This window comes from Coffea arabica, chromosome 10e (assembly GCF_036785885.1).
Source record: "Coffea arabica cultivar ET-39 chromosome 10e, Coffea Arabica ET-39 HiFi, whole genome shotgun sequence".
NCBI classification, from domain to species: Eukaryota; Viridiplantae; Streptophyta; class Magnoliopsida; order Gentianales; family Rubiaceae; genus Coffea; species Coffea arabica.
Genome location: NC_092328.1, coordinates 4,273,751 through 4,333,074, shown reverse-complemented (window position 1 = coordinate 4,333,074; position 59,324 = coordinate 4,273,751). Strand labels below are relative to the sequence as shown.

Sequence of the window (59,324 nt, the reverse complement as noted above, 5' to 3'; positions counted from 1 at the left end):
CGTCAACTTCGTGGTGGTCAGGCAGCCGTCCCCGTACAATGTGTTCCTGGGGAGGCCTGCCTTGAACGCCCTCCGGGATGTTTCCTCCACTTACCACCTCAGCGTCAAGTTCCCTACCCCGGGAGGGATAGCCGAGGTGCACGGCGACCCGGAGGTAGCCAGGGCTTGTTACCTAGCCACACTCCCGGGGCAAGAAAAGGGGGTCGCCCAGACAACCTGTTTGGAGCCCTACATCCCAGGGGATGAGGCCCAACTGCTGGGCACCCAGGATGAGATTGAGGAGTTTCCCTTGAGGAAGGAACGTCCCGACCAGGTCATCCGCATCGGGGCATTGCTGCCAGCGGACGAGAAGGAAGGCTTGAAGGCCTTATTGAGGGAGTACTCCCAGGTCTTCGCATGGACGGTGGATAACATGCCCGGGATCCCTACGGACCTAGCCGTCCATCACCTCGACGTGGACCCTCACTTCAAGCCAGTAAAGCAAAAGAAAAGGAGTTTCGCCCCCGAGAGAAATGAGGTGATCAGGGCAGAGGTCGGCAAGTTGTTGGAGTCCAAGATCATCCTGGAGGTCTACTACCCGACCTGGCTGGCCAACCCCGTCCTGGTCAAGAAGGAGGACCTGACCTGGAGGATGTGTGTAGACTTCACAGACCTTAACAAAGCCTGCCCAAAGGACTGCTTTCCCCTGCCTCGAATTGACAGGTTAGTTGATTCTATTGTGGGTTTTGACGTTTTATGCTTTTTGGATGCCTTTAAGGGATATCACCAGATAGAGATGGCCGAGGAGGACCGGGACAAGACCTCCTTCATCACTGAGGAGGGAACCTACTGCTACAGGACCATGCCCTTCGGATTGAAGAACGCGGGAGCAACTTATTCCAAAACCAGGTCGGCAGGAGCATGGAGGTTTATGTGGACGACATGATCGTCAAAAGTCGAACTGACCAGCGCCTCGTACCCGACCTGCGGGAGGTCCTGGACATCCTACTGAAGAGCCGGATGCGCCTAAATCCGAAGAAGTGCACTTTTGGGGTCAGATCGGGAAGGTTTCTCGGTTTCCTGGTGTCCCGAAACGGAATCCGGGCCAACCCGGATAAACTCCAGGCCCTCATGGACATGGCCCCTCCGAGGAGCGTGAAGGAAGTCCAACGGCTAACAGGAAGGATGGCCGCCCTGAATAGGTTCCTCTCGCGCTCCGCGGTCCGGGGGCTGTCCTTCTTCCGAGTACTGAAAGCGCCGAAGGACTTCCACTGGACTGAGAAGTGCCAGACGGCCTTCATCGACCTAAAAATCTACTTGGCCGAGCTACCGTCTCTGACAGCCCCAGAGCTGGGGGAGACCTTATTCCTATACATATCCGCCTGCAACGAGGCCGTCAGCGCGGTCCTGGTGCGGGAGGATGGGGGGGCTCAGAGGCCGGTGTATTACGTAAGCCGAGCTCTACAGGGGCCAGAGACACGATACTCGCCAGCCGAGAAGTTGGTCCTTGCCTTGGTACATGCGGCACGCAAGCTCCGCCCTTACTTTCAGGCTCACGGCATTGTAGTCCTGACTGACCAGCCCTTGCGTCAGATACTTACCAAGCCAGAGGTCTCGGGCAGAATGACCAAATGGGCTGTCGAGCTACCCGAGCACGACATCGGCTATCAACCCCGCAAAGCCATCAAGGCCCAGGCCTTAGCGGATTTCCTTGCTGAGGGGGCTAGCTTGAGTCTAACCGAGCTAAACCCCCAACACGAGGAGCGGCTGCCGAAGGAGCCCTGGGTGTTGTTCGTAGACGGGGCCTCCAGCAAGGAAGGAAGTGGGGCGGGTCTCCTACTCATCTCACCTACCGGGGAAGAACTGACCTACGCCCTCCGATTGGACTTCCCCGCGTCCAACAACGAGGCCGAGTATGAGGCCCTGCTCACAGGATTGCGGATAGCCCACCAGATGGGAATAACCGCGATCCAGGTCAGGAGCGACTCACAGCTCGTCGTCCTTCAAGTCCTTGGGAAGTACGAAGCCAAGGACGAGGTTATGAAAAAGTACCTGGCCAAAGTACGAGAGGCGGTGGCCTTGTTCGAAACGTTCGAAATCGAGCGGGTGCCAAGGTCCCAGAACAAGCGGGCAGACGCACTTTCAAAGTTGGCATCCTCCTCATTTGCCCACCTGAGCAAGGAGGTATTGGTGGAGGTGCTAAAGCAGAAAAGAATCAATCAGGTCCAGCTCCTGGCTATAGACAGCTCGGTCACCTGGATGACGCCCCTCGTTGACTTCCTCAGCTCGGGTGAACTCCCCGAAAACAAAGCTGAGGCCCGACGCATCCAACTCCGAACTGCCAAGTACGCCTACGCCGGGGGAACCCTCTACAGGAGGTCGTACTTGTCCCCCTGGCTAAAGTGCGTGACGCCCGAGGAAGGTGATTACGTCCTGCGCGAAGTCCATGAAGGAATATGTGCGGCCCATGTGGGGTCCCGAGTGCTGGCTAAGAAGTGCCTCCTTTTGGGCTACTATTGGCCCTCCGTCTTCCGAGACGCAGCAGATCTGGTCCAGAAATGCCGAACCTGCCAGGTGCACGCTTCGCTGCGCCATCAGCCAGCTCGGGAGATGGTCCCCATCCACAGTCCTTGGCCCTTCGCTCAATGGGGGATAGACCTCCTGGGTCCCTTTCCCCGAGCCCCGGGAAGATATGAGCACCTCGTGGTAGCCATAGACTACTTCACAAGATGGTGGAAGCAGAGCCCCTGGTCTCTATCTCGGGGAAGGCAATTCAGAAATTCTTTTGGAAGAGCATAGTTTGCCGGTTTGGGATTCCGCATGCCCTGATATCTGACAACGGCCGCCAGTTCGCCGAGGACCCTTTCCGCAGCTGGTGCGCCGAGATCGGAATCAACCAACACTTCACGTCGGTTGGTCACCCCCAGGCCAATGGCCAGGTGGAGAACGCTAACCGAACTGTACTGCAAGGGTTGAAGACTAGACTGGAATCCGCCCAATCAAGCTGGTTGGATGAGCTCCCCAGTGTCCTCTGGGCTTACCGCACTACGCCCAGGACGGCTACTCACGAGACCCCGTTCTCCCTAACATACGGAGCAGAGGCTGTGGTGCCCGCAGAGGTTGGTCTTCCCTCACCCAGAACACAGAATTTCGCGGCAACATCCAACGAGGAAGAGCTTAGGTGCAACTTGGACATGCTCGAAGTCAGGCGGGAGGAAGCGGCTATTCGAATGGCTAAGTATAAAAGCCAACTCGCTCGCTATCACAACGCCAAAGTAAAGACTATACAGTACCAGCCAGGAGACCTCGTACTGAGAAAGAACTCGATAAGCCGAGTGCACGGCTCCAACAAGCTCGACCCAAATTGGGAGGGCCCCTACAAGGTCCTTGAGGCGAGCCGAGCTGGCTATTGCAAGCTCGCTAAGACGGATGGATCTGAAGTACCTCGGACTTGGCACTTCTCCAATTTGCGGTTGTTTGTAGCGTAGGTTAAACCAGGGTGATCCGTGGCCTGTTCTCTGGAATCCGAGTTTTTGTTTTCTCATTCAATCACAGCTCGTTTTAATTTTCACTTGTACTTGTTTCATTTTACAATTTTCAAACCTGCACCTTACACTAATGGATTTAACATTCAATAGCATGCAGTGGAACAAATGTTAAATTCGTGAGGTGATTCATACTAAATCATGATTCAGCCCCCAAGTTGACTTAGAAAAGTGTTGATTAGACTTCCATTCTTGCCGTCCCACCTTGATCACACTCGCTTGCTTTGTTTGAAATCCTGTCCACACCCAAGAAAAATGTGTCTATACCTATTTTTCTTTGAAAGTCTTGTAGCTTAATTTGAAACGTAGTCTATAAAATTCTCTCAATCGATACTTAGTTGTATCGTTTAGAATTTTAAATATTTGTTAAAATATCTAAAATGGAGAGGTGAAAATACCTAAAGTATAATTAATGCTAAGAAGATGGGGTAATGATATACAATTAGAAAAAAAAAAAAATAGTGACTGAGATTGGTCTCAAAGTCAGAGAGTCTATCACATTATTCTTATTTTCCTTCTTGATAAAACATAGTAAGTTCATAATTTTTGATCACCAGCAATAACTTAAATAAGGACAGTATCAGAAAAAAAAAAAAACAATTTTTTTGTCTGCCAAGGAGAATTGCATGACAATGTACGTGGTCTGTCGTTATATTGCCTTATTCTGGGAAAATCACCAACGTAAAGGAGCCATTTCTTTCTTTCTTTCTTTCTTTCTTCAATACTGGCATGGTGGGGTGAGAAGAGCAAGAAACAACATAGATAACATTTTACAGGACAAAATTAGTATGACAAGAAACCCATATGTTAAACTGATGCTGAAGTATGACAGACAAAATTAGTTTAATTTGTTTTTTATTGAATAATAATAATAATAGGGATCTACTGCTATCATAGTCCAGCTAGTAGTCCCTATGAGGATGATACTGCTAAAAAAAAAATTAGATAGCCCTCTTTGGCGGGTCCTCTTTAAACTTCCTTTTCATCTGATGTTTCCTGGTGTTTTCTATTCACCCAATTTAGCTTGAAAATAATAATAATTAAAAAAAAAATTTGATCCTGTAACTTGTGTTCAACTAGGACAACGCCACAACTATGGAAAAAGTCTGCACAAAGCATCTATTTGTGCATTGGCATATAACAATAGTACCACTTATTTAAGGTCAAAACACTTCTGCCTGCCTACTGGAATACCCTTACAACTATTCCATGTAGCTTATCTGTGTTTGGATTGTATTTTTTATGATTTTTCATGAAAAAATTACTGTAACGATTTAATGTATGTGAGAAAAAAAACTAATAGAAAAATGTGATTACGAAAAATAACGTAATTTTTCGACGAAAAACTGCAATCCAAACAAGGCCTTTGCAAGACTGAATTTGCAATAGGCCAATGTTAACAATCAAAGGAAGAGCAAGAAACACCTCACCATAGATAACATTACAGGACAAATTAATCATACTTCGTATAATCTTCATACAGATGCTTGCTTATAAAATCTCACGCTTACATCAACATCCGTACGTTGTATTGCTCCATGACCTGGTGTCTTGTCATCATGTTGAAAAAAGTCATTCTCAACGAAAAATCAATATAATGCCTTAACTTGCACAACCCCAACCTTCTACTTTCAAATCAATGTCCAAGTCGTCTTTAGAGAGTGGAATATGTTTTTTTTTTATACATAAAGTCCTGGTTAGCTAGTAGCAATATTTGAATTATAATACAGAAATTGGTCAAGATTCTGGTATTTTCCGATGTCACTTACTGGGATGAAGCTCCCTCGTCGCTTCCACGAAGAAGAAGAACTTGGAGGTGGCGGCACCCTTTTCCAAGTTTTAATAGCAAATTCCAATTGCTTCCAATTTACCACCCACGTGTTTGAATGGGGCACTTCCATAATTCCATGCCGTTCTTCCACAGTCAAATATGGCCTCTCCATTTCCGTATTATTTTTCCTCTAACTTCCTCTTAACGTTCCACAACTTCTACAGTTTATCTGCTTAGTCCCCAAGATTCCTTGCTCTATATATATGCATGTTCGTGTTGCTCTCTATCGCAGACTGTATTATCCCTTCATTCTCCTCTCCAAGCAAAACTAGCAGCTGCTCTCTCGCAAATTTACACCATCATTGCCCATATTGTAATTGCCACAGTATTATTAATTTTTCTGAGATTTAAAAGTCATGACAAATTCCAGGTTTTTTGGGATTTTCTTTCTTCTTCTTCTGAACTCAGTTTTTATGAGCATTGAAGCTCGTCCCATGAAGGCTCAAACCACTGTTGATGTAGGAATAACGACTAAAATCGGTGATTTGTACGTCGAAGCTATCAAGACTGGAGGCCCGAGTGATGGAAAAGGACACCAGTTTACCGAAGGACATTCTCTGGAGGCGATCAAGGAGTCGGGGCCTAGTCCTGGTGAAGGCCACTAGCTATAGCAAGAATCAAGATTATCATCATGCTAACGTTTGAGTTTTGCATTCTTTCATTCTTAGTACTTGTAAGCATTCCTTTATTTGTTCATGTATTCATTTTTTGTTGCCGTTTCTTGGAGCTGCAAAGCAGTAGTATTCAGCAGATTAATTGATTCACTTGCTTGCCTGCCTGCGCAGCCCATGTGAAGTTGTGAACCCCTTTTCTTTTCCCCTGCACAGCACCGTGTTTTCCCATTCCACTTTTAACACTAATGCCACGCAATATTACCAAATACCGCAAAAAAAAAATTAAAAAAAAATTAAGGAGTACATATATAAGATGGTATTAGTACCAAGAATATTGCAAGGGAGAAGTGATCACCACTAATCTACTATTCTTGCACCAAAAAAAAAGAAGACTAATCCACTAAGGGATGGGATGAAATGTGTTAGTGGTATTTTGACCATCAAGAATACTTTCTATGAAGGTGGGGATGCCGGCTGAGTTCAATTCTTCTCCTGAGACCATGTAGACTGTAGAGTGTAGACTTGACCAGTAATTGCCTCCATACAATTGAAGTTTGCGTTTAATATTCCACATGGAAGAAAAAGCTTCCATTAATCAAAGAAAGTGTTATTTAAACTTGATTTTAGAGCATAATACCACGATCGAAACTCAATTAGGAATTGTATGTATGTTTCTTAATGCTAGTATATTGAAAAGGGTACAGCAAATTTTTTACCAAAAGAAAGTACCGCAGGTTTCATTCGGCAGCTTATAACGTAAAGAATGTTTTAACTCTAGTGCTCTTCCAAATACATTGATGAAGAAATCCCAACAATTTTGTATTGCTAGTTGAAGTTAGTTGAATTGCTTCATTTATAAAGGTAAAGGAAAATGAATAAGAAAAGGGCGTTGTCTCTCGTTTTTCAAGCCAGATTAATTGAAAAGCGAAAAAAATAAAAAGGAAAGAAAAAAAAAAAGATTGGCCAATTTCATCTGCATTTAATGTTTCCATGCATGACAACGTCAATTGTTCATTCTCAAAATAAATTTGAAAATGTTATGAGAAATCTAAAACATATAAAAGTATTGCAGATCCCATGGATTGGATCCACAAAGAAATTCCAATTGTCTTTATGATCAACTGCTCATTCAGCTCCAATCCCGAAATTCACCCATCACATCACCCAAACTTTGGGACTAGAAAATTTCCCTACACGTTTCTTGAGCAGCACAAGATCTTGTCCGTCATCATGGTTATTAATCGTCTAGATGATGCGTAGAAAATTATTTTTGTCATCAATAAATTAGCAACTTATTTTTTTTTTATCGCAACGATAGAATTCCTATAATCTAATCTAGTCTTATATAGAGGGAGGAAAAGGGGGACTCGATGTGAGTAGAAACTCCATCGAAAATGACCAATTAAAACCGCCACATATAGTGATAAATTGGTGGGAGGCAAGGGTTGACCTCCCACACCAACGAGACTTAAGTCTTGGGTGGTGGTCACCAGACCAAAGGCCTAGTGACAACTTACTTGGATTGCAAATTTTGTGGCATAAACTTTTGGAGTTTTTGAGAATTATTCTTTTAATACATTTCGAAATCACTTTTTACTTTATATGCATCTCATCTCAAAAAGGTTATAGACTACAAGTGTTAATTTTCTCCAATAAATAAATATATATATATTAATACCATAATATCTATTATGACAGTTAGGTCAGCCATTAGAATTTGGAAGCATAATCTATAACCATCATTTTTAATATGTAGCATGTTTTCCCCCCCCCCCCCCCCCCCCCCTTCTTTGAGGGGCTAAAATTGCTTGATGCCAAGTTCAGCTTAAAGTTTTTGAACCAATTTCGAACTCTAAAAGAAAAAAAAGAGTAAAAGATAAAAAGATAGCCCATTATTTGGAAATAAAAGTTTTTATCCTTATAAACACTTTTTTTTCCCAAGATTATTTTTAATTTTCACACATCCTTTTAATCTCACACTACTACTATTCTGTCAAAGCTCCTCATCACCTGGACACTGTTGCAGCAACAACGCTGAAGCCCAAGCCACAGCCACTGCCACCGCTACCACCACCACTGCCTGGCTTAAAACGCACCCAAAAACACAAAAAGTGGATTATGCATTTCAACCTGAACATTGGGTTTTGAGCAAGAATTCTTCCTCTTGATCTTTTGCTGCTTTTATAATCATGAGAGGCTCAGAAAACGTGGCTGCGGAAGATTCCACCACCATATCAGATGATGGCGGAGCCACCACCGTCACCTATAACGACATTGAAGACAGCAAAGAAGACGAAAAAGCCGTGGACTTGCCACCCAACCCGGCCCAACACCCGCCCACGCAGCCGCAGGCCAGTCCCTACCAAGAAGGAGAACTAGTCCTTGCTTATCATAACCAACGTGTCTACCCTGCCAAGGTTGTCAAAATTCAATCTTTCGTCCTACCCTTTACTACTATCATCCAACTTAAACTGGTTTCTTTTTCTTTTTTGGTTCATTTTTCGATTTTTTTTGGAGCCGGGGGGGGGGGGGGGGGGGGGGGGGGGGGGGTTGTTAGGGATTTTGTCTGCGTCAAGGCGTGATCATTTTCTTGTTCTGAAATGTTTAAATTGATAAAATTTCTTTGAAAGCATTGTAAAGTAGGATGAATTAAATTAAATTTGTTATGGATATGTAGCTTAAAGCAATGGTATTGACTTGATAATAGTTGAGAATTCAGAAGAAAAATGTCAGCTTTTCCTTTGTTGCATAAAAAGTTAATTACATTAGCAACTCAAATTATCAGGAAGAATTTAGCTATGGATCAAAGGCCTCACCAATGACTAGACATAGTTGTATTAATGCAAGGACAGACTTGGACAAATATACACAGTCAAACAACCACAAACTCGCAACTGTAAATTTACAACCATTTAAATTGTTCAAGATCACTTGGCATCTGGAGTGCTCAGAAAATGTATCTCTATACTGGAGGCTTAGTTCCACTTTCTTCAGAAACCAGAGTTCTGTAGTAGTAGAAGTATCTCTGAAGAAGAAGAAGAAGAAGAAGAAAGAAGAACTATAGGTGTAGACAGATTGAACTTTCTTTCTGTCAATAACTCTTGACCAATCAAAAATTTGATATGCTATAAAAGCCGTATACATACCCCAGTTTTGATGGATAGGAACGTTCTTTTTCGTTCAGATAATTTTTGGAATTCTACTTACATGCAAGTGCTTCACATTTGTGTTCTGTATTTTCTGTCCAGATAATGAAGGTTGATCTCGTACTGAATGAATGGAGGTATTCAGTGCATTATCCCGTAAGTTCTACTTTCCTTACTCCATGTTCTATATATTGTCAAGTCACTTCACTGCTGCTGCTTCACTTATTTACATGGTTTATCAATAATTTTTTATAATATGCAAATGTTTGATTTAAGTCATAGTTTACTTTGACTAGTTCCTTATGGTATGCTTTTTTTTTTCCTGCAGGGCTGGAAAAAAAGGTGAGTTCAGAATTTGGTATGCAATCTCAATTAAATGTCCCATGGACACTTATTGAATTTATAATTGAGGATCTTTGTCTAATTCTTCTTTTTCATTTTTCTGGTTTTGGTAACCTCTTTTATTGTTCTTTTATCTTTTAAGACAATTCATTATTCTTGAAGTTAATGGATTCTTTTTCTATCAGATGATCCAACAATGATGTATAGTTTGCTTTGAATCTGCATAATCAACCGTTTTAGGAAAGATACGTTGATCTACAATAAGTGATCTCACATAGAGTGCAAATTTATGCTATTCAGAAGGCAGAGTTCACCTTTGGCAAATTAAAATTCATGAAAAGGATAGGGCTTAACAAAAAAATGTGACAGAGTTACATGGAAAACTAAAGATCTAGTGGACCATGTATAAAAGTTGGATTGGGAAGTCTCAGTCCAAAAGAGATGTACCACAATAGTAAGCATTTCAACTTAAAGAGATGTACCACAACGTGAAGCATTTGAACTTGCAGGCAACATTTAATACCCTTGAAGGCCATCCTATTCCTGTAAGTTCAAAGGCCCAACAAAATTACCAGAGTTATGACATTCAAAGCCTTATCTTGATATTGTCTTCTGCCCATGCCTTTCCAATTATTACAAGATAATTAGTAGTTCATAGCAGCCCAAACATAGGTCGAGCAATGTGAGAACTGTATACCTAGAATCGTATAAGACTTAATAGTGTGTGATATAATGCTCTAATTCTTCTCCACTCGCCTAGTATAAGAGAATCTTCACTTTGGCAAATCGAATTATTCATTATAGAGATTTTGTAATCTTGTTGTGGCTGGTAACACTCAATCCTTTCACGAAAAACTTCCCCTTTTTTCAATATAGTCTATACTGCAGAGTATCATAAGTAGAGCGTTTGTCTTTTATTAATAGACTGAATTAGGAAGTTATTAATTATTAAGATGCTTTCATAGCCCGAATTCTCAAATTTTCACACTCATTCTCATCCCATTCTTACTCACCTCACCATTTGACTGTTTAAATAAGGACAGAAACCTCTTTGGGAAAAGAGTGTGTTCTAAGAGTACTGGTGTAGTAATTGGGCATGCTGATTGCGATTTTGTGAGAAGTTCAATTTCGATTTCATTTTTTACAGTTGGGATGAAGTGGTAGGCATGGATCGCTTGATGAAATACACTGAAGAGAATCGACAAAAACAGCAGGAACACAACAAAAAGCAAGAAATGGAGAGCAATGCCAAGCCGGGGAGCAAACAGAAAATTTTGACTGGTTAGATTAGTTTTGCATTTCCATTATAGCTTTTGGTTCCTTTTTTGTTTTACTGACTGTTTTCCTCTCAAAAATTGTGTGATGGAATGTGGCTGGAGTTAAACTATAGTAGTAATCGGTAAAATGAAACTCATGAATTTAAATTTCTTTTGACGGAGACTGCTTTTTTGTTGTTATTATTTATGGACTTCAGTTAGAAGAGTCTTGAGTTGACATTTGCAATATGTGGATGGATTAAGTTCTTTGTTATGGGTTGAAAGGATGGTTTATTGAACTGTCTGAGTTGACTTGGTTAAGGCTGCTGCACTTATCACAACAATTCCAATTTATGGCTTCTTATTCTTCCTGCTTGCAAGTATATATTAAAACAATAAATTGGAATACCGCCATTTTGAGACCATGAAGTCAAATTAAGTTTTTCAGGCTCCAATATATGCTCGGGGGAAAAAAAAGGAAATAGATTGCTTGAAGACCATTTTGGTTTTTAGCATTTGTGAAAGATTAGTATCTAATGATGGAATTGTAGGCTATTCTGGTTTGAACACTGCAGGTGCAAGAGGCAAGAAGCGAAGAAGTGGATCAGTTCAAAAGGTAAATGTTTGGGTTATGTCATTTTTCTTTACCACAGTGATTTGGAACTTGAATTGTAATGTTTTTATTAATTATTGCCTCTCTCTCTCTCTCTCGCATGCACACTCAAAACTGGAAAATTAAAGGGTACTATGAAAGCTTTGGTGTCCTTTTGATAATTTACTTCTTGCCTAGGTTGCTATTTAGTTGTGTTTCTTGCATTTATGATTCTTTGCCTTATTCTTTTTCCTCTTTTCCCTCTGTTGCAATTGGGTATAGGATGTCAGGCTCCTTATACTGGATTCTTTGGGTCAATATGTAGCAGCTTTTGCTATTAGCTTAATTGAGTGGATAATGTTCTAGAGTCTCTCCTCCCTGTAGACTCACTGTGGTGCCTTTGTTTTTGGGGAAGGAGAAAAATCTGTATCAATCCAACTGAAACTGAATGCATTATGTCGGAATAGCATTAAGTTCTCATGTGGAAATTATAAAGTATAGCATATTCATTTTCTTTGCATACTTAGCGTACACCAGGAAAGCAAGGGATTTAAAATGTTCTGGCTATCTCTTTAGATATAAAGTAACCTGTATGGTGTGTTCTTTATTTTTTTCGGTTACTTTTAATGACCAATATGAAATTTCAAATCTCTCTTAATATAATGGTCAGTCAAACTTGATCATTCAATATGCAGCATGGGGAGCATGATACCTCAATTACTGAAGAATAAAGGTTAGAAACTCAATTACTTGGAACATGGGATGATGGGTTATATTATGTGCCAAGGCAGGATGTGAACTCTTTACTTCCCTGTGTAACCTTCTCTTTTCTTGACAATTTTGCCATTTGTTCATCATGTTGAAATTAGAGTACTAAATATTTGAGAATTCAGTCAGATCAAGAATGTGATCTCGAGTGGTGGACATCTCTATCACTTAAGTTGGCAGCAGAGAACATTTTACTGCTTAGAGAAAGAACATACATGAACTCTTGAGATTTCAGCTGTGTATGCTTATTTTCCCTTTGGTAATGGGAGTCTCTTTTTGACTTTTGCTGTACCATTGTGGTTTTGCTCCTCAGTCTGGGAGGTAATAGGCAATTTAGTGAACTGATTTAGGTCTGGATAAGAGATACAAGGCAAATTTCATTTTTCTGATTATGTCGAAGCTATTTGCTTTTCCAATTAGAATTAAACATCTCCTAGGGACTCAGAAAACTTGACAGCAGATATAAGATAGTGAATTGCATATGGAGTTTATTTTGTCTGGTGTTACCAGCTATGCAGCTTGATTGCTCACCCCTGGTTCTCAAAATTTTGTGCCATAAATTGTTTTTATATCTGTAATATGGAGTTGTCTTAATGAGTTCACTTCAGTTGGATTTAGCGGGTTGTTTTTCTCTAGGAGAAAGCAATGCTTTTGACCGAAAAGCGGGTGAATATCTATATTCCACCTGGATTAAAGAAACTGCTTGTTCATGATTGGGAATGTGTTACACACTTGGGCAAGGTAATTATTTCTTCCTCTATGATAATTTCCTAGTTAGCTTCTTGATATAGTATTATGCTTGTTTTGTTCTTATACATTGTCTGCAAGTAATTCTCAGTTGCTGATTTCTTCACTGTTTGTTGATTGATTTCTTCACTGTAAACCTACTAGCATCAAGCTTAACTTGTCAAACTAACTTTTTCTATACAACGTGCCATAGTTATGTTTGTTTCTATGTGTTACACAACTAGTGAATTGCCAAAATATCTTTTTGTCATTAATGTTCAGTTATGGATGTCAGACTTTGGTAAAACGCCGCCAAAGGCTGTACTGATGATCCCCTTGGTACTTACATTATATTAAGATGCTCATTAAAGTGGAAAATTGCCCACGGTGCTTGGTTTTTGGTTTAGATTGACTTGGAGAGACAAAGATCACAGAAATAACATGGCTGTCTGAGATCTTTCTTAATCAAAAACTGAAATAGAAAATCCTGACAAGCTAGCAGCGTTACTGCTTTATCTTCATTGGTGAATAAAACTATCTGCTAAGTCATCTTTTTCTCTTTCCATCTTCATATTGAAATCAAGATGACTAAAATCTTTATATTGCTAGTGATGCCACTTCTCAGATGGTTGCTGGCTTTAGGTTTTACATGTATATATCTTTACAGTAATAATGCTTCCGTTTCATGCAAGTACATTTATGCTGGGATGTTCCATCCTTTGAACTTGAACTTCAGTACTATGTAGCTTAAAGTGTATATGGAATCATTGTTCGTGGTTTTGATTCCTTAAATATGTAAGGTACAGAGATATTGGGCTCTAGAGTGATAAAAAACTTTATCCATCTTCTCTTCCAGTTCTTGCATTTGGTGTCTTATATTACTTTAAGAGACATAAGGCTTTTCAGATGATAATTTTTTCCTAATTTTCCTGAAAATATGCAATGAATGTCATATCCAATGTTAATTTTTGTGTCTAATAAAGTGGTACTTCTGAAGCTATTTATGCAATATATTAAATGAACTTTTTGTTTTCTCATGTATTTCAACTTGTCTTTGCTGTACATCGACTCTTGTAGCTAGTCAAACTTCCTAGCTCTCCAAATGTTGATGAAGTCTTGAGCAAGTATTATGATTACCGGCTCAAGAAGGACGATGGGTAAGTCCTCGTGTTTTTTAACCTTGTTATTTGCTTGCTGCTTGTTCCTATCTCTTTTTTTAATCTGAAATCTCAACTTTAGATACTGATGCTTATAGAATGTCCTTTTCTGAATTTCCTGAAGTTTTATTCTATTGGAAGCTACAATTGAGGAAGTTTGTTAAGTTTTTATCAAAATCCTTTTATGAACTGATGGTGAAAGAGATCTAGACTGCTTGGACATTCTCTTTTGCGCTACTGAGGTGCAACTAGCCTATCATACATATCGATCTAGATGACATTGACAGCCTTGGGGTTGGAACTTTGACTGGATTATTTGTTTGCTTGGTACTATGGTAAATCATGACTCATAATGTGCACCAGGGTATACATGGTGGTTAGACTATTCTTCAGGAGCGAATGTCAATGCAAGATATGGTATAAGTAAGGAATCAATAAAAGGGTTTGTACAAAAGGCAGATGTCTGGATTTCTCTTTAGAAGTTGGTCCCAAGTTACTCGAGGTGTCTGTTTCTGTATTGATATTGTACAGTTCTGAATTTTTTAGTTCAGTACTTTTTGCATGTACGACTCAGTAACTGTTTAGTTAGAAATGGAAAGGAAGAGCTGATATCCATCTGGAGAGAGAATGTTGGATGATTTTAGTTGTGGAGCATGTTAAGTCAAACACAAAGATAAGCATACTTCCATTGTGAATCTTTCTTTGTTCAACCTGCTTTAGCATTTTCTCCTATCTGGTCTCTTGTAGCAAAACTTCGTCAAATTTTTAGTGATGGAAAAGTTTTGCTTTTCTTTCATTGATGAGTATCACTGACTATATTCTTTTGATTATTTTGCATTGCTTTTAGGGATGGATGCAGGTTAGCTGGTTCTGTTGGAGAAGTAGTCAATGGTTTGCGTCGCTACTTCGATAAAGCTTTGCCTGCAATGCTGCTTTACAAGAATGAGCGGCAGCAATATGAAGAAGCAATAACAGATAATATTGCCCCTTCAGCTGTATATGGAGCTGAACATTTGTTGAGGCTATTTGGTATGCTTGTACTTCGTGCTGAAACCTAAGTACCTTTTTTTTCCGAATTTGTCTGCTGAGAATCAACAGTAAGTACCACTGTACCACAGCAAAAATGTTGTGTTGCAGTCTATGGAAAATTGGACTGCAAAGGAGGATTAATAAATCTATACAGAATTGCTTTGAAATGTAATGTATAGTTTATGATTGTATATGGTCATTGAGTTCTGGACTTGAGTGTGATTCATCAAATTCAGAGAGAGAAATGCCTGAAATTGCTATCAACTAATCTTTTATGCTTTAGAACTAGCAATTGTATTTTTCAGTCAATGCTTTTAAGCTCATTTGGAATATGTTAATATTCAAATTCTGTGAAATTCCAAATTGAGTTGCTGTAATTCTGATAAGCAACAATGTTTGTTTCTACCTGATTATGGTCATTTTGTGAAGCTGCTTGAGTAATTGTTCGCAGACCAAAAAATTGATTACAATAATTTAAAAAAAAAAAAAAAACTGTATATATGTCTGACTTGATTGTAAATTTTTATGCTGTTATTTCTTCCAGGTCTTTTTGTTGTGAATTCATTTTTGTTTTAATAACCGAAGTTTATCGGAAAACAGTTTCTCAAGTTTAACTTTTTTTTGGGTTACACTGACAATGTTTATAAATCTGGTATATATGTTTTGGTAAACTCATCAATATACAGGGATGAGACAGGATAGGGAGTCTTTGCTGGTTCTCCTACTATATGCACATGCCTGGTATCAACTGCTAGGTCTAAACCTCTAGGTTCATAAGCTTATGTCTTGCTGCTCATTGTTTTAGGGATACGATTAGATGTCTTTGCTGCTGGAGTGATTCTTTCTCTACCTAATCAATTTTGTTGTTCTCTGCAGTTAAATTGCCTGATATATTAGACAGTGCTGATATTGAGGACACAATGCTATTAGAGTTGCAAGAATACTTGGTGGACTTTCTCAAGTATAAAATCTTTCTGCGCTCTCGTTTGTTTTTACAGCATAATTCCCTTTTCACCTATTTTTTAGGATGGCATCAGAGGAGTAGGATATAAACATAATTCTGATTTTCTTTGGCGACAACGTGCTTCTCTTATTTCACACATGGTTTTCTTCTCCTAAATGTGGTATTTGGAGTGCAGGTTCCTTCAGAAGAACCAAAGTAGTTTTTTTGCTGCTGCTCAGCAATCCACAGAAATCTCTGATTTAACCATTAAGAAACAAGAGGACTGAGTTGGAACTTTGGTATGATTGTCTGCGTGTACATATAAATATAGGCTATGTGGCTGAAGATGAAATTTTTGGGATCATTTGCAGTTCTTTTTAGCTGCTTTCTTCAACTTCTGGCACCTGATATACCTCCTATTCTTCTTGGATGTTTGTACGAGTTAGTTACTGATATGAGCAGTTACATACTGTTTGCCAAAAATGCATGTTTATTCAACTCGAGACTCCTTGGTTTAATTTTCATTTTCTGCTGATTGCTGTACTTCGTTGTCTCAGTTTATGCGACAACTGATACAGGTATATGATAACTGAAACTTTTTGTCAGTTTGAAGTAAATGCAAAATGCAGTACTACTGGATGAGATATCAGTTGACGAATTAGAGACATCTCTAGCTCATAGCTCTTCACTGAACTTGCTCTAATTGCTAGACTATCAAACTAATCTTGGTGCCGCAGGCTAAGAGGACCTAATTAGCCAGCTCCAATTTTTCCATTTTCAGCTAATTTTAAATCAATTTTTGGACAAGCTTCCGGCTTTGAATTGGAATACTTCATTTGACTACACTTTATCAGCACTTTCCAAGAAGATGGCGGGGTGGCAAGCACTGTTTTATTTGAGGAAAAGTCTTTAATTTACCGTAGCTCCCGTTTCTGTGATGTGAATTTGGAAAAATCCACTTTTTTTTTTTTCTTTTTCTTTTTGGGGGATCTAATGGGAGGGCTAAGGCTCTATTACATAGAGATTAGTCTAGGCGTAGCAACGCCCATAACATCCCTAGCTAGCAGGTTCCTCAAGTCATCCGGTGGAGCATCGAGAAACTTTCCTCCTGGGTCTGAATTTAGACTTTCCTTGGCTAAGATGTTTGCACATTGATTTCCTTCTCTCCATTGGTGCTGGTGCTTTGCGGTCCCATTGTCGGTCCAAGAACCTCCTAATCTGCTTTAGCTGAGTATGATGCGTTACTATCGCGGGGCATGGTAGCTCCAAACTTACTCTGGAATCCGTCTCCATTATGCACATTGGAACATATACTTGAATGACCACAAGTTTCCTTCAGTTGAATTGAATGACAAGAAAGATCTACTGCATACGTCCTTGTATGCGTCCCACATAAGGCTAAAATTAACTCGAGCTCAAGCCGAGCATTAGTATATACGAGTCAAACTCGAGTAGCTATTTGTTAGGCTCAATTGCTCGATGAGCTGCTCGAAAAGTTTGAGTTGATATGAAATTATAAGAATATTCTTACATCAATTAAAATTGAGTTGACTTCAAACTTTTCACGAGTCAGAATGTCGAGCGAAACTTGAACTGACATCTCGAACTGCTTGCGAGCTAGAAATTGTGCCAAGCTCGCTAGGCAGAAATGAATTGAGTTCAAACTTTTCTTTTTCTAAGCTGAGTCGAGTTCGAGCTTCATTTTTTTGGCTCAACAAGCTCGAACTCGCACATTAACAAGTGTAGCTCGACTCGATAAGTTTAAAATTCAACTCGACTCGTTTGCAGTCTTAGTCCCATATATGCTACTATACGTAGTTTGAAAGTTTTAAGTGCACGACAAAACTTTTTAGGCTGAACACGGTCAATCTGGCTCTTGTAAAACACATTCTTCCAGACGCCTCACCTTCAAATGCTGCTATCTGTAGCTTGCAAGTGAAGTGCACCAGAAAATTTCTAAGCTGAACTTAAGTTAACCGGCTTCTGTGCACTACCTTCTTCGATACACCTGACCCTCATATGTGTGTGGTTAATTGATTGCTAATTGCCACCTTTTATTAAAAAAATAAAGTTCACTTCTTTTTTCTTCTCTGCCGTTGCACCAATTGAAGAAGTAAAGAGGAATGGTACTCTTTTCTTACTACTTGCTACAAATAGTAGTGTGTGCGTTTAGATTGAAGATTATTCGGGGAAAAAATTAGAATAATATTGTAGCATTTTTTTTATGACGTGATAATAAGGTAATAGTGAATTTGAATTGGTAAATTACAATTTTGTTAAGAAAGTCTCCGTCCATGACTTTTCACAACGACAGGGTCCCCCTCGAGCCTCGTACTTACTTACTGATTGCCTGTGTTATATGGCAGTGACTCCAATAAATTCATGCGTACTGTGGTCCAAGTACCGAACTTTGACAAGTAACCTCTGAATTCAATGAAGTTCCCCTATGTTGAATAACCTCTCCATCATTACTTGGTAAAAAAAAAAAAATTTCCATCCATGCTTGATTAGTCTGTTTGTCTCCTCAACCAAAAGCATTTCTGGATTCAAGTTTGGTCAAAAAAACCATGCGAATTCCTATATATTTCTCAAAAGACTGACTAAATTTAGAAAGTGACGAACTAAAAATCCTTCTTGCTTTTCCTCTCAGAGTTCCTCCAAGCTTTTTCTTTGTGCTCCATGCACAGTTAGCCATGTTAGGCAGTCTTCTACTATTGCTGTTGTTCTGGTCGTCTGCTTTTTCATTTCCAGGAGCTTTTGCATATAGTCGGTTGACGAAGGGCTCATCTCTATCGGTCGAAAACCAAGAGGACGTTTTGATTTCTCCAAATGGTCTATTCACGGCTGGGTTCCACTCTGTTGGCATCAATGCTTACTCTTTTGCAATTTGGTTTACTGAAAAGCTAAGTAATCGCACTATAGTGTGGATGGCTAACCGAGACCACCCTGTAAATGGAAAACACTCGAAGCTCACTCTACTCAAGGATGGTAATCTCATCTTAACTGATGCCAGTAAGTTCATTTCTTGGGCGACTAACACAGCTTCAGCTTCTTTTGTTCAGATACTCCTTCAAAACACTGGAAACCTTGTCCTGACAGAAAAGGATAATGTTCTGTGGCAGAGTTTTGATGTTCCTACGGACACTCTTCTCCCGGGACAACCTTTAACTAGGTACACAAGGCTAATTTCATCAAGGAGCCAAAATAATTACTCTTCAGGTTTCTATAAACTTTTCTTTGATGATGATAATGTCCTACGTCTGGTTTTCGATGGCCCTGAGACATCTAGCATCTATTGGCCTGACCCTTGGTTGTTAAGCTTTGAAGCCGGAAGAACAAGGTACAATGACAGCAGGGTTGCGGTACTCGATTCATGGGGTCACTTCCAATCATCTGATCGAGTTGGGTTCAGCGCTAATGATTTTGGTCCTGGCATACAGAGAAGGTTGACCCTTGATTTTGATGGTAACTTTCGTTTATACAGCCTTGATACCACTACAAGGAGTTGGATTGCTTCATGGGAAGCTATGATTGGATCATGCAGGATTCATGGTGCTTGTGGTCCCAACAGTTTGTGCAGCCATTATCCTAGTAGTGGCAGAAAGTGTTCTTGTCTTCAAGGATACAGAGTTAAAAATTACACTGACTGGGCTTATGGATGTGAGCCTGAGTATCAGCTGCCATGCAACAGCAGAGAGGTCACATACATCAAGCTTTCTCATGTTAATTTCTATGGATATAATATTGACATTTTGCACAACAGTACATTGGAAAAATGTGAGAAGATATGCAATGAATCACGCAAGTGCAAAGGATTCCAGTACAGATTCAACAAGGAAAACGGAGTGTATGATTGTTATCCTAAAAGCGCTTTTCGTAATGGATTTATATCGCCTACTTACAGTGGAATGCTTCATTTGAAACAGCCTAAGGCCATTGCACTCGCCACTGACCAGCCAGCAAAAATATCCAGCTTAATTTGCTCAAGTTCAAGCATTGTAACATTGAACAGGACTTACAAGAAGAAAGGTGAGAGGGAATCAGTAAGAATTCTGCTCTGGTTTGTCCCTGCTCTGGGATTGCTTGAGATGATCTGCATTGTTTCAGTATGGTTTTTCTTGTATAGATCTCGCAGGACCTCAGATAAGCAACCTTACGTGCATTTGTCAACAGGATTCAGAAAATACTCCTTTAGTGAGCTAAAGAAAGCTACTAAAAATTTTGGTGAAGAGATAGGACGAGGGGGTAGTGGGATAGTGTATAAAGGTGTGCTGTTGGATCATCGTGTGGCAGCAGTTAAGCGACTCAAGGAAGCTAACCAAGATGGAGCAGAATTTTTAGCAGAGTTGAGCATTATTGGGAGGCTTAACCACATGCACTTGATAGATATATGGGGATACTGTGCAGAGGGAAAACACCGGCTTTTGGTGTATGAGTACTTGGAACACGGTTCATTAGCCGAAAACTTGCATTGTACTGTGATTGACTCGAAGATGAGGTTTGAAATTGCTCTAGGCACTGCAAAAGGCCTTGCTTATTTACACGAAGAGTGCTTGGAGTGGGTTTTGCACTGTGATATAAAGCCTCAGAATGTACTTTTGGACTCCAACTACCACCCAAAGCTAGCAGATTTTGGACTTTCAAAGCTATTGAGGAGAGCTGAGGTTAATGATTTGAGCTTTTCAAAGATCAGGGGAACCAGAGGCTACATGGCTCCTGAATGGATTGGCAATCTTCCCATCACTTCACAAGTTGATGTTTACAGTTACGGAGTGGTCCTGCTGGAGATGGTGACTGGAAAGAGCCCCAAAATGCACGTTCAAACATTTGGTGTCGGAGGAGAAATGGTCGAGAAAACATTGATTGAGTGGGTTAGGGAAATAGTAAAGGGAGATGGTGAAATTACAGCCTGGATTGATGAAATATTAGACCCCCTGCTGGACAATACTCAATGTGATAAAGGAAAAATGGCATTACTAGTTAGGGTTGCTTTACATTGTGTTGAGGAAGATAGAAAAGTTAGGCCAACCATGAGACAGGTTGTAGAGATGCTTCTCCACTAAAAAAAACTGTTTGTAGCAATATTCCTCCAGTGTTATGAATGACAAGCTAGACAGAAATGATATCCAATTTTGAAGTTGATTTGTAATTTGTTAAGTACAGAGCAATAAAATTGAAAAAGATTTAATGAGCGAGAAAGCAACAGCATGCAAGTTCAATCCGTAAGTGTGAAAACTAATGACCAATAGAAAACCGTATTTATACCAAAACTTTCATTTTCATGGCTTGCAAGGGACACACATTTTGGAATTTGTTCTCCAGTTATTTCAGCTTTTGACGAATAACCTTTACAACAATAATTACATTTGATGGAGTGTAAGGTAATAACAAATGAAGAAAGGGATAAGAACGGAAACCAACTAATCCAGTTAAACATGACTCCATTTGGGAAAGCTTGGCTGATATACAGCATACAACGCGCACAGAGCACTGTCATCTCCCACAATACTTCACCTGGAACTCCAAAATATCTCAATACCCTTGAGATCGGCACCAAAACCACATCAATTGGTTGAATATTTGTCCTTGTTCTGGTGCAGTGAAGCTCAAAGACTTTGAATCATGCTGGTGCACATTCAAGTGCATCTCTTTCCAAATGCTTTGTCACACTGATTTCCAGATTCCAGAGACAAGGACCTCCAGCGGAAACAGTCTGAGCAAGTCAAACGCTCCTGCTTAGTGGAAGCCACCGCTCACGAGATTTTGGTCTATGAAGTCTAGTCCTTCACAAGAACTTTGGATTTGGTAGGCATTATATCAAGGTCATCCTCAAGATCACTGAATGACACATCTTCTTCGTTTACCAAAGTGATTGCAGTTCCCGTGTAGCCCTCTAATTCTGAGTCATCATCTAGCCAGTCATCCTCATGCTCATCATATTCCTCAATTGGTACTTTATGGGGTGGACCAGATAGCAACTCATTCCCTGTCGCACTTGTTAGATTTTCTTCATGCCCAGTTTTATCAATGAACTGAATTTCACGACTTTCATGTGGATGCTTCTCGGGCTCAGAGTCACTAGTCACCAGCAAACCTGTAGAATCAAGAGGAAATGCCGTCTGAGACATGAATCTGGGCGTATTGTCTTCACATGAAGCAACATCGAAACTTTCATAAGGAAAGTAATTTCTTTCTTCCAAGTCAAAAGTATCTCTTCCAAGCCAATGTGACACTGGCTTTGTCTGCTTTTGAAGCTCATGCATCCACATGGTCCTTGCTTTTACCAACTGCAGAGTGAGATAAGGAAAATTGTAACATACTATTGAAAGAAAAATACTTCACTTGCTTCCATTTGATATTTACACTGGTCCTAACATCTCACCAATGTAAATTGCTTTTGGCTCCAATCAAATCAATAATCAGTGCATGCAACTTAATTTAACTTGCTTGCTGCTGGCAGTTTCACAAAATCCACCAGAAGTGTACTTTCAATGTAAAATCAACACGGGTCCTTTATCAGATTAAATTAGGGTGCTTACTGTACTATTCGTTAGCAGATTGCACAATTATCAATCTGCACTTGATAATTACTTCAATACAGAAGAGCAGAGGCTCTTAAATCTTTTTATTTTCCCAAATTTGACGTATCTTGCCCTCAAGCGCCTCTACCATGCCGGTTTCTTTTTATTTTAGTACTCTCATTGTTATTCTCTTTATGTTGTTTTGGTTACATGGAATAGAATAAAATAAAAAACGATTAATGGCTAAACGAAAAGCATATCAAATCCACAATTAATAGTTAACTGCCCCAGGACTGTATCCAGTCAACTAATGCTAAAACTAATTGATGATATGTGAACTCCTTCGATAAAAATCCCCAAGCGTAATCAAATGAATGCCTAGCAATGCTAACATACCTGGGGTGTAGTCAAAAGATCAACATCATGTTTATCAAGTCTCGAATGCAGAAGAACAAAATAGACCATCCAAAAGTAGCCTTCAGTCATATGGGCAGGGCAAAGCTCTCTTCTGAGAGCAGCTAATCTAGGTGCAAGATGTTCAATAGCTCGAGCATGCTTGAACTGGAGATCAGAAATTTCAAAATCTGAAGAAATAAAAGAAAGGCATATCAAATAATTGCAATAGTTATAGAATCCACATGAATAAATGTAAGAAGTGAAGTCATAACTTCCTCATAGATGTTCAATTGCTCAAGCATGCTTGCATAGATCATACTGCATAAAGCCTGGCATGTAAATCAAGAACTATTCCAACATTCTTAATGACAAGCATCTCTTTATATATAAAATCCATTCCCCTAAGAGTAACTAAAAGAAGTAGCCAAGAGTTGAGTCAGCACTTTGAACGTTATCCAAATTTTCATTGTCACTCCATTATCAGAGATTTCCCTCAACAACCCAAAGTATTGTTTGCTCCCAAAAGTAATCGAAGGAGCACAAGGAAGAGGAGCAAAGATTTGGCATCATCAAAATTTTGGCATTCATTGCCCTCTTCCTCACTTTGCTAGACACATCAAAATCTCAACCCCTTTCACACACTACAAAACCTCTGCCCACCTCTCCCACCCTCTCCATAAACCACCAAAAAGCACCCTACGCTAACACCACCTTAATCTCCTCTTTTAAACGAATTTAATATTTTCCTCCACTGCTAAACCAATCACCTTCGTTCTACAAATGCTCCATTTCAAAAATCCAAACAAAAAATGATCGTCAGGTCAACTGCCACTTGACCCTCTAGTTCCACCTGTATGATTAACGGATGATGCATCTGTAGCAGCAACCAAAATACACTCCCCTTAACTTTATCAGCAGACAACAAAATTCAATACAAGAAAGCAAAAAGATTGTAAGTTGACATCACATTGAAAGTAGCAAGTCAAGTTTGAAAATCAAATTTAACTTCTGGGAAGAGCTGCATTCCACATTATTGATGCATACAAATTAAAAAGATCCAACATATAATTACCATCAGATTCTTCCTCCTCCGACAAGGGAAAATTCAGCCAGGTCTCGGGATGATGAGCCGTATTCTCCGCAAAGTCCAAAGCTTCCTCCGTTATCCCCACCGCGTCGGCTAATAAATCGTCTTCCTCCTCCTCCTCCTCCGGCATCCCCACTTCCAAAAAACTTTGCGGAAATCCCCGAAATTGCCCAAATTGCCCGTCCATTTCCTCATCACCCGAACCCGACCTCTCCGCAAGCTCCGTTCTTCTCCGATCCGATTCTAACCAATTGAAGCTCCTGGGTCGCGGCAGCGGAGGAGGTGGCGGAGGCGGAGGAGGAGGAGCTAGAAATGAAGCAACTCCCCATAATTGGCGCGTCAGGGTTTCCCTAAATTCAGATAAATCTTCTTTTACCCCTCGCCCTTGATTATTCGTACTCCGATCGCCTATATCCTCGAAATTGCTAGTATCATCCCCGACGACATTGTTATTATTACTGTTACTATGATAACTATTGCTTTTCCCGGGGCGATCTTCTAAGTCTACTTCTTCTAAATCGAGGGATTCGGCGGGATGCAAGAAAATTGAGGTGTGATGTTGAGCGACGTCGTTTAGGTGCTGTTGCTGAGGCTTCTTGATTACGCCAGCATCATATTCATGTCGGTCAGCATCAGCATCAGCATCGTCGTCGTCGTCATCGAGGCGGAGAGTGTTGGCTATGGAGCGAGCCAACCATGACATGGCTGACGGTGCTGCAACCTGGGACGAAACCGGCCTTTTGAACTTTATTTTTACTTTTTTTTTTTTTTTTTTGAAATTGAGTCGGATCGAGGTTGCAGGGGGAACGCTGGAGAGAGAGAGAGAATTTTATTTAAAAGACGGCGTCGTCTTCTGCGTCCGTCAGTGTCGCTACGTGGGTGATTTGTCTCTAATAGTAATTGATGGATTGATCATCATTTCTTTTTGCGTCTGAGATTTTCTTTTTGGTTTTTGATGGACTTAGGCTGCGTCCGCCACTTTATGTTTGGCCGGCATTGGGCTGACCATTTTACTAATTTGTGAATTTGGAGTTGATCGAGACTCAAGAGTTGAAACTTGAAAATGGGATCTCTTTTCTTTCATTTTTCTCCTCTTTTCATCTCTCTTTTTTGTTGTCACTCTCGGCATCTAAAAGAAGCTGTGTTTGGGTACAAAAATGGAATAATAAAAGTTATGGATGTTGCAGAGGCCCCGTTCTGGGTCCGGACACGCGACAGCCCAGGAGGAACCGAGCTGGGCCTTGGCCCCCAGACTCCTGGCAGCAGCCCTGGGCCGCACCGACTAGGGCTCCCAGGGGAGGCGAAGGTCCGTCCCGAGGAGGTCGGGAGAAATCCCCCTGAGTGCGGGATGTTATCTATACCGGGCAAGTCCCGCGTCGTGCGGAGGCCGGACTCCCTTGCAGGTATAAATAATAACACACATCCACTGTACAAGGTACGCTCACTATTGGCAATTTACTCCGGACAGTTACTACTTCCCGTGAAACTCACTCACCGGAAAACTAACTTGACCGTCGGAGTGCCCTCGGGGACAACCCTCGGGCCCCCTTTGTTAGCTCATCCTCTCTGTTTTGCAGGTCTTGGATCAGCTCTCCCATCGACACCCTGATCAGCTCTCCTCGGGGAAGCTCTGCGCTTCTTCAGTTGGCGCCGTCTGTGGGAACCGTAAGATGAGTAAGATTGTGTTGATGGCCAGGACGCGATCCAAGCGCACGGCAGAGAGCACCGGCCCTGGGGGCGGTGAGGGGTTCCCGCAGAAAGAGGTTGGGGCGTCCCGGGGCGCCGGGGGCTCAGCCCTTTCAGGGGAGCGGAGGCAGCAGATCTGCCAGTTTGTGACGGAGAACCTCCCCATGCTGGAGGATATAATCCGTCAGGCGAAAGAGGGAGAGGGGGCTGGGGGTGCGCAGACCTCCAAGGCCAAGGGGAAGGAGAAGGAGTTACCCCCTGATCCTTCGGAGGACGAGTCGCGGGACCAACCCCCTAGGAGGAAGCGCCCCCGGACTCCTCCCCGCCCCCGAGCCTCGGTGGTCGGGGACAGCGAGAGGTATTCCCGCGACAGGTCTGCGAGGAGCCATCCCAGAGACCCCTCTCCGAGGAAGCCCACACGGAATGGGTTCGAGCGTTCCCCGGCTCGGTCTGTCAAGAGCCGGCCCCGTGACCCCCTTTATCTGGACCCTGCTCGGGATGAGCTCGAGCAGATCTTGAGGCCCCGGCCATACGACGACAACTATACAACCTCGCCTTTTACCCGGGAGATAGAGGACTACCCCCTACCCCGGAAGTTTAAGATTCCGAGCATCGAGATGTACGATGCCTCTACGGACCCAGAGGACCACCTCTCGGTCTTCTTGACGCATATGCGCCTGCAAACCGCCGCGGATGAGATCCGCTGCAAGACCTTCCCCATGTTCCTAAAGGGGAAGGCGCGGCTCTGGTTCCAGGGGTTGAAACCGGGGTCTATACGGAGCTTTCCCGAGCTGGCTCGGCAGTTTGCGGCCCAGTTCGTCTCCTCGAAGGTCTACGCGAGGAACGCAACCCACCTGATGTCCATCAGGCAAAGGCCCGACGAGTCACTGAAGAATTTCATGACCCGCTTCAATGCGGAGAGTTTGCAGGTCAGGGACAGGGATGAAAAAGTGGTGATGGCTGCCTTCACGAACGGGCTCAGGGTAGAAGAGTTTTTCTACGACCTGGCCAAGAAGCCCCCCGTGCACCTGGAAGAGCTCCTTCGCAGGGCGCACGAGGCTGCTAATGCGGAGGAGGCAGGTCGTCTGAAGAAGGAGTCAGATCGGGAGCTCGGGAATCGGAGAGGTCGGACAAACCCCCCGGAGAACAAGGACGCCCCGTCCAAGAAAAACGTCTTCGACCGGCTCTCGAAGGAGAAGGCCCCTGCTCTGCCGCCACTCCCAGAGAAGACCTACACCCCTCTAACACGGCCCAGAGCTCAGATCTTGGCCGTTATGGAGGCGGAAGGACTAGGAGATCGGCCGCCAAAGATGGGGACGCCCCTAAACAAAAGGAACCAGGACAGGTACTGCGCCTTTCACCGCGACGTGGGACACGACACGGAGGGATGCTGGGCCCTGCGTAAGGAGATAGAAGACCTGATCCAGCGCGGCCTTTTAGGGCGGTTCGTGCGCCGACCAGGTCAGGAGCCCGGGCGCAGCCACTACGGAGACAGGCACGAGGGACGGCGTCGGGACCGCCCAGAGCGGCGCGACGCTCCTCGGGGCCACTCTCCCGACCAGGACACCCAGAACCTGGTGGGGGTGATAAACACCATTGCCGGAGGTCCCACAGGGGGGGACAGCCATGCAGCTCGGAAGAACAAGCGACCACCCCCCGAAGGGAACGATTCCTTGAAGCGCTTGCGCATGGACGAGGAGATCATCTTCGGGCCAAGGGATGCGGTCCCCCTGGCTTCTGGGAACCATGAGGCCATCGTGATAGACATTGTCACCAACAACTATCGGGTGAAGAAGGTATATGTCGACCAGGGTAGTGCGGTCGACATCATGTTCTACAGGGTGTTCAAGGAGCTCGGATTAAGGGATGACCAGCTCACCCCGGTCCGGACACCTCTGGTGGGATTTACCGGACCACCCATCAGCTCGGAAGGGATGATCACCCTGATGGTCACAGTAGGACAGGCTCCCAAATGCCGGACTGTTCCCGTCAACTTCGTGGTGGTCAGGCAGCCGTCCCCGTACAATGTGTTCCTGGGGAGGCCTGCCTTGAACGCCCTCCGGGATGTTTCCTCCACTTACCACCTCAGCGTCAAGTTCCCTACCCCGGGAGGGATAGCCGAGGTGCACGGCGACCCGGAGGTAGCCAGGGCTTGTTACCTAGCCACACTCCCGGGGCAAGAAAAGGGGGTCGCCCAGACAACCTGTTTGGAGCCCTACATCCCAGGGGATGAGGCCCAACTGCTGGGCACCCAGGATGAGATTGAGGAGTTTCCCTTGAGGAAGGAACGTCCCGACCAGGTCATCCGCATCGGGGCATTGCTGCCAGCGGACGAGAAGGAAGGCTTGAAGGCCTTATTGAGGGAGTACTCCCAGGTCTTCGCATGGACGGTGGATAACATGCCCGGGATCCCTACGGACCTAGCCGTCCATCACCTCGACGTGGACCCTCACTTCAAGCCAGTAAAGCAAAAGAAAAGGAGTTTCGCCCCCGAGAGAAATGAGGTGATCAGGGCAGAGGTCGGCAAGTTGTTGGAGTCCAAGATCATCCTGGAGGTCTACTACCCGACCTGGCTGGCCAACCCCGTCCTGGTCAAGAAGGAGGACCTGACCTGGAGGATGTGTGTAGACTTCACAGACCTTAACAAAGCCTGCCCAAAGGACTGCTTTCCCCTGCCTCGAATTGACAGGTTAGTTGATTCTATTGTGGGTTTTGACGTTTTATGCTTTTTGGATGCCTTTAAGGGATATCACCAGATAGAGATGGCCGAGGAGGACCGGGACAAGACCTCCTTCATCACTGAGGAGGGAACCTACTGCTACAGGACCATGCCCTTCGGATTGAAGAACGCGGGAGCAACTTATTCCAAAACCAGGTCGGCAGGAGCATGGAGGTTTATGTGGACGACATGATCGTCAAAAGTCGAACTGACCAGCGCCTCGTACCCGACCTGCGGGAGGTCCTGGACATCCTACTGAAGAGCCGGATGCGCCTAAATCCGAAGAAGTGCACTTTTGGGGTCAGATCGGGAAGGTTTCTCGGTTTCCTGGTGTCCCGAAACGGAATCCGGGCCAACCCGGATAAACTCCAGGCCCTCATGGACATGGCCCCTCCGAGGAGCGTGAAGGAAGTCCAACGGCTAACAGGAAGGATGGCCGCCCTGAATAGGTTCCTCTCGCGCTCCGCGGTCCGGGGGCTGTCCTTCTTCCGAGTACTGAAAGCGCCGAAGGACTTCCACTGGACTGAGAAGTGCCAGACGGCCTTCATCGACCTAAAAATCTACTTGGCCGAGCTACCGTCTCTGACAGCCCCAGAGCTGGGGGAGACCTTATTCCTATACATATCCGCCTGCAACGAGGCCGTCAGCGCGGTCCTGGTGCGGGAGGATGGGGGGGCTCAGAGGCCGGTGTATTACGTAAGCCGAGCTCTACAGGGGCCAGAGACACGATACTCGCCAGCCGAGAAGTTGGTCCTTGCCTTGGTACATGCGGCACGCAAGCTCCGCCCTTACTTTCAGGCTCACGGCATTGTAGTCCTGACTGACCAGCCCTTGCGTCAGATACTTACCAAGCCAGAGGTCTCGGGCAGAATGACCAAATGGGCTGTCGAGCTACCCGAGCACGACATCGGCTATCAACCCCGCAAAGCCATCAAGGCCCAGGCCTTAGCGGATTTCCTTGCTGAGGGGGCTAGCTTGAGTCTAACCGAGCTAAACCCCCAACACGAGGAGCGGCTGCCGAAGGAGCCCTGGGTGTTGTTCGTAGACGGGGCCTCCAGCAAGGAAGGAAGTGGGGCGGGTCTCCTACTCATCTCACCTACCGGGGAAGAACTGACCTACGCCCTCCGATTGGACTTCCCCGCGTCCAACAACGAGGCCGAGTATGAGGCCCTGCTCACAGGATTGCGGATAGCCCACCAGATGGGAATAACCGCGATCCAGGTCAGGAGCGACTCACAGCTCGTCGTCCTTCAAGTCCTTGGGAAGTACGAAGCCAAGGACGAGGTTATGAAAAAGTACCTGGCCAAAGTACGAGAGGCGGTGGCCTTGTTCGAAACGTTCGAAATCGAGCGGGTGCCAAGGTCCCAGAACAAGCGGGCAGACGCACTTTCAAAGTTGGCATCCTCCTCATTTGCCCACCTGAGCAAGGAGGTATTGGTGGAGGTGCTAAAGCAGAAAAGAATCAATCAGGTCCAGCTCCTGGCTATAGACAGCTCGGTCACCTGGATGACGCCCCTCGTTGACTTCCTCAGCTCGGGTGAACTCCCCGAAAACAAAGCTGAGGCCCGACGCATCCAACTCCGAACTGCCAAGTACGCCTACGCCGGGGGAACCCTCTACAGGAGGTCGTACTTGTCCCCCTGGCTAAAGTGCGTGACGCCCGAGGAAGGTGATTACGTCCTGCGCGAAGTCCATGAAGGAATATGTGCGGCCCATGTGGGGTCCCGAGTGCTGGCTAAGAAGTGCCTCCTTTTGGGCTACTATTGGCCCTCCGTCTTCCGAGACGCAGCAGATCTGGTCCAGAAATGCCGAACCTGCCAGGTGCACGCTTCGCTGCGCCATCAGCCAGCTCGGGAGATGGTCCCCATCCACAGTCCTTGGCCCTTCGCTCAATGGGGGATAGACCTCCTGGGTCCCTTTCCCCGAGCCCCGGGAAGATATGAGCACCTCGTGGTAGCCATAGACTACTTCACAAGATGGTGGAAGCAGAGCCCCTGGTCTCTATCTCGGGGAAGGCAATTCAGAAATTCTTTTGGAAGAGCATAGTTTGCCGGTTTGGGATTCCGCATGCCCTGATATCTGACAACGGCCGCCAGTTCGCCGAGGACCCTTTCCGCAGCTGGTGCGCCGAGATCGGAATCAACCAACACTTCACGTCGGTTGGTCACCCCCAGGCCAATGGCCAGGTGGAGAACGCTAACCGAACTGTACTGCAAGGGTTGAAGACTAGACTGGAATCCGCCCAATCAAGCTGGTTGGATGAGCTCCCCAGTGTCCTCTGGGCTTACCGCACTACGCCCAGGACGGCTACTCACGAGACCCCGTTCTCCCTAACATACGGAGCAGAGGCTGTGGTGCCCGCAGAGGTTGGTCTTCCCTCACCCAGAACACAGAATTTCGCGGCAACATCCAACGAGGAAGAGCTTAGGTGCAACTTGGACATGCTCGAAGTCAGGCGGGAGGAAGCGGCTATTCGAATGGCTAAGTATAAAAGCCAACTCGCTCGCTATCACAACGCCAAAGTAAAGACTATACAGTACCAGCCAGGAGACCTCGTACTGAGAAAGAACTCGATAAGCCGAGTGCACGGCTCCAACAAGCTCGACCCAAATTGGGAGGGCCCCTACAAGGTCCTTGAGGCGAGCCGAGCTGGCTATTGCAAGCTCGCTAAGACGGATGGATCTGAAGTACCTCGGACTTGGCACTTCTCCAATTTGCGGTTGTTTGTAGCGTAGGTTAAACCAGGGTGATCCGTGGCCTGTTCTCTGGAATCCGAGTTTTTGTTTTCTCATTCAATCACAGCTCGTTTTAATTTTCACTTGTACTTGTTTCATTTTACAATTTTCAAACCTGCACCTTACACTAGCACATTCAGCATTCCCTCGCTCAACGTCCTAGTGGGGGGCTAGGGGTCAATGAAGTGTGAAGTGTTCGACCCAGGAGGTCGGCATGAACGCGCTCAATGAAGTGTGAAGTGTTCGACCCAGGAGGTCGGCAAGAACGCACTTAATGCTTAAAATATTCTGAAGCGTGAAGTGTTCGACCCAGGAGGTCGGCATGAACGCGCTCAATGAAGCGTGAAGTGTTCGACCCAGGAGGTCGGCAAGAACGCACTTAATGCTTAAAATATTTTGAAGTGTGAAGTGTTCGACCCAGGAGGTCGGCATGAACGCGCTCAATGAAGCGTGAAGTGTTCGACCCAGGAGGTCGGCAAGAACGCACTTAATGCTTAAAATATTCTGAAGTGTGAAGTGTTCGACCCAAGAGGTCGGCACGAACGCGCTTAATAAAGTGCGAAGTGTTCGACCCACGAGGTCGGCAAGAACGCACTTAATGCTTAAAGTACTCGGTCGGAAGTGCGAATTGTTCGACCTAGGAGGTCGGCAAGGACGCGCTTAATATTTAAAGCACTCAGCCCCGAGGGGTGAGGTGTGAGGTGTTCGACCCAGGAGGTCGGCACATAGCATTGCGAGTGGGCAAGGAAAGAAGAAAATAACTCTTCGAAGTCTTGTGTATACATTGCAAGCCTATCTATTACAAAGCTTCCGAGCTGCCTATCTATTACAAAGCGCCCTGCCTATCTACCGTAAAATTTCCGAGCTGGTAATCTCCTTCGATGTCTGTTCTACCTGCTGGTGGCCCGACCGGGGTGGAAGCTGAAAGTACACCTTAAGCATGGTGAGAGGCGTATGGTGAAGGCTATTCAGGAGCCCGGAAGCAGGAAACCCCTTCCGTCCTGAATGGACCTCCAAGATTTTCAACTGGAGCATGGTCGCATCCTTACAAAAAGACAGAAAGGGTTTCTGGAGTGGCTACCGCCCTAGGCCACCGGCTCTTTTCCGGCAGCTCTGCCTGGAGACCCGTCCTCCTCCAGGGGAACCTCCTCTAGGTCTGCTCCTACGTCGGTTCGGCGGACCAGGCTCTTCAGGGCATGCCCCTTCCGATACCCATCAAAGAGCCAGTCCAGCCTATCCTCGGCCGCAGGATCGTAGTCCTTGAAATCCGCCACATTGAAGCCGGGTAGGTTGAGGCCCTGCACCTGGGTCAGGGCCCGCGTAGAGCCAACCTGGAGGATGGGCTGGTTGAGGAGGGCGATGTCCACCTCGAACTGATCGGAGGAGATAAACTCCCGAACAGCCTTCTTCCGCTCTCGGCTGACGGTGCCGGAGAGCTCTACGGCATGCTCCTCCTTCAGCTTGGCCACACCAGCCCTCTCCTGGTCGAGCTCCGACCTGGTGGAGGCGAGTTGGACCTGGGCGGCGTCCAGCTCCTTCTCGGCCTTGTCTAATTTGGCCTTAAGGGAGCTGGCCTCCTGGAGGGCCTGGGAAAGCTTCCTCTCCGCCTCCAGGTTCTTCGTCCGCAACTTCTCCAGGTCGGGAGACAGCTCGGAGAAGCGGGTAGCCAGGGCGGCACCGGCAGCGTTGGACTGGAAAAGAGAGAAAGCAGATCAGCATGCCACATCACTTAACCCAGACACGGGGGGGAAATTAACCCATGGGCGGTACTTACTTGGGCCTGGGCGGTGTAGTACGCGTCCAAGAGCTCGGAGGGGCTGGCCAGCTCCATCCACTTCCTGTCCCTAGGAAGGACCGAGCCCACCATCAGCTCGCGAGCCACCTCGGGGAACTGGACTCGGTCGTTGATGGAGAGTTTCCAGGACGGACAGAAGTGGGGGGGTCATGCATCGTGGGGGCTTGGCCTGACTTCAGGGGAGCTATGTGGCGGAAGTGCCACAAGCTCGGGGGAGTCGACTCCTGGACCTGCTCCTCGGCAGAGCCCACGCCCAGGTGGACTGGTCCCCCGGAGACCCGCGCAAGAGGAGGAGGCTGTGCGGAGACCAGGGCGAGCCTCTTCTGCCCAGCCTGAGAGGGCTCGTCCCCTCTGCCCCTCTTCTGACCGGCCGCCTTCTTTTTGCTGACGGCCTGCTTGGAGGGGGATGGTTGTGATGTCTCCTTCTGGGGGGCTGAGCCGCCCCCCGGGGTGGAAGCCCCACCTGGGGCCCCCCGAGCAGCTCCGGGCTGGGGGTCGGGAGTGACCTCCTCGAGGGGTGCGCCCAGCAGCTGGGAGAGCTTCCTCACTGAAATGAACACCAGGTCAGCCAAACGAAAGACAGTAAAAGGCAAAAAAGGGAGAATCTATACGCTATGAATAAAGACAGGGACAGAGCCAGTGTTACAGGTGTCGAGTTCGGGCTGGGGGGTCGCCACTTCCCCGGAGGATCCGGACAACGTCCCCATCAGCCCGGCTGCGGAGATCTGCTCAGTAGAGATCCTGGTGACATCGAGCTTCACCTTGGAGCCCAACAGCTGGCCGAGGGTCTCGTAGTCCAGGTCCTTCGGGTAGGGGTCGGCCTTGACTCCCCCAACCTTCCACACATTGGGGGGAAAATGTGTGGATCTGACAAAGAAGAAATCCTCCTTCCAATCCTTCACGGAGGAGGGGAGGCCGAAGAACAACTCCTGGGCCCCTTTCCCTCCTTTGGTCTGGGGGCCACGGCGGGAGAAGTAGTACCACCCCGGGAGGGCGGCCTTAAGAATGAATGCAGCTCGGAAGAGGGAGAGAGAGTAAGGGATGTCGCAGAGAAGGCAGTAGATCAGGAATCCGGTGATGATCCTGATAGAGGTAGGATGGAGCTGTGTGATTCTGAGCCCCCAGTGGTTCAGAATCTCGGTTAGAGCTGGATGGATGAGGAGACGGAGCCCTGCGATGAGCTGCTCCCTATAGATGGCTACGAAGCCAGGGGGAGGCCGGCAGGCCCGGTCGTCGGGCCCGGCCAACCTCGGCTCGTAGGCTGGAGGGATGGAGTACGACCTAGCCAGCTCGGCCAAATCCTGGGGAGAGAGGGTGGCCTCCTGCAGGTCGGGATAGCCGTAGGAGAATTCAGGATCATTCCCCTGCTCGGGAGCAGGGGACCCACCCGATGAGTCCCTATCCTCCCCGGCACCCTCCTGGGCTCCGCCAGGGGAATCATGGGGGGATCTGGGGGAGGGAGTGGAGGTAGCCTGCCGCGCGATGAGCGCGTCGAGCTCGGCTGCCTCCTCAAGGGCTTGGGCCGAAGGGGAGTGGGCAGACGGAGAACTCATGGTATCGGTAGACTCAAGTAGGTCTGAGGTGTGGAAGCTGGGACTAGAAACAAAAGAAGGGGAAGGGGGAGGAGGAGAAGATGGTGACGAAGATGAGGGTGAAGGCGAGGAAAGAACGATGATTCGGGGAGCTCGGCGGCGGATTGATACTACAGCAACAGAGGAGGAGGAATGCTCCGACATAAAAAGTGGGAGGTAGCAGAGGGGAAAAGAGACACCGCAAAGAGGGAAGATGAGTCGCAAAAAGGACTTACTGATGACGGCAGAAGAAGGACTGAAGGCTCGCCGGAATCTGGGCACAGGACGCCGGAGGTTGCTGGAAAATGGAAATGTGGGTGCGCAGGGAGAGTGATAACTTGAAATGCACAAGAAGAAGCGGAAATGGCAAATGGGACAGATGAGTATTTGGCATCCCCTATTTATAGGGGGAAGAGTGGAGGGAAAACGGTTGCATGAATTTGAACCGACCCCCATGTGAACGCATTTAATGCGGGCACGAAAACCGAAGAGGCGGGACAGCTGAAAGGACGTGGGAGCAGCGTCCCTGTGACAGCACTGTACCAGAGGTGACCTCGGCAGGGTAGTGCGCGGTTCTGGCCTCCCACGTGGCGGAGATAGATTAGGTCTGCCTGACAGTCCTACCTAATCTAGGGGGCTAGTGCAGAGGCCCCGTTCTGGGCCCGGACACGCGGCAGCCCAGGAGGAACCGAGCTGGGCCTTGGCCCCCAGACTCCTGGCAGCAGCCCTGGGCCGCACCGACTAGGGCTCCCAGGGGAGGCGAAGGTCCGTCCCGAGGAGGTCGGGAGAAATCCCCCTGAGTGCGGGATGTTATCTATACCGGGCAATTCCCGCGTCGTGCGGAGGCCGGACTCCCTTGCAGGTATAAATAATAACACACATCCACTGTACAAGGTACGCTCACTATTGGGAATTTACTCCGGACAGTTACTACTTCCCGTGAAACTCACTCACCGGAAAACTAACTTGACCGTCGGAGTGCCCTCGGGGACAACCCTCGGGCCCCCTTTGTTAGCTCATCCTCTCTGTTTTGCAGGTCTTGGATCAGCTCTCCCATCGACACCCCGAGCTGATCAGATCAGCTCTCCTCGGGGAAGCTCTGCGCTTCTTCAGATGTCTTCCTTTTTCAATCTTTTTCCCTTAAGAGGCCTGCCCAGTTTTCCTCACTGACCATAAGAATACAATACATAACTACACCGTGACCAGAAGAACTATTTTCTGAACTTAACATTGCAGATATATTTAGGGATTTTAGAAAAATTTAGGGATAGAAAAGAGTGAAAATCACTTCTCTTCTATGTTAATAGGAAAAAAATGTGTAAGTGGGATATTCATTGAAATTATCCAATACATTTTCAATATTTAGCCGAACTTGCTACATGTACCATATTGTGATTTTTTGGTAAAATTATGCTTCATATCAGTACACATTATCAACACTTAGTGCCTGTTTGATAACATAAAAAAGTGCTGAAACTGAATTCATTCAGACATTCAGATGTTGTGGGTGTTTGATAAATAAAAATTCACCTGCTGAACTTATTAAGTGGTGCTGAATTTGTATGTATTTTTTTCAGCACAAGAATCGTAGCTGAATGCTTAATTTGATAAGAATCAAAAGATTTACTTCAACTACTTTATCTTATCTACCAAATATATCCCTGTTTGTTAATTACATTCAAAATCCTTATCTAATTAAACAACCTAATATTCCCTATTCAAAATCCTTATTTAATTAAACAAAATAACCTGATATTCTCTATTCAAAAATTTTTTTTAACAATAGTATTTTTTTGCAGTAATTTTCATCCACAAACATTTATATTTTGATATATTTTTTTTTTGTGCAGATAAATATTATTTATGTGATGCAACTTATCCACACACACGTGGCTTTATGACACCATATCGAAATATTAGATATTGGTTGTCTGATTTTCGAAATGCTTTTCGTCCAAGATAAAAAGGAGAACGCTTTAACCAAGCACATGCAAGATTGAGAAATGTAATTGAACGTGCTTTTGGAATATTAAAAGCTCGTTTTTCCATTCTCAAAACGATGAAACCATACCCTTTTCCCACACAAAGAAACATTGTCATTATATGCATTGCTCTTCACAATTATTGTCATTTTCATACCTAACAATTTTAAGTTAATTAAATCATAGGTTCTATTTCCTTTTTGGATTAAAAGATAGAAGAGTAAAATTGTACAATTTAGCTTATTAAGCACTAAGTTATGAATTTTTATCAAACAGTATAAATAGATTCAGCATTAGAATTCAGACATTTATATATCTCTTTTCAGTGCTTAAAATTCAGCAAATTAATTATTTCAGTATTCAGAATTTAGAATTCGGATTCAGTGTTATCAAACGGAGCCTTAGTATACACATCCTTGACCTTGAAGGGTTGCACCTGATACAAATTTTGATATACACAACAAAATCAAGGTGCACACTAATATAATAGTATAAATTTGCCAAATCATGTAAGAAATTCCCTGCCCATAACAAAAAAATAATTACAGGGAAAGACATCATTTGCATGCAAATGTTTGCTCCTGCTTTCTTGCTGATTTTCTGCAGTTGTTTCGGAGGGAATCAGCTCAATTGATAGACGATTACAGCCATTACTGACTTCTCAGAATAATATTCTGAGAATGAGATACTGACTTCAGACAGAGTTGATACTGTTAATTTGTCCTAGTATTTCACCAAGTGCTGCATCATCCCGCAGTATATCAGTATGAGAAACCCCAGGAAGTTTAATCACCTTAAGGGTCTGATTTCTATTATCTGCCCATTCCAGTTCCACAGACAATAAGCTAATTATGTTCGCTGTTCCATCTCCATCTCCATAAATAATCTCAGGTTGCTCATCAAAGCCGCATTCTCCATACAACAAGGTCTCCGGTGTCTCCACACCAGTGCCAACTATGCAAGTAATGGGCACTTCAGGAGCCACAAATTTTCCCACCAAAGGCAAAATTCGCGATTTGTAAGGCTTCACTCTTTCTGGAGCTCCAATGTCTTCAAGAAATTGTTCAATATCATGTGCTGAATACGACGCATTTTGTGCGATCACAAGTGGTTTCTTCTGAGAAAATACTTTAGGAGAAGGCAAGAGCCATAGGTTACTTTCAGAACTCCTTTGCTCATTCCTGACTATCAGAGGATCAGCAAAGGGAATCCCTAGCGTATATCCAGAAGCAAAGGTGATCATCTCCTGAACTGTGCCACCCCAGGGTGCAGAGAGTGCGATGAAATGCTTGACATATTTTTGACGCCAAGAAGGTGAATTTCGGTTGAGTAGTTGAAGGACAAATAGGCCTCCTAGGCTGTGGGATAGAAGGATCACTGGCTTGCCTCCATTGGAAGAGCTTGCATTTTCTATTAGATGTTTCAGGTCACTAAGAAACTTGGAACCAACAGCTGATGGATGACCTTCTGCTGCTAAACCATAACGAAAGTCATATGGTGCTCCGAATAGATTTTCACCATCCACGTAACCTATTTGTTCCAGGGACCTCGCAAGGGGCTCCATGTATGCAGTAATGTGCCTGCCAATAAATGCAAATTCCACATGGAGCTTCAAAACCAAAGTATTTCTTGAAGTATTATCAAGGATCTTAATACATCATGATGTTGGTTAATCAACAGAGCAATCAATTTTTAATGAAACCGGAGATAGCTTGCCACCACTGTGTGGTAGTATATAGTAGAATACTCGGTGTCAGACTGCTAAACTAAAAAGGAGTCAAACAAGAAGAACTTTCAGTACTTGACAATTGTTGATGGGAAGAAATTAAGAATCGATTTCCCACAGTTACTCAAAGTCGAAGTAACATTCAAGATAATCACCTGAAAAGTAAAAGAAAACTTACTTGAGATGGGGATTAAGATAAAGGAGAGATTGAATGGAGCCAAAATTAGGAACTCTAGTCTCCACTCCAGGGGCATTATAGTAGTCATCGAGGTAAGGATCATAATATAGCATCATGCGGTCAGCAAAGCATCTAGTGAAGGGGGATAATATGATACTTAGATCGAACCACAGCCTAAACCAACCATTCTTGTCCTTCTTCAATGGATACCACCGGTTGCAAAACAAGCTTGGAGGCTTGTACTCTGCGGTTAGCCTAGCTTCTAGTTGATTGCCTCCAGTGCCGGGTACCAAGATCAAAGGGTGAAGGTGGGTTTTTGCTTGGCATAGACACAGCAGCATGGCCAATGAAAGAACAGCAAAATTCAGATAGATGCCTTTCATTTTGTTGATGAATTATGGATCAATTCCTTGCCACTTTGAGAGAGCTGGAATTGTGAGAAGGTAGATGGCATTGCCAGTGACTCTGTCGAGCCCGTGCGTTGTTGGAGAAGTTCTGTGGTGGGGAATGGGTTAACGTCTATGAAGTGGTGCCCGCTCAAGCGTACTATGGAAAAGGAAAGAAATAAAAAGCAGTAGTTCTGGTCCAAAATACTAGTATTACACGTTTGTACTTTGTAGATGGTGAAATTTTGGGCTTTGATTTAGGCGTCCAAAGCAGGCAACAAGAAGTAAAACTGTGAAGCTTTCGGCCTGAGTTGAAGCTTTTATTGTTGTTAATGTCTCCAGGGTTCTAAAGTTTGAATTAGTCTGACCCAAGCAGTAGAGGTAAAAATGGCCCTATCATAATTGGCCATATTTCTGATTTTGTTTTTCTGAAGACCTAAACATAAGTTGACAAGCACAAAAAGAAGCATTAATAACATTTTTCTTTTCAATTGGGGATGCCAAGCGTTATAAGGAAAAGGGAGGAAAGGAGAGGGTTTGAGAGTCGAGCCGAGACTTGGATACTCATGGTTGCTTGGATAATGTCCCTAATTGAATTAGGGTTTTTTAGAGAAAAATAACTTTTTGGATGAAAATGTAGCTGGAAGGGTACATTTCTAATGACATTGGGTATTGGCAAGTACCATCAAAAAGAACCCTTAAATGGACCTGCTGCATTCAGCATAACACAACACACTAAATCAAGCCCGACACCCCGACCCAACAAGTTCCTTTTGGTTGAAGCCCAACAATTAATTGGCGTTGATCATTTGGTTCAATTTTGATGATTCTTAAGATTCTTGGGTCCTTTGTCTCTTTTTCCCACCCCCTAATAACTATGAACACATTCAGAATTTGTAGAAAGAATTTATTTAGCTGAAATGGATGATGATTTCTCAAGTTTTTGCAAGGGTTGGAGCGTCTCTAGAATTAAGTAATTTTGTGTACAACCATTTACCCCATCCAAAGGTTGCAACTGATTTGAACCCTTTGGGCAATCTGTTCATCACTAATTCACTAAAAAAGTTTGCAACTTGATAAGAGCAGGCAATTATCTTTTTTTTTTTTTTTTTTTTGCAACAATAACAGTTTGTAATCTATTTTAGCATAATTTAAGGAAGAAAAAATATAATCAACGAAAATTCCTGTCCGAGGAAGCCACCCTAAAGTAACAGTCCCGTTCTTTAACTACATCGCATTTATGTCAGTCACCATCCCTTGACCTCCCACTTGGAGTTACTAAGCACATATCAAAAGTCAGCCTCAGAAGTTGGCCTCTTGGGCTAAATTCATCGATCGGGTTTGTTTGGATTCTGAATTATTAGAGATATTTTTACTGTAGCACTTTTTGTGATATGATGTATGTGAGATAAAAAGATAATTAAAAAGATGTTTTAAAAATTGTAATGATGATGTAAGTAGATATATTTTGACAAATAAATCGCGATCCAAACAAACCCGTCATTTTGTAACTATCAAGAGCGGAAGATCCTACTGGAGGCTAAATTCATCATTTTGTTTGCAATCAGAAAAAATTCCCTCCTCCTTATGTGAAACTTTTACTTTATAACAAGTGCAAACTGAAACTGGATATCATCCATTCATCTCGCAACTTGGCTCTTCTAGAACAGTGCTGCGCCCATCTCTTATTTGTTTTCAGTTTGAGAAGGCTTTCCTCTCTTCAGGTATATCGGACTGAAAATTCTCACGTCTCTTTCACATTTATTTCATTCTCCGATGTCAAAAAAGATGATAATGTTTCTGACACTCCTGGAGATGGAGATCCCCTTTGACACTAGAAATTCGAGCTGTCTATTCTGATAGTTTCTAGCGTATACATTTGTCAAATTGAACCGTCACTCGCTTTGAAATGTGTCCAATTTTACTACCACCATTTGCCAATCTTGTCGTCGACGGTTTGTTTTTGGTCGATTATTTTAATTGATTGTATATTATAATTTTAAATAATTAATTTTGAAATATTCTCAATTGCTTTTATCTTTAGATGATACATTTTTCAATAAAAAAAATTTAAAATTTATAATAACCCAAAAAGAAACTTTAATTATTCTATATAATCACCTTCTATAATTAATATCTGTTTGAATTGGTCTTTTTTTCAAAAACAAGTTTTTCAAATATAATGCTATAATAATAATACACAAATAAAAATATCTCATACATATGATATATCAAATATTTTAAAAATTATTTATAATAAAAATTTTTCATATATACTACTATTAAAGTAAATTCTTTTAAAACTACCTCAAAAATAGCTAATCTAAACGGAGCTAAATCTTTACAAAATCTAAGACAAACAAGAGCAAGGCCTGCGCGAGTCGCCGCCACCAATTTATCACAAAATTTCCTTTTTCCTTTGAACCATGAAACGCTTGTAACTAGACGAGCAATTAAATGCTTCGCTTCTCTGAAAAAAAAATATCACGGATCCAATAATGCGCTTATTTGGCTTGGAAGGTCTAATATTCAGACCTTTTACATAGTTCAATTGGACTACGTTTATAGATTATAGTACGCAATATTTTTGTTTCGTTTCTAATTTTGCTTATGCAAGATGCTTTTTGTAACACGTCAAGGGACCAGCGTCCAATGCTCTTCCAAATAATGCAGGTGGCACTTATCTGGTCTACGCCGGTGGCAGCGGCGCCCATTGAACTAATAAAGATGAACCATTTTTATTTCTTTCTTAAACTACTAAGAGCAACAGCAGCGCGCGCCGTGTCGTGGAGATTACACGCATATGATGCGTGTATAATCCATTAGAAAGTGAGATCAATGATCAAATGTAAAATAATTCTAATCATCAACAGTTACATCCAATTTTTGCTTCAATAATAAATTTGTCAGCACACAACACATTTTAGCTTTTCAATGGTTATATCCAACGATTAGATTTTAACCTTCTATATAAACACATAACACTTTTTTTAAAACATATCCCACTAAATTTAATGTAAAAAATTTAATAAAAGTTAGTACTTTATTTTTTAAAAATTACAAAATTAATTTTAAAAATTGCTTTATTTATTTATGAGATATGAGTTATGCATTATTAAAATAAATATTTGATTTAATTGTAGACCCGTGCTATTACACCTTATGGAGTGTAATCCATTGTAAGTGAACGTGTAATAAAAGAGGAGAAAGTGGAATGCTGATGTGGCATGTGGATTACACTTCACAAGGTGTAATAGCATTGTGGATGCTCTAATTGCAACTATTAGTTCACCATCATTTCACAATACATTTTTTTGCATTAATAAATTACAATTTTGTTAAAAATGTTTGCATCCATGATTTTTCACCACGACACCATCTTTAGATTGCTACTTTCTAAGAAAATTTGTAAACATATTTTTCTATTTTACCTGCATCAATTCATTACAAAATATTTTTCTATAAAAACTTCGGAAAATAGTAGCAATCAGATAAGCCTTGTACCTACTCTACTCATCGCCTGTTGTATGGCAGTGGCTCCCATGGATGTTTTAGCGGATACTGTGGTCCGGATTTCACTGGTTGGCAAACTAATAACATGTGAATTCAACACCGGCAAAGTGCAGAAACTTTGATTGCCTCCTCATTAAACCATTGGCTGTCTGAAAATTGATTTGAGCCATGAGGTAATGCTGTGGCTGAATCAGCAATCCTAATCAAATACTGCCCACTTGTTTGAGTATTTCTCCAAACTTCCAAGAGAAAGCAAAAGCAATTAGTCGCTACGTATTACAAATGGAGACACAAAAAGTCAAATGTTGAAAAAACTCACTCTTGCATTTCTTGACTTTTAAATTTGGCCTACCTTCATTATTATTGTTTAGCTCACCTAAAATAAATCCCTTTTCCTGCAAAATTCAATATCTGATAATTGAGCAAATTGATGACAACTGATGATATTGATACATGACCACAAAAAAAAAAACCCCACAACATTGACATACGTGTGATTAATTATTACTTTCGTAATGCTTGTAACAATACGGGATGTCTACACATTTTTTAATTATGTGTTAAGCTAAGCTAATTAACATTGACATCCGATTAGTCAAGATCAACTAATTAAGCTAATGAATAAAGATCTTGTATATTATTCTACTCAATGCGAATAAATTTTGAGACGGGAGCACTTGTTCCTCGTAATCACATCCAAAACCCATGTTCTTTAACGCCAAGCACTTCGAATTTAACTGAGAAAACGGGGACTGTAATTGAATTGACCACTGATTTTTCTTTTTTTCTTTCGTAGATGCATGATTAGTATATATACACGGTGGCAGCCCTGGACTTGTAGTAGCGCAGTCCTTTGATCCATCGTTCCATTGATTAATTGTCTATTTTTTCTTCTTACCTCAATGCATGTTGTCTTCTCCAATGGCGTGCTATGAAAAGGTCCACCCGCGTTTGTTGATCTTTTAGTTAACCATGTCATGCCAAGTCGTCGGGTCCTCATTAGCTGAAATGTCAAGTTGCCAACCCATTAGTCCACCGTCCACACTACAATAACAGCCTCGCTGCTACTTTCTACGCTAACTCTTATAATGCATAGATAGATAGATTTCTAAGCTTCCTCCCTTATCCTCCATTGGCTATATATTCTCTATCCCAAATTCCAAATTATCCTTCCAAACGCTATGTCTAAAACCATAAGACCAATCCCACATACTCTCTAAAACTTTGAGTAGTGCTTTCTAGATCTCTTCTTCCACAATTTTCTTTCACAAGGAAAAAAAAAAAAAAGAGCGCAGGCGGTTGAGTTCTTCTCATTTCTCAAATATCATCCAGCAAGAAGGCAATCTTCTCTCCTTGATCATTTTCCAAGTATTGCATTAGAGAAAAACAAAAAAAAAGGAAAGGAAGAAAGAAAGCCTCCATTTCTTTTTCATAGTGTGTGAACTGCGTGTCATATTGTGCGTCAGAAAAAATGAGGAGCAAAGCAAGACAACAGAACAGATTCTTGAGGATCATCACATATCCAGCCAGGGCTTTAGGAAAAGCAAGGGATTTTTACGTGAGAAGCATTACAAGTTGCAGTGATAATTTCGGCCACGGAACCCTTGTCATGGGCATGCCCTCATCAAACTACTCGGCGAGTTTGCCAAGGAGTTATAGTGCTAATTCATCAGCGTCGACTGATGTTAACGATGATTTAAGAGAGCTGATTAGAGCTGCTTCAACGAGGACTTCATCCGATAATATTGACATCAATTGCTTGTACCTGCAACAACTAATTATGAAGCAGCAAATGTCAAACTCGGTCGCTGGACCAAAAAGTATGCCACTAAGAAGTTGCAGTGTCGGCATGGGAAAGATTGATGAAGAAAACCCTTCTGTTTTTGCATCTGAAGACAGCGCGAATAATATGAAGCCAAAAGACGCGTATCCAAGAAGCAGAAGCCATGCTGTTAATAGGAGGAGTGTTGTCTTCTGATCCTGATCATTTTCCTCTAGGAAAGTGGTACGAATGAGAGCGATGGAAAGTTTCATTCTTCATTCGTTTTGGATTTTGATTCATCTGAAACAATCTCTCTTATTCTCCTTTTGTTTTTCTTTCTCTGTCTCTCCTTTTTTATACTCTGTTTCTTTCAGGCTTGGTTGTTTGTACAGGAAAGGCTTCATCTCTAAATTGCCAAGTTTCTCTCATCCTTAATGGATGAAGATTGTTAATTGTTTTTTCTTTTTAATTTATTTTCTGCTTTAACATGTATGGTCGGTCGAAAAAACAAAGGACATGTATGCAGCAGTTTGGTAGCTGGATTAGTCTCAAAACTCAAAAGTAGTTCGTGCCAATCCTGGTCTGCAGTTCCTGAATTTTTTTTTGCATTTGTGGTACTTTTTAAAAAGTTTGGAAGTGGGTGAGTCATTTATTGCATGGTTATGGATCAGTTTTTGAAGATTTTTCTTTAGGCAAAAGAAAATAACCTTTCATTCATAACAAATATGCATCTACAGCATACAAAGTTGTTAAACCAAACCCTGATAAGGATGGTTTTGATGTGATAAGGCCTGACACATCACTACATCATCTAACAAATGATTAATTTCCACTAAGTCTTACTCTTTTATCAACGGTTTGATTTTTTTTTTTTATTTTAGTCACCTAATCTCACTAATGTTTATCCACTCACACACTTGAGTAGATCCGATGTTTAAAGATATAATAGACATTGTTTAGACAGTCATTTTTCATCAAAAAATTACGTCATTTTATGATCACGTTTCTCTATTATTTTTTTTTCTCGTTACAACAATTTTTCTACAAAAAAATTCAAGAAAATATAATCAAAACAAGGCCTTAAATGATCTAGATTATGTCATACCAAATGGCGCATCACCAAATGGCGCGGCACAATCTCAACTGTTGAATTTATAAAGATTGGATCAGACCCAAGTTTTGGCCATGATTATCTGCCACATATCGAGCTTGTTCCAGTTTTGGCACTCCTCGTTTATTTGCAGCTCAATATTCACATCGAGATTATAGAAGTCATATCTGAATATCATCGTTGTACATCATGACCATGGAAAAATCTATATCTATATAAATTTGAGAAGGTATTTTTAGAAACAAGCCTTCACAATCCTTCCCACTCTCAACTCTATTTTTATAGCATTTTACATTTAATTTATTTCGTAAAAAACATCATGAGCACATTACACCACCACGTTTTTCTCAAACAAGAAGTTAACTCCAACTAAACATTCCCACGTTCCCTCAAACAAGAAGTTAATTCCAACTAACTCTCCTCACACATCTTCCCACTACAATTAAACCTCTTCCAATCCAATTTCATGAGAAGATTGAGTAAGATCTCTTTCCACTTGCTGTTGGTATCCTTATTAGCCCACGCGTGTCAGATGGTCGTCATGCCACTACTAATTCCCATAAAGGTAATTCAATTTATTTTCACTTTATTTTATTTAATTTTTATAGTTTATCAATAAATATAGCACATTGTGCAGGACCGTCACTTTATACTATTCGAGCAAGCAAATTGTATGTCAATTACTATTTGGATTTTGCTCAATACCTACACAGTTGGTAAGTTTTACAAATACCAAAATATTAAATTATTAATAATATTTCATACTCTTGCGAATATATATTTGAAAAATTTGCAGGTTTGAGAATGATAAATGTGCTCAGAAATTAGTGACGTGGTTGCGGTCATGCAGCTTTATAATGTCCCAAGCATTATTGATATCAAATGCTAAAAACATATTGATATTTAAATATGCAGTTATACCTACGGTACAATTCCTCTCAATTAATTAAGTAATGAACAAGTATCTATATGTAGTTTCGAATTAATAATTGTAATCTAAACATTCTTTGGATTGTTTTAGATTAAATATTTTCGGATACTTGCTTATATTCAAAGCATCAACATAGACAATATGTTCCATGAGTTATGCAAAAATTTTGGACAACCATGTCAATCTCATTTTGCAAAAATGGTGTGTATCCATTGTAATGACGTAGTCGACACTATTGTCAGGTAATTATTTTCATATATTTTGAATTTTAATATAATTTTTTACATCATACATCACAATTTCTTTTTAACAGATACAATGTTAATATAGAAGTTAAAGATTTCAGTGGTAACCTATACCTCGCTCTTCAAGACAGACATGCACGATTCATGTTTTGTTGTGATGCTTTTTATCTTAGAGATTTAAAAACAAAGGTATACATTATTTATATGTATATATTTTTATACAATATTATTTACAAACTATCTAAAACAAAAGATAATTTTGAATTATGTATGCTTTTAATTGTCAGGAAAATGGAGGTGCATTGTTCGACCAACACATTAATTCATGCAAAAATCATGCATTCTCATTTATAGTACGAACTCCACAAAAATCAACAGAATTAATTAAATCCCCAATACTGGCATTCGTACTCAGAGTTGATTGGTGTGAAAAATATTCACGCCTTCGTAGAAGATTATCAAATTGAAGGCAAAATGTTTGTAAGTATTTCATTTATTTATCAAATTAAATATTTAATTATATTTAATTGGACCCTTATGTCGCTCAATTTATGATATGAATTTCTATTTTTTTCAGGATCCAACCTTTATCAAAGTGATAGTTTATAAATAATAGAGATGTTTTTATTATATATTGAATTATTTTTACAAAGTTTCATTTTTTAAAATATACTTTCATGTGCCCGTGATTATAACATTTTACTATTTTTAAATTCCCCTATAGATTGTAATTTTTTTCAAAAATGTAATCTACTGTGCGTAGCACGGGTATTTATACTAGTAAAAAATAAAACACGAACAATAATATCTCGTGAAGACTTAAAAAAGAGGCAGATTGATAAATTATTATGCACCAAAACTGAAAATGGATAGAGATGCAAACAAGGTGGGGTACGCATGTAGCATGAAAATGTTGAATGGAATTCCGTAATATTTGCTAAAAAACAAAAAAAAAATGAATACTACAACGGCAAACATTTGAAAGTCATAAACTAATTCAATAATCAAGACGCAAGCGGAGCAGGTCTTTTGTCAACTTCCTGTACGTTGATTTGACATTCAAACCTAAACAATTAATAATGCCTCGTCAATTTTATTTGCTGGAAAATATGCACAGGCGCTTACCCTTGAATATTATGATCAAAGTTGGAGTAATTTTCTTGTCCGCGTTTACTCTATCAAAGTTGGAGCAATTCGCGGCAACCACATTGAAGACTTTTTATTATATACGAAGAAGAAAAGGATAATTTCATTATAATATCAAACACAACAGTACAACACATATATGTAGATCTGAAAATCTCGACTGGTACAATAAATTTAAAAAATAATAAACTTGGTCATAATGTTGAAAACTCATGATAATATATATTTTCTTTTCAATTTAACCCGCCTGTCCTCGTCGATCAATCATTTTTCATGAAACTGTTGAAGCGAGGAATAAAAAAATTCATCCGCCGCGAGTTTGTTTGGACAACTTTGATTTCAAATAAAAAAAATTTTAATTCACAAGTTTCAACCACCTTTTTATCTTCTTAATCACCTTTTTATCTCACATACATCACATCACAAAAAGTGTTACAGGAATTATCTCAAATAAATCATCCAAATAAACTCTTATCCAAACAAACTATTGTCGATCTCAATATTCCACTCTTCGTCCGTCTCATAAATCGTATAATAATGACAAAAACATCTTCTTTGAAATGCTCAACAGACACTAAGCAAAAAGCCTGGCTGCTAATTAGTTGCGTGTAGACATTTCTGGTGATTCCGTTAATGTGAGACGACTTCCAGTTCAAGGTAGTTAAAGAACAATTTTCAGAGAGTTTGGATGCAACTCGCAGCTGAATAATTGTCCAGTACCCATAAAAGAAAGGTTAGCTTCATTTAGGCTCCATGGTTCCCTTAACAGATAAGAAAGATGATGGGGCATGGGGTACGTTGAGATACTGACACTGATTATCATAATGGATTGTTTGTCAAGATAATGCTTGTACAGTTGCACTCAACTTGCCCTCACGGCCTTCCAATCATCTTAATTATTATGGTATATATAGATGCATTTCTAATCTTGTAAAAGCAGCAAAGACCACGAATTTATTCTCTCTTTTTTTTTTTTCCCTAACTTGGAGTTTTTATTTTTTTTTTAAAGATTTGGATGAATTCAACGTCAATCATCACTATAGATCAAAATATGCTTTCGAGACGTTATAAATCTCCTCTTACATTAACAGTGAAATTCGAACATATGATTGTTTACCAGAAAGTAGAGGTGCCAAAATAGGTTATTTGGGCGGGTTTGGGTTGGGTAAAATAGATAATGGGTATAAGTGAGTCAACCTATTTATACCCATTTAATTAGATGGGTATAAATGGGTAAGTCAAAAAATGAATTCGACAACCCATTTATAACCCATTTATTTTAAATTTTTGTAAACTCATTTAAATTCATTTTTGCAAACTAACTTATCAATTTATACTGCTCTTTGTACCAATCATTAGTTTTAAATATTTACTTATAATACTCAATAAGCCTAATTACCAATATTTTTTCCATTTATACTCTATGTCACAAAATTACATATTATTTAATAATTGAATAATAAGAATATAAAATTTTGAACTAAGTACTGTAAAAGTTAATATAAAAACTTAATCCAAAAATTTTGAACCCCTAGCATTTTTTTCATATATAAATTTAAATTTTCATTTTAGAAAGATAAGAAAAGAGGTTAAAACTTATCATAAATTGGTAATGTTGAAAAATGAGCAAGTTAACAAACTAAGAGAAAATAAAGTAATAAGATAAAACTAACAAATAATAATAATAATGAAACAAAAGTAGTTAACATTATGACAAAATGAAAAATCTGAAAAAAAAAATGGATGGAGGAAGAGAATCTAAATGGGTTAATTAGATTTGATGGGTTATCTAATAATACCCATTTAATGGGTTAATTAGATTTGATGGGTTATCATTATATATTAATTTTTTTAAAAATATTAAGCATATCTTCTTTAAAATTTTTAGTATATATATTTATTATTCTGTACCATAATATATAAATATATACAATATCATTTTGATTTGAAATATAATCCCGTGCATAGCACGGGTCAAAACACTAGTATACAAAAATTTGAGATACTCATACCAATTTATTCATGGGCGGATATGGATAAATTTAACTAAGTGGGTTGGTTTGCCACCTATACAAGAAAGTGGTCGTATTTACTAATTCACCCAACTCGTGTTGGCTGCGTAGTGGTCCCTTGGCCTTTGCAGGTTTTTCTTAATTAATTGTGGCATTAAATACTCGGTAGAATAGATGTGACTCACCACAGCTGAGAGACAGAGAGAGGGATGACAGGATAAGGACAAAGAAAGGAGAAGGAGTGGTACAGGAATTACCATTCAAAGGGCTTACACTTACGTAATCTACTACTACACTAGATCAATGACTATATAGACCAATGATTGTATTAAAAAAAAAAAAAAAAAGTTTCGGTCATTCCAACCTCATTGTGTTGAACACGATATACAATACCATAATATAAAAGTTTCTAATAATTTAAATGTCAAAATTACCCAAGGCATAGGTAATGAACATTTTACATTATTATTATTCTGTTGTGTCTTTTTGCACTCTTGACTAGAAAGTTTTAGAACTTCAAAACATGATGCAATCCAACCTGGTTTAAAATTGTATAAAACTCCACCTAAACTAAAGAACGTTGATTAAATTAAAATACACGAGGCAACTCCAAGAACACTAATTTATTCAAGAACTAGTAAATAGTTAATCCTCATGTTATGCTATTCATGAAATTTCTCCATTATTAGTGGTACAATAACTAATTTAGGGGAAAAGTAAGCAATTGAAAATCCATTTTTCATCAAAAAATTTCTACGTTTTTCGTAAATATATTTTTTTCAATCACTTATTTACTTCGCATATATTAAATTGTTACGGTATATTTGTTTTTACAAAAATTTCAGAAAATTGTAATCCAAACAAGAGCAGTAGAATATGCTGGTTTTTTTTTCCTCCGGCAACAAAAGATAATTAGAATTTATAGTAGCATTAGTTTTCAAATCAAATTTGACATTATTGTCTTAAATTTTGAAATTCTCTGTGAGCATAGATGGATGAAGATTTTGGACCCTGGTGCCAAATTGACATCCACGACCATTCTTCTTGCCCGACCACCTGTCTTATCCATTGTAGTGGCCTACAAAAAATGGAATAGGCTTCGAAGAAGAAAATTGAATTTTATAATCTACCATCCAACAAATTATCAAAATTAATTTCTTTCCAAATCTTTCATTTTATAATCAATTTTTGAGCTCAGCAGCAAATACTATAAAAACGCTTTTTCATTCACTTCCCCGATATTCCTCCCAATACGATCTTATCTCTTGGGGAAATTCTTTCAAGATTAAAAAAAAAAAAAAAAAACCCGCGCGAGACTTAAAATCCAAAAGTACCCTTGGAAGTTTCTGGAAACTACGTCTTCCACCCTCCGCTTGCCACAGGCTCCACTAGCTCCACCTCCTTGGTTCCTCTCTGATCATTCATGTCAGAAAGGAAGATAAACAGAAACGAAAGAAATAATGGATTAATTCCCGCTAATTGCAAGAAAAAAAAACCGCAATTAAATAAGCATATAAAAAAATGGTCGAATTTTCGAAACTTAACGCGGCAGATTTCGTAGGCGAAGACGACGAGCTAGACGAAGAACCAGGCGAGGTCATCGAGTCGGCGCCACCTCTTCAAGTCGGCGAGGAGAGAGAAATCAATTCCTTAGGTCTTACAAAGAAGCTCCTAAAACGGGGCATTGGTTGGGAGACCCCTGAATTTGGGGATGAAGTCACTGGTATTACTTATCCAAATTTACCTTTAACGTTCTCGTCAATCGTCATCTTCATTTTCGTGAATTAATTGTTTGTAATTTGCTTAAACTATATATATTTGGGTGATTGTAGTTCATTACGTGGGTAAGCTTGCTGATGGAGCGGAGTTTGTATCAACGAGGGACAGAGACAAACCTTTAATTTTTAATCTTGGACAAGGTAATTTTTGGGTGTTTATGTTGTTTATTGCTTCTAATATTGGATTTGCATTTTTTGCTTTGCAGTTTACTTCCTTAATGAGTTGTAAATAGAAGGGTATAAGCGAGCCTAATGTGGTAGAACAACACAGTGTTTGAGCTTAGTTCGATTGTCTTAACAAGTTTAAGATTGCTTTTCATTTGGTTTGATTATTATTTGAGACGAGCTCATACAAGCTTTTATCGAAACCATAGCTTGAGCCTCGATTAGCTTGAGTGATTTGTGTGGGGAAAAATTGTACTTAACGCTGAATCTTAATGGGCTTGGTTTGATTAATTGACAAACAACCCATATTGAATCAGCTCTACTTGGAACGAGCTTGAGTAGCTTGTTTCACTTTCAGTCCTTGTAAAGTTTTGCTTCTATATATGCTTATTCAGTTTCCTGGTTTTGAAGGTTGTTCTAATGCATTTTTGGGTTAATTAGGCCAAGTGATTTCGGGACTAAATCATGGGATTATCACAATGACGAAAGGAGAAACAGCATTGTTCAGAATGCCTTCAGAGTTGGCATATGGAGTGGAGGGCATGGATGGTGTTCCACCAAATTCTTCTGTTCAGTTTGAAGTAGAACTCATCTCGTGGATCACCGTGGTCGATGTTTGCAAGGATGGAGGAATTATTAAAAAAATAATCGAGAAGGGGGAAATGATGGGACCTCCTGGAGAATTGGATGAAGTTCGAGGTAAAAAATATGTATATTTAGAAATGTTATCTCGTGATAGCAAGCTCATCTTGCAGTCAGTTTCTTTTCTGTCTGCACTGATCTTTGTATCATCCATGAGCTGCCCACTGCATTCTGTTCTCTTTGTGGAGAAATGGTGTAATATGCTAATTTTTCTTGCAGTAAAGTATACTGCAACAATAGATGATGGTGCCATTGTTGCAAAAACTCCTGAAGACGGACTGGAGTTCTATGTTAAAGAGGGTAATTTTAAGACACTTATGGACATTTATTAATAGTTTTTTTCCCACCAAAGCAGCATGTCTTGGAAACATAATATAGTTGCTTCTTTCAGGTCACCTTTGTCCTGCATTACCAAAAGCAGTCAAAACCATGAAGAAGCGGGAGAAAGTAAATTTAGTTGTTCAGCCTCACTGTAGGTCTTCCCCCAATCTTTTCCGTTACTTGACTTTCTTGTTTGTTTGGTGCATTACTTGGCACTATGATTGCAGATTTCCTTTTTTTTTTTTTTTTGAATTCAAGGAATCACTGAGTTGTTTCTTTCTCATATTTTTAGAATGATTAATTTAATGAGTTACTGGCAAAGATAAACTTTATACATCTTATTGGCTAACATATCATCAGTATAGAAAACAAAGAAACTCTCTTGAATTTTTGTGCTTTAAGCACTACTTATCATCATTGAGTTTCTATTATAGCAAGGAAATTTGTGGAAGATCTTCCTTCTGTGGATTAATGAAGAAGTGGTATTGGAATTTGTAATCTGGCTTTTACTTAACATTGTTGTAGATGCCTTCGGAGATGATAAAAAGGATTCCAATACTAGCTTTCGTTCCTTCCCTCAGAGTTCTGTTCTGAGGATTGATTTGGAGTTGGTGTCCTTCAAGCCTGTAGTGGATGTCACTGGTGATTCGAAAGTTCTGAAGAAAATTTTGAAAGAGGGGGAAGGTTTTGTCACTGCAGATGAAGGTGCTTCTGTTACTGGTAAGTGGATTGTCCATGTTGCCTTTGCCCTTTATACAATGAGACAGTTAATGCTATGCAGCAAGAATTAGGTTATTGAGAGCTGAGGCTTAGACATTTGGCTAAATTATGGAACTTAAAAGCTGCACTCATTGTGGAATGCCATTTTGATGTTGAGGTATGAATTAAGCACCTAGAACAGAGGATGGTGGTTCATATTGAGATTTTGGTTGAGCATTGGTTCTAAGAACTATCTAGAGATGACTTTTCTAGAAAGACTAGCAAATTACTGATGCTAAATTATGTAAATGTTCTTATGTCTTGATATAGTAACTGGTGACTAAGATTGATCAGCTGGATACTTACCTGAACTAACTAGTTTGGAAATCACTAAATCATCAAGAAAGTTCTTTTTTGGTACAAAGGGTCAGCTTGCTATTATGTATAATGTATCTCTACACTATGCTTTGAAAGTGGTTTGTCTTCTCTAAAGAGAAAATTGCTTCTGTATCAAAATGCGCTAAGCTTTGAGCTGTGTTAGTGAGAATTGTCAGGGGTACCAAAGTTGGTTGAATGTTTTTCACTTCTCGAATTTGATATGATCCAGTATAAACTCAATCTGTCTCAAATAAATGCCAATCTTCATATCTGCGAACCAATCTAGCCAAAGGATACTATACTGTTTAATTTCTGATTTGACTCTGAACTCATCTCAAGGTGGTTCTTGAAAATTCGCGCTTCATTGCTTTGTTTTATTCCTTGTCAAATATATTGTTTGCTTGACTATCCTTTTGGTGAATGGATGATTTGAGTAGTGATTTTCCATTTTCTTTCTTTTGCTTCATTCCATTCACTCTTTCATCTTATTGTGACTTCAGAATCCTTTATTCTTGAATTTTTTTTACTATGGATAGTAATATTGTTGTGGTGTCTGTTAGGATGACAGTCGTGTCTGATTCTTCCGATTTTTTTGCATACTGTAGTAAATAAGTAAATTATTGCGTTAAGCAGCTAATAATTTTCTTCTATTAGATATCTTAAATTGTTTTATGTATTCCCATAACTATGCAGTTAGGTATACTGCTATGCTGGAGGATGGTACTGTGTTTGACAAAAGAGGTCTTGATGGAACGGATGCAATGGAGTTTGTTACAGATGAGGGTAAGTGGGTTGGTATTATCCCCTCGTTCTTGCACCTTGGTTATGTATTTTATGATTCTGACTAAACATTCATGTGGACCTGGATAGAAGTCATGATGAATATGGGCCACAGATATGTCTTAGATTTTCCTTTTTATCCCAGTAGCTATAGTGTTGGATCAATCACGATGGAAGTGCTTTTGTATTTAAGCCAGATCCTTTAGAGTTTGTATGTTGTTTGATCAAATTCTTTGTTTAGTTTGTATGTTGTTTGATCAAATTCTTTGTTTAGCATCTAAAGTGGCCATAATATGGATAAATTGGTTTTTGGTTCTGAAAGAGTAAATGCAAGCTTTATTAGTCAAGTGTCCTATTCATCAGTAAGAACAAGACAAGACTTCAATGGCCTATTTCTACATTTTCACAGAACAAGTGATTGCTGGGTTAGATCGAGCAGTGATGACAATGAAGAAGGGTGAGCATGGGCTGCTGACAATAAAACCTGAATATGGATTTGGAAATGCTGAAGTGAAGCAGGATCTTGCAATAATTCCTCCAATCTCTACCATACTCTATGAAGTTGAAATATTAGATTTCATAAAGGTAATATTTCACATGGAAGTCAGTGATCTCTGAAGATGTTATCAATTCAGAAGTACATTACTAATTATTGCCATTTTAATGTTGTCTGGTCTTGTTCTGGAAAGGAATTAGGGACTTGCTCTTCTTATTCAGTTTGCCCAAAAAGCCATAGTTTTGCTGTAGCTTTCAGATTAAGTAACAGAGCTTAAACTGATTGCATTTGGTAGTGGTTTTAATGTGACTGATAAGATTTTCATCGTGGTCTAAATTAACATATTACTGGCTTTTTGTTTTCTTGCTTTTCTAGTGTTTAAATGTCCTTTTCTGTCTGCACATCCTGTTAGTTTATTTTTCCTTCTGAACCAGAAATAAACATTTTTATGATCTCATTAAAGCTGTCACTTTGGCATAATTCAGGTAAGCCCACTGTGTGTCTTCATTGCTGAAAGAAGCATGTAATTAAACTTTAAAATGACATCTAAAAGAGGTCCTATCTTATATGCAGCTATTGAATGTGTTCCTGGCCATGGTTCTCTACATCCTAGTAATTGGAATTTTATAGAAGATAAACGCCAATTTTTTCGTTCTTTTTCTTTTCTTCCTAGGCAAGCACCAAATGTTGTGGTCTTAACCAAACATTTGACTCATTATGGTTCACAATTTTTTTTAGTTAATTTTCTTTTATATAGGATAACCATTTATGACTGACACTTGTCAAGATTAATGAGCTTCATGTCATCAAACAACATTTCCTACTTGACTGAAAGTGTTCTGTAAAGTCATCAAATGCCTGATCTCTACTGCCTGGTCCTGTCCTCTCATGTTCTTTTAACTTTTGAAATCCTCCCCTTGGACTTGCTTTGCTAAGTTTGTGTGTGCATTTTTCTTCTTTTTGTAAATAGTGTACAGAATAGTCTGGCCTTATGTACATAGAGTTTCTATCCCCTTATGTGTAAGCTGTTTTGCTCATCTTCAATAAAAGTTGTTTCAATATGCCCAAAAAAAAAGAACTTTTGAAATCCCTGTTATACTTGAAGTACAAAGGCTGAGAAAGAATGTAGGAGGAGAAACAAATATTTTGGGAACTCAGCTGGTAGATCATCATTGGAGTAGCCCTTATCAGACGGGTTTAATGATCTGGCTAGTTTCTTGAAAAATTGAGCAATTGAAAAAACCTTGTTCGTTTGCACCTTACCACCATTCAACAGTATTTAGACCACCCCTTTCCCTCTACGTTTCTTTATTTTTCTAACTGAGGTCTTCCTAAAAAGCATGGTACTGTAGTGGGATAGGATTAGTCTAAGCTGTTGTTATGGTTTTGGTTCCAAATTTAGATGTAGTGACTTTATATTGAAATCCAATTTGCTTTAAGAGCTACACTATTATTTGAGGACCATGCTTATGTTTTGCAGTAGATAGCATTTGACGTGAAATGCATTTCTTAAGTTCATTTTAAATTCTAAATGACATTCTGTTCTGCCTGAAGATTTATGATGAATCTCATATTCATGCATCTTCCTCTTCATTTTTGGAGAACAAAGGAGAAGGCGCCATGGGAAATGAATGATCAGGAGAAGATAGAGGCCTGTAAGAGGAAAAAAGTTGAAGGCAATTTACTCTTTAAAAATGGAAAGTACCGTAGAGCTGGAAAGAAATATGATAAGGTGTCTTGGTGAATGATTTCTCTTTCAGGAATGTGAATGTTACTTGGCCTTTCTCTGTGAAACTTCAAATCACATGCTTTGTTTTTCACTTCCAGGCTTTGGACTTTGTCAGTGGAGATATACCATTTGGTGATGATGATCTAAAGCTGGTCGAGTCATTAAGAGTCTCATGTTGGTTGAATACTGCTGCTTGTTGTCTCAAACTACTTGACTTCCACAGAGCTGTAAATTTATGCTCAAAGGTGAAGTAAATGAGGCAAAAGGCACCTGTTTTCTTTTATGTCATTATTTTCTTTTTCATATCTCCTGCCAAGTTCCTGCGTATGAACAATGAAACAGCATTTTATGGGTGTTAATCAAGATAGGAACAAATAGCTCTAATCCTTTAACTCATCCAGCAGTTAAATTTTGTGGAAACTATGGATGAAATGATTTGGGTATTATGTATGAGTTCTCATGGTTCCTTTTCTTATTGAGAATATGTGCAGATAAATGCATATATCTGCCTTCTACGGTACAGTTATTTTCTTTTCTTTTTTGTGGCAATAGAATGAAACATTAGTTTGTTAAAGGGTGTGCATACAAAATATTAACTATTATTGGTAATTAATTAGGTCCTTGATGTTGAGTCCTCCAATGTGAAAGCTTTATACAGGCGAGCTCAGGCTTATATGGAAACCGCTGATTTACACTTGGCTGAATTGGACATCAAGAAAGCGCTGGAAACTGAACCTCAGAACAGGTATACCTGTTTTTGCCTGTTGGCTAGAAAACCTGTCCATTTTTGGATTGTTACCTTGTGTAACTTAATCTCTGTGTCATCTGTTTTACTAACAAACCTGGTTTGATGAGTTCATCGATTCAAATATTTATTCTGCAATTTTCTGATTAACTTTTACTCCTTTTTCGGTAATACTTTTATTCTCAGGGAAGTGAAGCTGCTACAGAAGAGTTTGAAACAACTGCGAGCTGAGAGCAACAAGAGTGACGCACAAATCTATACAACCATGTTTTCCCGCATGACAAAGGATGGATCTACAGCAACAAAGGTTAGTTCTTGCTGCCTGCCTCTAGTTCAACTTATTACTTGCACAGGATGCAGGTGACTCGTGTTTTAATCCTCTTCAATTTGCTTGAACCTAGACAAGAAAGAGGGAGGAAGAAGTAGATAATTGCAGGACCCAGACAAAGGGGGCTGGTGTGAGAGGGATGAGAATGAAAGGACAAAATGAAAGAAACCTATTCGGAATGAATTTCATTTTACAGGTGTCAAGTTACACCCCCCCCACAGAAAAAAAAAAAGTACACATAAATATAATAGCATAGTGTGATGGCTAAATTGATAGTCATGTTAATCCTAAAAATGCGCAAAAGATAATTATTGTTTGGTTTGAAGGTAAAGAGGCTGAAAACTCGAGAAGTGGAAGGCCTCCAGAAAATAAAAGATTATACAAGCTTAGGGACACTCATTTTTTTGGTTGCAGTTGGCTACAGGCTAAATGTTGTATTTTTCTTGGTTTTCAGCGATTGAAAATTGACAATGTGGAGAACAACAATAAGCCATTGGAGGAGGTCATAGCAATGGAATTGGAAGAGACTGCTGTGAGTTCACAGCCTCCTGAGGAGGGAGTGGCGGTTGATTCTTCTTGAATTGTATGCTCATGCGAACTTTCTTTGTTAAACCACGGAGGACGTACAGCTAGGTGAAGATGAGTAGACTTCTAGGATTGTGAGTTGCCTTTTGCTACATAAATTCTATACCTTTGAGTACCTCTGAACCATGATGTATTGCTGATGAGAAATTCGCCGCATGTTACAGAAACGTCTTCACTGTTTAGAGAACTTGTGCTGGATCTGACGGATATTAACTTCTATTCCTTGTTTACTTCGTGCTTGCAAGTTCATGAGCTCACATTATAGGCCAAAATAGTTTCCTTCCTAAAAATTTCGAAAGGCAGGTGGAAGCAATTTAAGAAAATCAAATCACGCCTGAATGTGTCATGTTATTCAAGCACAATGTACAGAGCAATGTGGCATTTCAGGTGTGGTAATGCACAGGCAGGTTAATTATATAATAGTGAACCCTATGAAGTTATGATGGAGTTGCACTTTGCCTGTGATAATTTTTCAATTTAGGCACTTTGGCCCCGTTTCAAGTTTTTTGATCAAAAACTCTTGATCTATAGTAAATATTCTGTACTCTTGACTCATTTTTCATTCTTCCATTTCTTTTTCTTTTTCGTTGCACATCCATTTTATTTCTACCCGCTTTACTTTTTTTTTTTTCCAATGCATTTTCTCTCCACTAAATTTTCATTTTGTCTCCACGCAACTTATTTCCTTATTTCCTTTATCCATCTCTTAAAAATTTATTGAAAATCAAATTTTAGCAGCATTTAAAAATCATATCTACTTAAGTGTACGAGTCTATCAATTAGTTCAACATATATATATATATATATATATATATATATATATAGCTAATTGGTTTGGAGAAGAGAGTGTAAGTGAAAGGTTTTGGATTCGATCCCTCCTATTTATACTAAAAAAATGTTAAAAAAATGAATTGGAATATTATAAAAATTCTCACGGAGTATTTTGTTTATATGAGTGAGAGCACAAACTTGTAAAAATTGGAGGTAAAGGCAAAGAAAAATTAAAGTAATTCAGCACCTAAACTAAATTGGCCAAGATGAGGGAGTTTTGTGAAGAACAAAAGGAAACAATAATAAAAAAGAAAATATAACAAAGTAAGGAAAGGATTTGATATGTTTTAGAGGTTTCTAATACAAGCATAACCACGAGATGAGAAATATAAAATTCAACTACTAATTCGCTTCAACTCAATATTTTTACATCAAGATCGATAAATGAACTAAATAAGTTTTCGATTTATTGATCAA

General features: G+C 41.1%; 6 protein-coding genes and 1 long non-coding RNA gene across 13 annotated transcripts; 4 read left to right on the top strand and 3 right to left on the bottom strand.

Moving 5' to 3' along the window:
• Positions 1–7,918: 7,918 nt before the first annotated feature.
• Positions 7,919–16,431, top strand: LOC140004352 (protein MRG1-like). 3 transcript variants are annotated; one of them, XM_072068215.1, is made up of 10 exons: positions 7,919–8,386; positions 9,218–9,271; positions 9,444–9,457; positions 10,605–10,738; positions 11,289–11,329; positions 12,710–12,814; positions 13,877–13,956; positions 14,804–14,985; positions 15,862–15,946; positions 16,125–16,431. In XM_072068215.1, exons 1-10 carry the CDS (start codon positions 8,159–8,161, stop codon positions 16,213–16,215), a joined length of 1,014 nt encoding a protein of 337 aa, XP_071924316.1. In that variant the 5' UTR covers positions 7,919–8,158; the 3' UTR covers positions 16,216–16,431. The 3 variants fall into 3 exon arrangements, with proteins under 3 accessions (XP_071924316.1, XP_071924315.1, XP_071924317.1); XM_072068214.1 differs by having other exon boundaries at positions 11,265–11,329; XM_072068216.1 differs by having other exon boundaries at positions 8,247–8,386; positions 9,444–9,473; positions 11,265–11,329.
• Positions 16,432–18,467: 2,036 nt separating this feature from the next.
• Positions 18,468–21,065, top strand: LOC113711667 (putative receptor protein kinase ZmPK1). Its single transcript, XM_027234838.2, has one exon. The coding sequence runs from the start codon at positions 18,622–18,624 to the stop codon at positions 20,989–20,991; it is 2,370 nt and encodes a 789-aa protein (XP_027090639.1). The 5' UTR covers positions 18,468–18,621; the 3' UTR covers positions 20,992–21,065.
• Positions 21,066–21,167: 102 nt separating this feature from the next.
• On the bottom strand, positions 21,168–24,869 carry LOC113711668 (uncharacterized). Its single transcript, XM_027234840.2, has 3 exons — positions 23,918–24,869; positions 22,846–23,033; positions 21,168–22,215 (listed from the first exon to the last, which is right to left on the bottom strand). The coding sequence occupies exons 1-3, from the start codon at positions 24,633–24,635 to the stop codon at positions 21,706–21,708; spliced, it is 1,416 nt and encodes a 471-aa protein (XP_027090641.1). The 5' UTR covers positions 24,636–24,869; the 3' UTR covers positions 21,168–21,705.
• An 11,886-nt stretch (positions 24,870–36,755) lies between these two features.
• On the bottom strand, positions 36,756–38,851 carry LOC113711138 (lecithin-cholesterol acyltransferase-like 1). The gene is made up of 2 exons (XM_027234311.2): positions 38,325–38,851; positions 36,756–38,000 (listed from the first exon to the last, which is right to left on the bottom strand). Exons 1-2 carry the CDS (start codon positions 38,705–38,707, stop codon positions 37,115–37,117), a joined length of 1,269 nt encoding a protein of 422 aa, XP_027090112.1. The 5' UTR covers positions 38,708–38,851; the 3' UTR covers positions 36,756–37,114.
• A 3,215-nt stretch (positions 38,852–42,066) lies between these two features.
• Positions 42,067–43,259, bottom strand: LOC113712948 (uncharacterized). The gene is made up of 3 exons (XR_011821920.1): positions 43,122–43,259; positions 42,543–42,618; positions 42,067–42,462 (listed from the first exon to the last, which is right to left on the bottom strand). It is a non-coding gene; the product is annotated as an uncharacterized lncRNA (long non-coding RNA).
• A 435-nt stretch (positions 43,260–43,694) lies between these two features.
• Positions 43,695–44,201, top strand: LOC113712947 (uncharacterized). Its single transcript, XM_027236602.2, has one exon. It carries the CDS (start codon positions 43,695–43,697, stop codon positions 44,199–44,201), a length of 507 nt encoding a protein of 168 aa, XP_027092403.1.
• Positions 44,202–50,678: 6,477 nt separating this feature from the next.
• Positions 50,679–58,306, top strand: LOC113712348 (70 kDa peptidyl-prolyl isomerase). Of its 5 annotated transcripts, XR_003453272.2 has the most exons (14): positions 50,680–51,153; positions 51,263–51,349; positions 51,815–52,072; positions 52,235–52,315; positions 52,407–52,487; positions 52,862–53,056; positions 54,107–54,196; positions 54,603–54,778; positions 56,299–56,421; positions 56,517–56,663; positions 57,036–57,163; positions 57,350–57,470; positions 57,946–58,150; positions 58,241–58,306. XR_003453272.2 is itself a non-coding variant. In XM_027235737.2 (13 exons), the coding sequence occupies exons 1-13, from the start codon at positions 50,952–50,954 to the stop codon at positions 58,069–58,071; spliced, it is 1,815 nt and encodes a 604-aa protein (XP_027091538.2). In that variant the 5' UTR covers positions 50,680–50,951; the 3' UTR covers positions 58,072–58,306. The 5 variants fall into 5 exon arrangements, 4 of the variants coding, with proteins under 4 accessions (XP_071923419.1, XP_027091538.2, XP_071923420.1 ...); XM_027235737.2 differs by having other exon boundaries at positions 57,946–58,306; XM_072067318.1 differs by lacking the exon at positions 56,299–56,421 and having other exon boundaries at positions 50,679–51,153; positions 57,946–58,306.
• Positions 58,307–59,324: the final 1,018 nt, after the last annotated feature.

What these genes read in the sequence shown, in the direction of transcription:
- LOC113711138 (XM_027234311.2), bottom strand. Translation starts at nt 38,707, where the DNA reads ATGAAAGGCATCTATCTGAATTTTGCTGTTCTTTCATTGGCCATGCTG. An exon ending in TATCTTAATCCCCATCTCAA is followed by an intron (nt 38,001 to 38,324) that starts GTAAGTTTTCTT and finishes ATTTATTGGCAG; the next exon opens with GCACATTACTGCATACATGG.
- LOC113712348 (XM_027235737.2), top strand. Translation starts at nt 50,952, where the DNA reads ATGGTCGAATTTTCGAAACTTAACGCGGCAGATTTCGTAGGCGAAGAC. An exon ending in AAATATTAGATTTCATAAAG is followed by an intron (nt 54,779 to 56,298) that starts GTAATATTTCAC and finishes TGGAGAACAAAG; the next exon opens with GAGAAGGCGCCATGGGAAAT. An exon ending in ATGGATCTACAGCAACAAAG is followed by an intron (nt 57,471 to 57,945) that starts GTTAGTTCTTGC and finishes CTTGGTTTTCAG; the next exon opens with CGATTGAAAATTGACAATGT.
- LOC113711667 (XM_027234838.2), top strand. Translation starts at nt 18,622, where the DNA reads ATGTTAGGCAGTCTTCTACTATTGCTGTTGTTCTGGTCGTCTGCTTTT.
- LOC113712947 (XM_027236602.2), top strand. Translation starts at nt 43,695, where the DNA reads ATGAGGAGCAAAGCAAGACAACAGAACAGATTCTTGAGGATCATCACA.
- LOC113711668 (XM_027234840.2), bottom strand. Translation starts at nt 24,635, where the DNA reads ATGTCATGGTTGGCTCGCTCCATAGCCAACACTCTCCGCCTCGATGAC. An exon ending in GGAGGAGGAAGAATCTGATG is followed by an intron (nt 23,034 to 23,917) that starts GTAATTATATGT and finishes TTATTTCTTCAG; the next exon opens with ATTTTGAAATTTCTGATCTC. An exon ending in ATCTTTTGACTACACCCCAG is followed by an intron (nt 22,216 to 22,845) that starts GTATGTTAGCAT and finishes CTCACTCTGCAG; the next exon opens with TTGGTAAAAGCAAGGACCAT.
- LOC140004352 (XM_072068214.1), top strand. Translation starts at nt 8,159, where the DNA reads ATGAGAGGCTCAGAAAACGTGGCTGCGGAAGATTCCACCACCATATCA. An exon ending in GAAGTGGATCAGTTCAAAAG is followed by an intron (nt 11,330 to 12,709) that starts GTAAATGTTTGG and finishes GTTTTTCTCTAG; the next exon opens with GAGAAAGCAATGCTTTTGAC. An exon ending in TACTTGGTGGACTTTCTCAA is followed by an intron (nt 15,947 to 16,124) that starts GTATAAAATCTT and finishes TTTGGAGTGCAG; the next exon opens with GTTCCTTCAGAAGAACCAAA.